A 72,089-nucleotide genomic window follows, 5' to 3' on the forward strand; every position below is an offset into this window, starting at 1 on the left:
CCACTGTGTTTTACATTCAGTCATCATCACACATTTGGTGAGTGATCAACAGTACCTTAAATTTAGTACTAATTTTATATTGTCATTCTTACAAAAACTGTGAACAGAAGGAATGAGAAAATAGATATGTAAATAATAAATAAACTTTAAGTAATGATTAATGCCAAGTATTTAAACTAAATTTCTAATACTTGTTTCAAAAGTTTCCACGGAGTATAAGTGAATCTCCACATGGACACTTCATGTTTCTACAACTCTCAGCAACCTCACAAGGTGTCAATGAGCTACTGATGGAAGGAGCATGTCCCACATCCCATTAATTAATCACAAAGGAGACAAAAGATATAATCATTAATCTATTTCAACTCAATTTACTGTTTATCAAAATGCTACTATTAAAATTACTGTTAATCATTGCTACTCCCAGGTTAGATGAACAAATATCAAAATTTCACATATAATCTTTAAAATACTTATCTTTTACAGAAATTCTTTCATCCCATAAATCATGTCTGCTTACAGTTTACCAAAAGAAGAAAATTATTTTAACAAAAAGGAATAATGTCTAAATTTTACCTTGCCGGGCATATTTCTTCCCATTTAAATCAATAGCAAAATCTTCAGGGTAGAAGTCAATTATACTAGAATCCTGTATCAGGGAGAAAAGCAAAGATTCAAAACAAAAGTCACATATTTCTGTTACAAAGAATTTGATACAACTTTCATTCAAGTTATCAGGCCTGATAAGAAAATGAAGTTTCATTCCTTTTAAAAAATGTTATTAAGATATCAGGTCACTAATCCCGGGCCTAGTAAAAACAAAATTCACAATTTTATTTTAAAAGATGAAAATAAAAAGGCCTTATTATAAAAGAATTTTAGAACTGACGACTGTGGGCCCAAGACAGTGAAGAGTTTATTAACTCTAATAATTCCTACTTCTCAGCTGGGTGTCACTCTTTCTAGCTAGGACACAAAACACACGCAGCGGTGACTGCAGGTAAACCAGCCTTCATGCTCTGGTACCCACCACACATGGCTGGAACCAATAAAAATAAGGACTTACAGGTATGCTGAGAACAAAATGACTGTTATAAGAATTTCTCCCAAACACACATCAATTTTATTTACTGGGTAGGGTACTGATGGCCAAGGAAAGCAGGGAAAAAAAAGTAGCAAAAAATATACAGAAGAATCCAAATACTTTTACTTTGTTTCTGGACTTCACTATTGTAACTATAAGATGCAAAAGCAATTGTGACTAGTGCTAGCAAAATGTACGACAAAAATCCAGTTATCAACACACTCAAAAACTAAGACACTCACAGGATCACGCGTGAGCTTCCGCCACGATGGAGGTAGGAAGTTACCACTTGCAGCTGGAAAAACTCCCATAAGTTGTTCCAGTCGTTTAAACTGCAAGAAAGAAAAAAAGTTTAAGATAAGACACAATTTTTATCTAAGCCAAAATTCTACAAATGTTATGGCTCTAAATACTCAAGCTTACCAGTTTAGTACCCTTCTCAAAATCAGAAGGCATGTCTGCAACACCTTCAAAGTCTGAAGCAAATGGTGCATAATGAAATGGATAATACCACTTCCAGGAAGCACAGCCCTAAAATCAGTAAAAACAAACAGAAAACAACAACAAAAACAAATCTATGTTAATGATGGACACGGTAAAGACAAAAAAAATTAAACTATCAACCTATAATATTCTACTGATAAAACATATGACTTCTGGTACATATTCCATGTATTAATTTTTTTCCATGAGTCCTCAAAGATGTTTGGATTAAATCTAAACTTTTACTGCGTATCAACGGCTCCTTGATTTAAAAAATACTGCAAAGCATCTTTAATAATCAGTACTTAATACCAAACTTTATACTAACAAACACAATTTGGTGAAGATTTTTATCCTTAAAATGTGTTTGGTGACATTTCTTTCCAACTCGAGAGCTGCTATCATCACATAAAATGAAGAACAACTGCAGCTGACACTCACTGAGTGTACAGGTGGGTAAGGGACATCACTAGAAGAGTGACTGAGAGTAACAGAGCCAAAAGTTTCATTTTACAATTCCCTATTATATTTTCATGTGACAACTTTCTCTTTACTTTAAAAATATTTAAGTAAACCAATCAAAAAGAAAAAACAGTAAGTTATACTCAAAGAAAAGAGAAGCCTTCCTGAAATGAGTTTTGACTCTGCGCCTAGTGAATTAAAATCCTGAGGGTCAGAGCCGACTCAGTGGCACAGCAGTCAAGTTCACACGTTCCACTTCAGCGGCCCAGGGTTCGCCGGTTTGAATCCTGGGCTCGGACCTACTCATCGCTCATCAAGCCATGCTGAGGCGGTGTCCCACATACAAGAACCAGAAGGATTTACAACTAGGATATACAACTAGGTACTGGGAGCTTTGGGGAGAAAAATGTTGAGGGTCAGAGTAAAACACGAAATGAGAATATTTTACAATTGATACTTAGTGTATTAAATTACTTTCTACTTTCCAACAAACTTCACCTATTCCCAAGTCACATCAAATCTGCTTCACTCCCCAAGCACGAAACCAGGTATTATCAGTGCTACAATCCCCTATATGTCCGCCTAATCGCTCACCAATCTGACATCTCATTTATCAAAAGCTTTAAGTCAGATACAGATTACTCCAATGAGAATGCACTTCATGTAACATCACTACACTATATGGAGGAAATGGGATCATTCAAATTCCTTTCAAATTCTTACCAGTTATTTTCCAGGCTTTTGTCCTTTGTTCAGTCATTTAGCGACTGTGTATTAGTTACTCTGTTATTTTTTATTCCAACTAAACAAAACAATAAACTTTAATAATTTTAAAGACCAAGTACTCTCAACCACAGTATTTAATGCTGAAATTCTTTAGCATAACAAAAATTAGCTTCGTTTATATATTAACACCTAAGGAGCTTCAAAGGCTTTACAAACAAATCTTATTTAAAGTAATGAATTTCTTTATAGGAAGCTTGAAAATATGAGTCTGGGTTCAATTTCAGAATATAGCTCAACAACACACACTATTATAGAAATAACTATTTTCTTAAAGTGATTAACTAGAGATTTAGAGGAAAATATTCATTTTGTACCTGGTAATAATATCGAAGAACCCAGCAGAGCCCTTCAACGTACGACTGTACAACTTTACGACGGAATTTGTCATCAGCTGCATCAACGTCAAATTTGTTCTTGTAGTACCGCTGCTTCCAACCAGCTTCCCAAAGCCTAAAAATCAGGCAAAGCCAGTTCATGTTGAATTCATACACTTTCAGTAACTAGCTACCAATTTATCATCCAAATCAATTTATACTTAATATCCAGGTAAAATGTAAATGAGTTAAACAGTAATATTAACATAGCTTCATTTAATTATTTCTAAAAAGTCCACTCACAGGATTTATTATCAACTTAAAGATAGTTAAACGTTAAAAACTCAAACACTGATTCTAGAAAGATCATTACAAAACTACAGTAAAAAAAAAAAGAGAATAACCATTTATTAAAGTAGATACACAACACTTGTTTGCTCAGATTTTCATACTGTTTTACATGTTTTTTTGATTGTAGAACAATTCTAAAACTACATTTTAAGATGCAAATACTGAAGATATTTTATATAGTTCAAGTTCCTCAGTTTGTTAAAGTATATCTAAATTACACAAAGAAAGTCAACTAAATTACTTTTTTAAAAAAGAATAATCTAGAAGCCAGGCAGAAATTAAGTATATACCTACTCTCCCTATCCTTGGGCCTTCTCCCTCATTCAGCAAAGCGTTGTTGGCATAAGTGAAGGACACGGACACACACACACACGTTCTGGTAAAACTTAGAAGGAGGTCATCAATTCACTAAATTTTCATTAATCACTGAAAATACAATGTGAAAAACCACATTTTCACTCAAAGTATATTTTTTTATTTTTTTAAGTACTCATTTCTCAATCTCTGAAAGATTTAAAGATGCCAAAGAATACTAAAAAAAAATCAAGAACGATCAAGAACGTCAGGATGATTCTCCATTAAGGGCTCTTTTCTACCATGTGCCAGATCTTACTAATTAATTGCAGTCATGTTTCAGAATACACCATATCAATTTTTTTTATTTACTTTTTTTTTGAGGACGATCAGCCCTGAGATAACATCCAATGCCAATCCTCCCCCTTTTTGCTGTGGAAGATTGGCCCTAGGCTAACATCCATGCCCATCTTCCTTTACTTTACAGGGGATGCCGCCACAGCATGGGTTGACAAGAGGTTGAACCTGCGAACCCCAGGCCGCCGAAGCGGAGTGCGCACACTTAACTGCTGTGCCACCGTGCCGGCCCCTACACCATACCAATTTTAACTTTGCCCCCACGCAAAAGATTTACAGAACATCAATTAGGAGAAATATCTTCTATCCATAATGTTGAATATCACTATTTTACAGAAACTACTAATGAAATAAATGCTAAGAACTCCAAGCATTTCTTGATAGAAGCAATTCTACTTTGATTATCTTCAGCACCAAAATTAAACAATAAAGTACTAAAAAAATCAAGTTAACTATTAAGCTGATATTGATCATGATGGCTACATGGTAAAACAAAAAATATACTCCAAGAGTTGCAGAAGCAGAGGATAAAAACTCAGATCAGGTAAATGCTCAATCACAAGTCACCACAGATCTCTGAATCTGACATCAAAAGATGTTGGGAAAATACAGAACCAGACATCACACTTCTGAAGTTTCTAATCATAAATACAAACACATCATCCACGTCCTATAAAAGAAGCATGAGCTGTGAACCACTACTGTTTAACTTTGAAATAAATCATTTTGCAAAATTCTAAATGAGTTACAATTATTGAGGTTGTTGGCCCTTTGCACTTGAGCCCAGGGTTCAAATCCAGATTTAATCACACAAGAAGCTGTTAATCTTATTATATAATGATCTCAAACTTCTGTATAAATTAAAGAATCCAATATTCCTATTATAAATTTTAAGTATATAGCTAATGGGAAACTTCTCTGTCATGAAATATAGTTGTGCATATGCAAGTTCGTGGTTTTTAAAAATACATTTCTCTCTTAACCGAAAGCTTTTTGCATATTTCATTTTAAAGAAGAAACTTTTCAATTGAGATGATTAAAACAAACTATATCAAGTAACCAAATGTAACTGAACTTTCTGGGTTAAGCAGCTTGAAAATTTAATCTCATAACGGTAACATTCAGATCACATAGAGCTAAACACCTCATGTCTAGCCGATCTAGTGCCTGGTCTCAGAGGGAAAAGGGGCTTGGAGGACAAAAACCAGCATGCATACTAATCTAGATACTTAGGTTTAACAGCTATAGCTTACACATCTCACTGGAATTTACTGACTATCCTAACCCTCCACATTAATTACTGGTGGATAAAAAGATCACAGGCAAGCATCTGAAGGCACTGCTGCTCTAAGCTAAACAGCATTAATTAGACGGCGTCTATTTCAGCAATTTGCTAACAAAGTGCTACCAAAAAATGGCTTCACCTGACGTTATCCTCTGGTTCAGGTTCACTGTCACTGTCTTCTGCTTTTTGCTTAATTCCTCCTATCGGAGTCGGGGAGCCATCAGAAGTGAAACTCGTATTAGGAGATACTGAAGGACTCTGTAGACAATTATGACATTACAGAGGAAGGATTTAATTATTCATTTCACATAAGAAGTTACATCCAACTACTGTTACCACCATGCTTCACAGTAATACATTTTTTTTAAGCTATTAAATAGATATGGTAAATATATTTAGAAAGTATAAAGACTGATCTTGGCCTATTCCACCTCTCCAAAAAAGAATAATATAGTACCAAGCCTCCTACGCTTAAACTCAAAAGAATTTGAACATTAGGGTAAAAACTGCTTCAGAAGAAATAAGAAAAACTTAATTTCATAGATTTTTTTTTTTTAATTATAGGACTTGAACATTTTTTTTCTTTGGTGGTTCCCTCGTGTTATGAATTTGTGATCACGTTCCACCAATTAACTAACAAAGCTGTAAGGGGAAAAATATATATATATGTATATAAATTAATACATAAAATAATGCTGGTGAGAATAAAGTTAGATGTAAGTGGTTCAACCTAGTACAACCATTCTAGAAAGCAACAGTTTAATGAGACTCCGCCAGATAGCTGTTAAACTATTTTATACATGTTGTTTTAAAATTCATTGTACAAATGAAATCTATTAGTCATCTTAGAAAAATGCAGCTTTTATTATTATTTCAAAGACTTGGATACCACTTTAAATTTACCATGATCTTCCCTTTGTACCTAACTCAATGAACATAGTAGCACCCTAAAGTATTTTAATATTTAACTAAAAAATTAGGGGCAGCTTGGTGGCATAGTGGTTAAGTTCACACACTCCGCTTCAGCGGCCCGGGGTTCACAGGTTCAGATCCCGGGCGCACACCTACACATCACTCAGCAAGTCATGCTGTGGTGGCATCCTACATACAAAATAGAGGAGGATGGGCATGGATGTTAGCTTAGGGCCAAACTTCCTCAGCAAAAAGAGCAAGATTGACAACAGACGTTAGCTCAGAGCCAATCTTTCTCACACACACACACAAAAATTAAAATGTTCTGCAACTTTAATGTTAAATGACCAAAAACCTAAGTGGCAGAAAATGTTTTCATGGTAAAGTTTTTCTTCTGTTATTCACAGTATATTAGATATTTCAAGTAAGCTATTTTTAAATCGAGAACTCAGGAGCCTATTTTAATGATACTGTAACTAAAACCTCAGCATGAAGGTAGTTCACACCAAAGGCCAAGAAAAGTTACAACAAAGCAAAACTATATTTAACATAGAGCTCACAACACTTTCCTTTAATAGATGTATAATATCAATTTTATTCATGATACTGTATGGCTAATACTATCAAAAAAAAAAAAAAGAAAAGAAAAAAGAAAACAGGGGCCAGCCCTGTGGCCTAGTGGTTAAGTTTGGGGCCCTCTGCTTCAGCGGCCCGGGTTCAGTTCCCGGGCACAGACCTAAAACACTCGTTGGCAGCCACCTATATACAAAATAGAGGAAGATGGGCACAGATGTTAGCTTAGGGCAAATCTTCCTCAAGCAAAAAGAGGAAGATTGGCAACAGATGATAGCTTAGGGCCAATCTTCCTCACCAAAAAAAACCAAAAAAAAAAAAAAACGCACAAAGAATAAAAATAAATCCAGGAAGGCACTGTTGTACTTGTAAGATGAGATGGGTATTTTCAGTCAGACACATCTGAGTCTGAAATACAAAGTCCAACCTTTAACAGCTGTATGGCCTTGGGCAATTTATTTAACCTCTGTCAGCCTCAACTTCAAGCAGGGATGATACTGTTCTATCTCTTTACAGGTTATAGCAAGGAGTAAATGAAACAATATCTGTAAACCATCAAAGCTGCCTGCCTGGTGCATGGTGGTTAACCATTCAGGAAGTCATCCCTATTAGTTTTTTTTTTTTTTTTTTACATTTTTATTGATATTTTAATGGTTTCTAACATTGTGAGATTTTGGGTTGTACATTTTTGTTTGTCCTTCACCCCATATATGACTCCCTTCACCCCTTGTGCCCACCCCCCACCCCCACTTCCCGGGTAACCACAGTCCAGTTTTCTCTGTCCATGTGTTGGTTTATATTCCACATATGAGTGAGATCATACAGTGTTTGTCTTTCTCTTTCTGGCTTATTTCACTTAACATAATACGCTCCAGGCCCATCCATGTTGTTGCAAATGGGACGATTTTGTCTTTTTTTATGGCTGAGTAGTATTCCATTGTATATATATACCACATTTTCTTAATCCAATCGTCAGTCGAGGGACACTTAGGTTGCTTCCACTTCTTGGCTATGGTGAATAATGCTGCAATGAACATAGGGGTGCATAAGCCTCTTTGGATTGTTGATTTCAGGTGCGTTGGATAGATTCCCAGTAGTGGGATGGCTGGATCATAAGGCATCTCTATTTTTAATTCTTTGAGGAATCTCCATACCGTTTTCCATAGAGGCTGCACCAACTTGCATTCCCACCAGCTGTGTATGAGGGTTCCTGTTTCTCCACATCCTCTCCAACATTTGTTGTTTTTTGTCTTGGTGATTATAGCCATTCTAACGGGTGTGAGGTGGTATCTTAGTGTTGTTTTGATTTGCATTTCCCTGATGATTAGTGATGTTGAGCATCTTTTCATGTGCCTATTGGCCATCTGTATATCTTCCTTGGAGAAGTGTCTGTTCATTTCCTCTGCCCATTTTTTGATCGGGTTGTTTGTTTTTTTGTTGTTCAATTGTGTGAGTTCTTTATATATTATGGAGATCAACCCCTTGTCAGATGTATGTTTTGCAAATATTCTCTCCCAGCTGGTTGGTTGTTTGTTCATCTTGATTCTGATTTCATTAGTCTTATAAAAGCTCTTTAGTCTGATAAAGTCCCACTTGTTTATTTTTTCTTTAGTTTCCCTAGTCTGGGTAGGCATGTCATCCGAAAAGATTCCTTTAAACCCAATGTCAAATAGTGTGTTGCCTATATTTTCTTCTATGAGTTTTATAGTTTCAGGTCTCACCTTCAGGTCTTTGATCCATTTTGAGTTAATTTTTGTGTATGGCGATAGCACATGGTCCACTTTCATTCTTTTGCATGTGGATGTCCAGTTTTCCCAACACCATTTATTGAAGAGACTTTCCTTTCTCCATTGTATGTCCTTAGCACCTTTGTCGAAAATTAGCTGTCCGTATATGTGTGGTTTTATTCCTGGGCTTTCAATTCTGTTCCATTGATCTGTGTGTCTGTTTTTGTACCAGTACCATGCTGTTTTGATTACTATTGCTTTGTAGTATGTTTTGAAGTCAGGAATTGTGATGCCTCCTGCTTTGTTCTTTTTCTTTAGGATTTCTTTAGCTATTCGGGGTCTTTTGTTGCCCCATATAAATTTTAGTATTCTTTTTTCTATTTCTGTGAAGAATGTCATTGGGATTCTGATTGGGATTGCATTGAATCTGTAGATTGCTTTAGGTAATATAGACATTTTAACTATGTTTATTCTTCCAATCCACGTGCATGGGATATCTTTCCATTTCTTTATGTCATCGTAGATTTCCCTCAATAATGTCTTGTAGTTCTCATTGTATAGGTCCTTCACCTCCTTGGTAAGGTTTATTCCTAGGTATTTTATTCTTTTTGGTGCAATTGTAAATGGTATTATCTTTTTGAGCTCTCTTTCTGTTAGTTCATTATTAGCATATAGAAATGCAACTGATTTTTGTAGATTGATTTTGTACCCTGCAACTTTGCTGTAGTTGTTGATTGTTTCTAACAGTTTTCCAACAGATTCTTTAGGGTTTTCTATATATACAATCATGTCATCTGCAAATAGTGAGAGTTTCACTTCTTCGTTACCTATTTGGATTCCTTTTATTCCTTTTTCTTGCCTAATTGCTCTGGCCAAAACCTCCAGTACTATGTTGAACAGGAGTGGTGAGAGTGGGCAGCCCTGCCTCGTTCCTGTTCTCAGAGGAATGGCTTTCAGTCTTTCCCCGTTGAGTATGATGTTAGCTGTGGGTTTGTCATATATGGCCTTTATTATGTTGAGGTACTTTCCTTCTATTCCCAATTTATTGAGAGTTTTTATCATAAATGGATGTTGTATCTTGTCAAATGCCTTCTCTGCGTCTATTGAGATAATCATGTGGTTTTTAAACAACACTAATCCATTTGGATTAAATTAGGAGAGTGATATTCCTGTCAATCATCTAAGTACAGAGAAGGTGTAAACAAAGCAATCTTTCCCAAATTCACAAACAAGATATAAATTATCTTTAGACAACAAAAATAATATACCTTCAAGGGAAAAAAAGAAGAAAAGAAGTTGTTTGCTCTTTAATGCTAAATATCTGCTGCTCTTTTCTGCTCTATCTCTACTAACAAAAGTATTCAGAAATATTCTTTCCTAAACATACCAGAGTCATACCCATTCATTCAAATTTCTTTTTAAAAAGCTGTTTTTGCAATCAAAGTTTATTAAACTGAGAATGGTCGCAAATACAATGAAACTACACTTCAGAATGCAAAATTTAAAAACATATTTATGAGGAAACAGAAGCTATCTAATAAAACATTAACCATGTTGACCATCAGTAGATACCAGTCAAGCACTGGAGCCCAGCACACCCAAACAGCTCAGAAAAAATAACACAGCAAAAATCCATAACTGTAAAGGCTTCCTTTAAATAAACTGGTCATTTGGCTTCATGATTTCCTTAAATTCAACACATTCTAGATGAAAACTCCTCTATGCAAAGATTCCAGTAGAAATAACTGTGTCAAGGAGAATTAAGACAGGATCAAATAAGCAACCTAATCACCAATCTCCCCATTCCTATTCCCATGGCAGACATTATTAATCAATATAGTCTAATCCTGTGGAGCCTGAATATTGGAATCTTTCTCAAAGCAATCATAGCTGGCAAAGTTTAAACCTACCTGCCTCCCTGAGATTAAGAAAAAAGCATTTTATCATCAACGTGGTCTTAGCAATACTAGTCACTCTCAGTTCATTCTGTGAGGACGGTAGTCACTATAATCTTAAATGATGGACGTCAGCTTTTTCCATTCTACACAAGCATCTCATTGCAAAAGCTTTCACTGACTCTCCATATCCCACTCTGTTAATGGTGTGAGGAATAAGACAAGAAAGGAAAAACAGAACCAAAACACAACAGAAACCCCAGCCGCTTCTCTCAGAAGATGCAAATCTGTTTCCAAATTCCAAATCTAAGGTCCTAAAACTTCTAAGTGTGAATTTATGGGAATATAAATTCAACCAGTCTCATGATATGGCAAAAATTTCACATATAGGGTTGCCTTGTGATAAAGGATTTGAGCATCAATAGGATAACCATTAGAATAATGAAATTTAAATATCCCAACTTATGTAATTTCCTTGGATATATCATAGCAAAAGTTTACATAGGATACTGTACCTTATATAATATCTTTCCTCCCTCTACAACACTCTCTCTTTCTCTCGTGCCTACTAGCCTGAAACAAGCAACAGCTTTGATTACCTTTTGTCTGTGTACATTAGTTCACGGTCTGTTCCCTTACCCCTGCTGCTGCCCTGCCGGGTGCTCTGAGCTCATGGTCTGCTGCCATTACAGGAAGCTACTGAACAGAGCATAGCCTTGCTGGCTGAGACGATTTGCTTCTGCAGTCTGGATTACAACGTTCAAATAAGGAGGAATACCATGAGGCAAATCCATTCAGTTCCTGAGTTTATAAATAGGGAGCAACCGAGCCAGCCCTGATGGCCTAGTGGTTAAAGGTCGGCGCGCTCAGGGCTGGCCCCATGGCTTAGCGGTTAAGTGCGTGCGCTCCGCTACTAGCGGCCCGGGTTCGGATCCCAGGCGCGCACTGACGCACTGCTTGTCCGGCCGTGCTGAGGCCGCGTCCCACATACAGCCACTAGAAGGATGTGCAACTATGACATACAACTATCTACTAGGGCTTTGGGGGAAAAAAAGAAGAGGAGGAGGATTGGCAATAGACGTTAGCTCAGAGCCGGTCTTCCTCAGCAAAAAGAGGAGGATTAGCACGGATGTTAGCTCAGGGCTGATCTCCCTCACAAAAAAGTTTGGCGCGCTCTGCTTTGGCAGCCCAGGTTCGGTTCCCGGACGCAGAACCACACCACTTGTCTGACAGTAGCCATGCTGAGGTGGCGGCTCACATAGAACTAGAAGGACTTATAACAAGAATATACAACTAGGTACTAGGGCTTTGAGGAGGGGGAAAAAAAGAGGAAGACTGGCAACAGATGTTAGCTCAGGGCAAATCTTTCCCAGCAACAAAAAAAGAGCTCTAAAAAAAATGTGGATAATGAGAGCTACCTTAAAATATGTATTCAGATATATTCCACGTCTGAGTTGGAGAGTGAGAGTTTAGGCAGTGAGGAGTACCTGTATTTGACAAACTGAGGAATACTATCCTGCAAAATGCCCATAACTGATCCCTGGGAGGAAAGGGGAAATACGGCAGCAAAACCACCCTCTTCTCTTGCTCTAGCTATGAGACATTTGGATGTCCTGTCATGCTTCTGGCACCATCACCACCCAGTACCTTTGGGGAAGCAGGAAGCACTGTGGCCCGACTGCATTAGAGAAACACTGCAGCCACTTAGCTATCCACATTTACATGTACGTTCTTTTCTTTCACATCATTTAGATATTTTCATATTAATAAGGATTTAACAGAGTTAAAGATATCTCAAGGCAAAAGAAATTGAGAAAAACTATAAAACAAAACAACTCCAGGCTAAGTGATAAAATTCACACACAACTGTAAGAGACATCTGAAAGTCACCACTCTTCAATGCTACATAAAAATAAGTTACTTACAGAATTATTCTGCATCCTCATTTCATAGGCTGCTTGTCTCGGATTACTGGCTACTTGAGAACCTGGTGAATTTCTTGAACCCAAGGCATGAGGGGTTAATATTCCACCAGCAGTGAAAGCTGGTTGATCTCTCTAACATAAATGGAAATGAATGTAGAAATTAAAATTAAATCACAACACAGTTAGATGACAGGAAGAAATGAAGGCAATGGAAAAGAGTCCCTGCTGTAAGCTCTTTAAAGACGAAATGGATTTCCGTTAACATTACAGGGTTGTCTACAGTTTGATTTGATGGTAACTTACCCTGTAAACAATAGTCTGTAATATTTAATAATTCTGCTATAAACGTACATATAATACACTTTTCTGATACATAGAAGCTATTCAAATCTCATTAGGTTATTCCCTTATGTTCACTTACAATTTCAAAATGCATTCAAGACACAATTTAGGCAAATAAAGATAACTATTAAGGTAAAAAAATAAGCCAAGAGTTTGATTTATACTTAGGAAATACAACTTCTATTTATCCTTCACCTTGATGGAATTTAACTCTTTGTTTTCAATTAGTTAGAGCTATGATTATAGCTACAGTAGGTGACAGTCATGGCTGACTGATAAAAGATATTTTTTAAACAGACACTGACTGAAAGAAAATAATAATATATGAGGTAGACATCAAACACGCCCTTCCCTATCTGAGTGGTTCTGAACCCACCTGCAACAATCAATAACTCTACTTTTCTCCCTTACAGGTTCCTGAAATTGCTCGATTCTAATAAAATATAATAATAACAGGTAGTCCCCAAACTCCATTTGTTTAAAATCCAGTAAGGAAGACAAGAAAAACAAAAACTTAAGAAGTTAAGTGACTATAAAGTGTTATGCAATTAACTAAGCAAACAAATATCACAAGCGAGAAGCACTCGAGTTAAAAGGAAGGACTGCTCAACCTGGATTACAAGCGGAAGCAATAGGGAGGCCTCGTGGAAAATGTAAGATGGGAGGGAGCCGTGAAGTCAGAAACCCATTGAGAGGGACCAAACAAAGGCAATGCTCTGAGTCAGGAGGGACCTGGGATATTTAGAAGACAACTGGGGAAAGCAGGGTGAGAACTTGACCAGATCATAGTATGCTCTGCACGCCAGACTAAGACAGAACTGGATTCTGCGGGAACTAAGGAGTCACTGGTAATTTCTGAGCAGAGAAACAACAAAGTTTCGAGTGTTGTGTTCTAGGAAGAGTAACCTGACAAGGATATAGACAGAGTGTAGTAACTTTCAAGAAGATGCAAAGAGCTAACTATTTTTATTACAAAAACAATACCCAATTACTGTAAAAAATTCAAATAGCTAAGTGCTACCCGGCCCCTCTGGCCCATCAAGTGTATCCCCTCAGACTCTAGAGCTTAGAAAAGACTTCTTTAAAACTGACACCAGCATTCTTTCTCCAGGTAAGAGGCAGCTGGGTAGACATTACGTCCCTAACAAACTACTGGATAAGGAATAAAAAGCTATCTTCCTCCCAAATTGTAAATGTATGTTATTGCCAATCTGATGAAATTAATTAAAACTCACCTTCATTCTCTTTCTCTTTTCTTTCTGTCGTCTTCTAAAACTGTCCTAAAAGTATAAAATCCACATATTCTGTCAAATAATTACACAAAAACGTAAGAGTTAAACATTACCAGGAATGATTTGGGAGACAAAGTTTTAAAGGAAGACCCCAGAAACGTAACTAATTAAACTAGGCAATGGACTATATGTTCAAAGTGCTGCTTATCAGAAATTTAGATAGACAGAGAGCATTCTAAACTGAGTTTAGATAAAATTTAATTTTTCCTCTTAATTTTTTTCAGATAGTTTTTGATATCATTTCAGGAAACAATGCAAGAGTCATAACAAAGACCCTCTGTTTTACCCTGGAGCAAGTAGCCCACCAATACGGAGAAGATACAAATAAGTAACTCCCCACCTACTTTGGGCCACTCAAAGGCCTCCTTTACCCCAGAAAGCATTCCTCCCACGCCCAAGTTTCTGTGAGCATCAAGGCACTGAGACGACAGCTACGGTGGCCAGGGCTGCTGCTGTGGACTGAAACAGGGGCCAGCAGGTCCTGTACTGACTGTCATTCTACCAGCAGCTGCACTTCCATCACTTCCAAGTCAGTACTGCCACCTGCAATATAACACCCCATTGAGATCTGAAATTTGCGCTTTGTGCCAGGAGAGGGGCTGAATGCTGGACACATGGTGACTGACGACCTTAAAACCTCCTAAGACAGCAACACCACCAACTCCTTTAATCAAGCTTTTGCCCCATCTTTAAACTCATCTAAGTCACCAAGGACCCACAGACTGTGAGATCCATTACTCAGTTTTCAGTCCGTATCTGACCGTGACTCTTCCTTCTTGATCCATGCTCTTCACTTGGCTTCCAGGACACTACACTCACCCGGTTCTCCTCTTTCACTCTTGCTGAATGCCTTCATTCCTCAACTTCCCAACACCTTAATACTGGCGTTCCTCTTCACCCAGTACTTGGACCTCTCACTCTCATGGGAGTGATCATCCAGTCTCACGGCTTTAAACACCATCTACATGCTGATGACTCCACAGTCAGGACCTCTCCCCACTCAACATCTCCACTTGGGTGTACAAACTTCACATGCCCCAAATGGCATCCCCCCCCTAGCTTTGTACCTCCTAGTCTTCTTTATCACAGTAGCTCAGACCATTTTTCAATTGCTCAGACAAAATGCTTTGGAGTCATTCTTAATAGCTTTCCTTCTCTCACCCCTAGCATTTAATTCACCAGCCAAATCCACTAGTTTTACCTTCAAAACATGTTCAGAATCCAATTACCTCTTATCAATCTCCACTGCCACCATGTTGGCTCCCTTGGATTATCGCAAAAGAGTCTAATTGGGCTCACTGTTTCTATCTTTGCCTCCACACAGTTAGTCTCAACAGGGCAGCTAGAGTGATCCTTTTATAATATGTGTCAGATCTTGTCACTTTTATACTCAAAACCCTCCACTGATGCAGAGTGAAAGCTAAAGTTCTTATAACGACCTATAGGGTCCTACCAGATCTGGCCCTCCACCATCTTTCTGACCTCCTCTCCTACTCCTACTACTTTCCCTTTGCTTCCTCTGTGCCTGCCACACTGGCTCCTTGCTGTTCCCTGAACATCCTGGGTAAGCTCCTGCCCTAGAGCCTTTGCACTGGCTATTCCTTCTGTCTGAAATGCTCTTCCTGCAAACACCTGAATGATTACTCCCTTATATCCTTCAAAGTCATCTGTCAGTGAGGCCTTCTCTAGTCATCTTTTCTAGAAGTGCAATGTCCTCACGTCCACCTTCCCAGATATTTCCTCATCTGCTTTTTTCTTCACAGCACTTATCACTCTCTAACACATTACACACTTTACTTAGTTTTTGTGTTTAGTGTCCGTCTCCCGCGGAAGAATATCAGCTCCATGAGGTCAGGAATTTTTGTCTGCTTTTTTCTTTTGTTTTTTGTTCTATCAGTAACACAGAATACTATTTGGCACACGGTAAACACTTAATAAATATATGCTGAATAAATGAAGAAGATTTGCAAGACAAAAGGCAAACATCAAAGCTCATAACATAAAAAGCATCATATTTCTGACCTAACTGCTCAATTTTAATAATAAATATTGATATATTCCTCTTTTACCATGTATTCTGCTGGTCAGTTAAATACCTATTTCTAAGGGTGGTAGTTACACATAAGCAAAATAGGTACACCTGGTTGGACTTTACTGATCTTTAATTTTTGTGTGCTATGAACTCCTTTGGAAGTCTGTCAAAAGCCGGAGACACACTTCCTGGGAAAATACACACACCTAGATACTATTATATTGAATTTCTGAGGGTTCATAAATTTCCCCGATGTCCAACCATGCTGACAAACATCATATCATGTCAGGGATACCAAAAATGATCCAAAGCTTTAAAATGCCTTCTCTGCCAGGCCAGCTGGAAACTTTATTACTCAAATCTGAAGCACTCTGGTATCTATCAAATCCCATACATCCCACTCTAATGGCAAATATCACCAATACTTAATAGTACAGAGCAACCTAAAACCACATAAAAGGACTGTTCTAACGTGAGGCTTTTACACCAAGTACTACACCGTATGTGTAGTTTTTTCTTAAGCATAAATGGCAGCAGGTCAGGTGGAGCCACCATAATTGTTGAAGGCTTAGTTAAAAATGGCTGTCCTGATAGACATTTGATATCCTAGACAAAGTCAGTTATGCTATTTAAATTTTACATGTGAAAAATTCTTGCCGTCACAGAACATTGCCAAGTACCAAAGGCTTTAAAAAGAACACTTACAGTCTACTCACACTGTTATATAAAATGGTACCCAAGCTTCTAAAAAAGAGATCACTAGCTATAGCATACAAAGCTGAAGAAAATATAAAATCTTGTCAGATGCAATGACATGTTTTAATCTGTTAGGAGATAATGAAGCAATGTAGCAATATTATTATGTTGCTATTTGCTCAAAATAGCCATATGACTTTTTATAAAATCAGTTTCTAAAAGGATTTCCTTCACTCTCTTTCTAAAAAGCTACTATCTGCTCATTTTACCCACTGCTTGCCTCCCTTGCCACTCTTTCACAACCACCCTGCAACCTACTCTGCCTCCAGGCTACTGCCCCTCCACCCCACTAACTCTTTAGGACCTCTGAGCCCCTGGCCATGGACTAGGGGCCTATCTCACTCTGACGCCTCTGGCAGCACCAGTGGCTTCTCATCTCTTCAGGGATTTCCTCCCACCTCTCTAGAACTGACTCCCCTTTCTCCTTAACATCCATGCTTCTTAAGGTTTCTGTTGGAGGCACTTGAACTCCATACAGTGCTCCAGGGATTTCAACTTCACACTCATGACGTGAAGTATTCTGCTAATGTTCTCAAATCTCCTTCCAAAAGACTTCTACCCTGAGCTTTACACACATCCATCTAACTGCTTCACGGACTTTTCTCCTCTCAGGTGTCCTTTGACCCCTCAAACTCAGTATCTCCAAAATGAAACTCAATTTCTACCTTGTCCTCACCCCAACCTGCTCTACCCCTACTGCTTGCTGTCTCATGAACGGCCCAACCACACTCCCAACTGCCCAAGCCAGACTGGAGTTCTCACCTAAGCACTCACTCTAGCATATATCATCAATTTCCAAGTGCTTTATTATTTTATTTCGTTCTTTTATGTTTAATTGCTTACTCAGAGCTGCAACCCTCTGCCCAGACTGATGCTATCTAACCCAGAGGCCCCTACACTCCACTACCAGAGTACAGAGTTCCTAGGTCTTCACCTGACTTCCACAGCATAAACATTTCCTATAAAACATGGCATCCACTAGTTCATTCCCAGCATTCTTCCAGTCTTGGAACTCTCATTTCACATCCCGTTGATCAGACACGTGTGTGGATTTTTATCTTAATCAGGATTATGAAGAGAGAAAAAAATTACAGTGCAATTCACACAGTGTGCAATACACAGTTCCACACAGCAAGCATCACAGCCTTTATAAAATAATCAAAGCACTGGCCACTCATGATTACATTGGCGTTTGACACACTATAATAATATAACAATGCACTCAAAGAGGTTAAAAGTACAATCACAGGATCATCATAGCCTATTAGAGACAGGAGCAATTTAGCTACTGCAATAGAAACACTTTACCTCATCATCCTTTCTCTTTTTAAAAATGCTATCCTCAACTTCACCAACTGCTAACATGATCATCTGTACTCTTTGCAGACTGACATAACCACTTTCTGTAAGGTATCCCTGTAAGTGATAAAATACATGTAAAATAATCTTCTTATAAAAGCAAATACTTCTGTTTTGAAATTATTCAAGAATGAACTCACCCCAGTTTTGTGAACCACATTTTTGTATATGTTAACCAAACGGTCAATTGCACCTTCCCTGCCACCAGGAAACAAACATTATGTATTAGGACCAGTACGCACTGTAAGCAAGAAGGCTACAACAGTAGTTTAAAAACCCACACAAAAACACATACCAAATCTCTAACGACAGCAGGTGAGGAAGGAAGTCATTTCCCACAAAGAAGCACATGAAGACCCAGTCATCAGTGCTCCTCTCGACATCAAATGTGAACGGTAGGCTGGCCATGGTGAGCTCTCTTTCCAAATACTACAACCAAAAAGGAATGCTGCCATTAAAGCTATGAAACGGCACTCTGCTTTAGAGGGCTGATTTCAGTGATTATTGCTACATACCTCAGGAAGAACATCAAGACGAAGGAAGATAAACTCCCCTTCTGCACAAGGAAGACTATCTGCAAGTTCATCGTGCTGCAACAAAAGGAGTAAAGATTAAACAAGTCTACTCTAGACCCTGTAATTTTTTTCCAGCCCAACGAACATTATAGCTTTTTTTAAAGCAAGATCCATTTTAATATTACAAGTACTAAATAAAAAAAGAACTCACCAAACCATTTTAAAAATAAAAATTACCCATAATCCCAATCATACCTAGACCAGGGATCAGCAAATGTTTTTTGCAAAGGGCCAGATAGTAAATATATATATTTTAGCCTGTGCGGGACACACAGGGTCTCAGTTGCATATTCTTTCATGTTTTATTTCATTTTACAACCTTTTAAAAATATAAAAACCAGGGCCGGCCCCCTGCATAGTGCTTAAGTTTGGCATGCTCTGCTTTAGTGGCCAGGGTTCGCAGGTTCGGATCCTAGGTGTAGACCTACACCACTAGTCAGCCGTGCTGTGGCGGCAACCCACATACAACAGAGGAAGACTGGCACAGATGTTAGCTCACGGCTAATCTTCCTTTAAAAATAAAAAATAAAGTAAAAACCATTCTTAGCTCATAGGCCAAATCTAGAGGGCTGGAGTTTGCCAATCTCTGATGGATAGCCAACCAGTATTTTGATGTGTATGCCTCTAGACCCTTCTCTGTGAGCATACAGTATATTTCTTACCTGCTTTTTTCACTCACTATGTCTTTTAAAGAGGTACCATATTCTTAAAACAGATAGAAACCTCTTTAGAGACTGGATATAATCAAGTGAACCCAAAATATGCAGAAACTAGGAGTAACTTAAAAGTATCAACAAGTTTAAAGTATCAACAAGTTTAATATATTTGATTTGTAGTTCCTTTTAAGAATAACCATTTGAAACATTACTTGTACAAACAAATCATGTGCCATGGACATTATTACCTATGAGACTTAAGCCTCGTATACTTACAAGCTATGTTAGAAAAAGTGGAGAGTAGAAAGAATGAGCACATGCATGCTTTTGAATGTGTCTTTAAAGAGTTTTCAAAGACACATTTCTATGAGAGGGAACAGAGTAAATAGGTAAAAAATCTAACCAAAAATAGTCTTCTCTTTATTTTAAAAATGAAGCAACCTGAATATATTTAATGCTGTTCAATTATACACTTAAAAATAGTTAAAATGGTATATTTTGTATTATATATATTTTATCACAAAAAAAATAAAATAAAATTTTTAAAAATGAGGCAACTACCATCTCAAATTTCTTACCTTTCCCTTCTTTTCTCTTGGCAAACCTTCACAGTCCTTAACTTCATGTCCAAACTGATTACAAAGAGCACATGGCTTGGGTTTGTTTGGTTTGAATTCTTCTCTAATAATGGTAAAGTTGGGTTCATATGTAGCAAGGCCGAGCATAATGAGATCAGCTATCAATCAACAATGACAAAACACTGAACAGTGAGCACTTTCAGAAGATCCTTACCATAACCAAAGACATAAGACATTACCATAACACAAGACACCAACACAAAGAAAAGCCCAAAGGAGCACACAAACAGAGGCAGCAAAGTCAAAATGCCTAAAACTTCCTAGTAGTTCTCAGTCAACAAGATGTCCCCCAGATACATGGGCCTAGAGTGTAGACTACCACTCAGGAGTCAACACTCGTCCATTTTAAAGGTATGTGCAGCCATATTAAAAGGTAGAAAAATGTAAGAAAAAAATTAAAGATAGGTAAACATTAATCACAGATTAAATAACTCAGTACTAATTTCCTCTCAAACATAAAATCAGCAAGGCACTTTAGAATTTCCAGGCAATCATGAATAATTCATTACTATACACCAACTCATCAACTTGCTATGGTTTAATCCAAGAGACTCAAATTCCAAAGAAGAAACTTACCATCTGCTCCACATAAGCAATGATGAGTGTTTGGGTCATGGTTAGGCTGAGCTAAAGGAGGAGAAAACATATATTTATTATATTTATACCAGAGGAATATCACATTTTACCATTTTCTATATAATGGCTTGTCAATCAGATATTCATAAGTGATTTTTTCCTCTTTGTCTTCTAATGTAATCTATAATTTTATGTTCTCCTTCACCAGGAGCACTAGCATCAGATAAAATAACCTATAAAAGACAGTTTTTAACACTTTCAGCTCATCTCCAATTTTCTAGGACAAAAATCAACAGAACTGAGTATCTTAAAATAAACTGGGATAATTCTATTAAGATGTTATTAATTGGAAATTTTTCTTAATAAGGTGTGTGTGTATTAAACACCAAAACTATTTACTTACCGCATGGAATAGAAAATCAAATGTCTGGGTTAAACTTAGCCATTAGCAAAACCGACCAGTCACAAGTCTCCACCATTCTCACTGCCACCTAAGGACACAGCACTGAAGCACACAAACCCTGGGAGCAATCAATAAAAGACACCCAGTAAACACAATTTCCCACACCTAATAACAGGGAAATAGGCTTATGACCCTAAAATCACACAACAGTTTGTTTAAATTTTACGTAAATACTTAGGAGAACACAGTGATTCTTTCAAGGCAGACCCACGACTTTAATTTTGCTATATTTTGATTTCAAATAGAAATTTTCATTTAAAAATTACTTTCATACATAAATAGATATTTTTTAAACCATGAGTACCATTTTATGGCTTCATAGTGACGGTACGAGGACAAAAAATTGGCATTGAGAGAAAATTCGACTGTCTAAAACTGGATCATGCAAGACATCCCATTTCTAATAACCCTGGCAGCCTCTCCTTTCCTCTGACAGTCAACTAGGATTTCACAGGGGGGAAAAAAGAAAAAAATACTATCAGTCATATCAAAGTATAGACTCAAATATCACCTTCATCTTTTTGAAGTACCAAAATGTGAAACTTACTGTCAAAATTTTCCACCCAGGATCATTATTTAAACGATCAGCTATGTAATAGCGAAGGCATTTAGCAAGATTGTCCATGAACTCGGTTCCCTAAAATGATAGAAGGAAATAAATTAAGCTATCATTTAAGAGTTAGCAATAGCCAGCAAAGTCTGAGACTACTTACTGGTGTAACACAGTTGCTGTCAAATCTTTCTTTTATTTCTTCTGGAGGAAGAAAGCCACCTAGAGAAAAAGGCAATGTTTTGTTATCGCCATAAAAAGTGAGGTAAACTACACAATATTAAGCCCAAACAACAAAAACAGTAAGTTCAAATACAAAAAAATGAGAAGTATTGTCACTTGAGGAACAATGTTCCCCTTTCTGGGAAGAAAATAAGATTCCTCTCCTCAAATTTAAATAAAGCTTTAACAGAAGTGTCAAACAATATATAGTACACAAAAGATACTATATTGTTATATAAAAATATAAAAATTATGATGTTCTTCCTAAGGCCCTCTGCAGCAGAATACACACACGGGTTAGGGGTTCTAATTTGATACCAGTTCTTAAAATAAAGGTGCCTTAGAAAAACAAAATTAGGGCCAGCCTCGTGGCTTAGCCGTTAAGTGCGCGCGCTCCGCTACTGGCGGCCTGGGTTCGGATCCCGGGCGCGCACCGAGGCACCGCTTCTCCGGCCATGCTGAGGCTGCGTCCCATGTACAGCAACTAGAAGGATGTGCATCTATGACGTACAACTATACACTGGGGCTTTGGGGGGAAAAATAAATAAATAAAAATTATAAAAAAAAAAGAAAAACAAATTAAAATGCTGAATTTATCACAGCTTATGATAAGAAATAAATGATAAGAAATAAAAATATCAGCTAGAGGGATACAAAAATCCTATTTTTCCCTCTGTATCACTGATTAGCTTTTTCTCAAGACACAAACATATTTCATAACATGTTCAAGAAAGAAGACATCTTTAAAATCAAAGACAATCTGTTATAGATACAAACAGGTTTTAGAGTATTAGTATAAGCTACAGCTAAAAGTAACTATATACTCGCATACTTCTAGCAAATTAAAATAACATAGAATGTATCATAATTGCAGGCTTGACCTGACTACACCATGGTATCCTTTTTCAACTTCCAAGTGTAATATCCTGAGCCAATAAACTGTGGCTTTCCTGGTCTATCATATTGCCCTATGTAACAAAGCACCAAACAAACCACTCTGCTACAACCACACCCCATCTCACACACAGGTGTCTTGGGAAAGAACCAGTCAGAGTGGGCATGAAGACCTCTTGACCTTTCTCCTCTCTGAGCTTTAGCCAACTCCTACCTATGTACCCATCAGGAATTTCAAGGCTTTGAAGAATTGCAAAAATGGCCACATCCCACCCCTCCCCTCCTCAAAACTGAGAGAACCCTGGGTACCTCACTGCCTCGGTTCCTGCTACATCAATCTAGACTGACAATGTGTGTGACTTGGTGAAAGCCTGGACTATGGGTCACATCATCCCAGGCCTCCTCATGTAGACCTCTGAGTTCTAAGAGGAAGCAATAGGCAAGCTACCAAGACTGATTTGAGGAAAATCTTTACAGAATGGTAGCTTTCTAATAGCCCCCATTAGAAAAAAAGAAGTAAGAAGCACTTAAAATATTTCTATTTTACAGATATAGAAAAGTTAGCAGAAGAGCTGCACTTGTCCTGAGAGGGACTGACAATCTGCTCTCCCTACCAGAATTCCCTCCTTGTATTCCCAAGTTTCTCTTTTACTACAGAGTTTGGAAACAAATAGTGAAGAATTCCATTAACAACTTTTCCTCAACAGTGACCATAAATTTTCCTTGCATATTCTGGGATCCTAAGTAAATTAAAACCTTATCTATTTGTAAGAAAAAGTTGCCGCCCCTCCCCCTTCTGCATACACCTTATAAAAAGTCCACGTTCAAGATTCATTTTCTTTACCTTTTGCCAGTATTTCTTCCCTGACTCGCTGCTTCTCTACTGCTGCTTCCATTCCTTCCTTTGATGCTCTGAACCTCCTCGAACGCTGCTGGCTCATTTTAGCACGTGGTGCCTGAAAAACATGTATTTCATATTCACATAATATTATTCAAAATATGTGCAACTAAATCTGCACATTATTTTGAATCAGTTGTTTTTATAAAAATAGTACACTAAAATGGAAAAGGTAAGTAATATGTCTAGTAATCCTTTCACGACAGACAGGAGATCCTGAGGACTTAAATTTGGACCAAGAACCTAAAAGCTGAGCTCAGTGAGTGACATATCAAATGGACAAACATCCTATGAAGCCACAGCACTTAACAGTGCAGGCCCCACGACCTAATGCCAATTCCGCTGGGTTATGGTGCTTCAAAGCACCCAAGAAGAAAGCTCACTTGACTCAAAGACTCAGCCAGCAGACAATGACTACAGAACCAGGATCAGGAAGAGCTTCCTTCTGTCCTTGCCTAAAAGGAAGGACGGTCTCCAAATGAGATCCACAATGCCCTATAAAAGCAAAAGAAAACTACTTGATCTGTAGCACCCCAAGGCAATTCCATTTTGTACTTCCCACAATAAGCTTCATAATTACCACTCTGTCTCTACAAGCACAGCAAGAGACAGGGAACAAGGTTTTTACCAAAAGTACTTTTAAATCACTCTAACCAAGTGAAATTTAAATCACTGGATAAACCTGAATGAAGTGAACTGGGCTGTAAGGTTCTGAAGTTACTGAACTGAGTTTTGGGGTTGGAAGGGACTCTAAAGTATCCTGTCTACAAAAAATAAGTTCTTTTATATTCTCTTTTAAACAGTTCCCTTTTCTGTAAAATGAGACCACCTAATCTAATTCTTTCAAGCACCAAGTTCTACGATCTACATTTATATTTTAACAAAAAAACATGTTACAGACATGAGCACGTACACAACGCACACAAATATGTACATATTTTATACTTGATCTAGCAGTAAGGGCATACCGCAGTAAAGTTAAAAATTTTCTTTGTTTTGTTGATGTGATGCATCACGTTGATTGATCTGCGGATGTTGAACCATCCCTGCGTTCCTGGTATAAATCCCACTTGATCATGGTGTATGATCTTCTTAATGTATTGTTGTATTTGGTTTGCCAATATTTTGTTGAGGATTTTTGCATCAATGTTCATCAGCGATATTGGCCTGTAATTTTCTTTCTTTGTATTGTCTTTGTCTGGTTTTGGTATCAGGGTGATGTTGGCCTTGTAGAATGATTTAGGAAGTGTTCCATCTTCCTCTATTTTTTGGAATAGTTTGAGAAGGATGGGTATTAAATCTTCTTTGAATGTTTGGTAAAATTCACTGGAGAAGCCATCTGGTCCTGGACTTTTATTTTTGGGGAGGTTTTTGATTACTATTTCAATCTCTTTAATTGTTATTGGTCTATTATGTATGATCTCACTCATATGTGGAATATAAACCAACACATGGACAGAGAAAACTGAACTGTGGTTACCAGGGGCAGTGGGGGTGGGGGGTGGGCACAAGGGGTGAAGGGAGTCATATATATGGTGATGGACAAACAAAAATGTACAACCCAAAATTTCACAATGTTAGAAACCATTAAAACATCAATAAAAAAAAAAAACCCCAAAAAAACCAAAAGTTTCTTCAAGAAACTTAGCTAATGTGAATTGGAATATGCTCCAAATAAGACATATTCCTGTTCCCTTTATTCTTTACTCCACTTTAACTACAACTTAACAAGTTATCAGGTAGCTAAGATTTTTCTTTGAGTAAAGAGAACCTCACAGAAAAGTTAATCTTCTTGGACCCAAAGTTTTCTGGATTTTCAAAATCATTCCATTAGCTACTACAATTGCTAAATCTAAAAGAAAAAGAGAATCTATTTGCATATGGCTAAATAAATTTAGGCTTATGATTTACCTTAATTTTCCTTGAACCCTGGTATATAGTTTGCTAATCAATTATAACCTAAGCTACTTGATATTATTATCATAGGTCAGTAAGTTATTCCCCTCTTAAGGTCCTGTGATGACTAATTACCGCCTATAGGATAAAATCCAAACTCCTGAGTGTGGCAGGTAAGGCCTTCTTCAAGTCATCACTCTACTTCCCTTTCCAATCTAAAACTCCTACAGTTGCCCAAATATGTCAGTGTGATCATAGGCATGGAGAGTGTGTTTACCTGCCACATTTGAGAAGTCCATGAGGTCCTCCCTCCCCATATCTGTCCCATCCATCCCCTTCCACTGCCCGCCAATCTCCAATTATTCTTTATCCTTCAAGAAATGGGACAAAAGTCACCTCCTCTCTATCTTCCAACTGTCTTAGTAGCACTGACACCTTCTTCCCTCAACATGCTGCATGTGTTATCTAGTTCCTATAAAGTCCTAAATAACTAACCTCACTCATTTATCTAAGTCTCTGTCCCTTTACTGGTAAGCCCTTCAAAAGCAAGGGCAGTCACCAACATCCCCAGCATTTCACAGTACTTGGTACAAAACAGGCATAAAAAGTGTTTGAATGCATGACTGAAGGATGAGGCTTGCTTTCTCAAATTTACCACACTCAATATTTTTCTTTATTTAGCTGACTTTCATTCTAGACACTGGGAACACAGCAAAAACAAAAACGGAGGACTCTAAGTTAATTATTTTAGCACTTACCACTCCATCTATTGCCATGCAGAGAAGTCGTCTTGGTCTTACTATATTGAAAAGTCTGTCAACGTATTCAAAAATTGCAACCATCATTTCATCTTCGTTTTTTGGTGCTGGTCTATAATGATAAGCAAACAATGTAATATAATATAGTACTCCTCTGTAACTGGTGATGTCAGTGACAAAAACAGGTTACGTACTTGTCTTCAGGATGAGTACAGGGATGGATGATTCCATTCATATCCAAATACAGATTACCAAACTCCACGTCATTTGGATTAGGTTTACTGGCATCAACAGGAATCTTTACACCATTGCATTCTTTTGGCTATGAGGAAATGAGAATTAATAGCAGTTTGATTGTTCAAGTCTGAAAGTGATATAACGTAGGCTCAGTAAGTACCTGTGTTTCATTTCTGAATTGGAAATAAAACACTTTAAGCAATCTTTAAATTATAAGTTATCTTATTCCTTAAAGCAAACTGAAGTAGATATTTCATTTGTAGAAAGTAGACAGTTTCCAACACAAGTTAATCTTCTCTATGTGAGGGATAGTTATCAAATTTCCAAATCATTCAGTTGTCCAAGCGAGAGACCAGGGGAGTCACCTTAGAATTCTTTTCCCTTACCACCCATTCCAATAAGTCCTGTCAATTTAACATGAAAAACGCTAACAACATCAGGGCATCATCTCTCACCTACAAGACTGGAACGGTCTTCGTATGGACTGCCCACCTCTAGACTCTCCTGTCTCCAGCCTACCCTCTATGCTGCCAGAGTTTTTTTTTCTAAAATACAAATGTGGCTGCATCTTAATCTTGCCTGATTCTCCCAGTGATTCCCATAGCGGGTGTAAACCAATGAGCCTGGACCCACCCTAGTCTCCTGTCCCACCACGATATTGTTCAGGTCCACCCCATCTCGTCTAAGTTCCTGGAAAACGCTCTCATCTCTCAATGTCTTTGCACACTGCTTCCTCTCTCTCAACACCCACTTCCTGAAATCTTAGTAATTTTCCAGGGTCAGACTCAGATCAAATGTTGTTCATTTTATAACACTTTGTTACACATCTCCTAAGAAATTAACTGCCCTTCCTTCTGCATTTCCACACAGTTTTGCTTATTCACTTGTAGCACTTCCATGGTTTTATAATTAATTTGTCATTCTAACCCAGCTACACTATGCATTCTTCAAAAGGTAAGGACTGTGCCTTACTCACTCCTGGAGGCACTCAATTATACTTTTGTGATAAACATTACCTTTGTCTTTTTCTCCCAGAGCTTCAGCAGATGATAAGAATATGAGATAGGTTTTTACTGTTACTAATAGTAAAAGTCACTTAAAAAATAATAGTTCCCCAACACATGCAAAGCATCATTTGTAACAGCAAAAAACTGTGAACAATTTAAAAGCCCACTATGTACATGCTACATCATGGATGAACCTCAAAAACATTCTAAGTGAAAGCCAGTCATGAAAGACCACAAAAGATTCCATTTATATGATCCAGAATAGACAAACCTATAGAGACAGAAATAGATTAGCTTTAATCTGAGGGTAGAGGAAGCAGAAGGGAGATAGGAAGTAACCACAAGTGAGTACAACATTTCTTTTGGGCGTGATGTAAATGTCCTAAAATTAGATAATAGTGATTGTTGTACAACTCTGTATATATACTAAAAACCACTGAATTGTACGCTTTAAATGGGTGAACTTTACGGTATATAAATTATATCTCAATAAAGCTATTAAAAATAGATAAATAAACGGTCAACTTAATTAGGAAAAAAAAGAGCCCAAAGAATGGATTAATAAACTGTGATATGTCCATATAGTAGAATATCAAATAGAAGTGAGATTCAAAGAACTAGAGCTGGATGGTCACAAATATATTGCTAAGACAAAAAAGCAAGCTGCAGAAGAATACATACAGTATACCACTTATCCAAAGTCATCACACAGACAAAACAACAGTAGGTATTGTTCAGGGATGAATACATATGCAATGAAAGCAAAATTAGAAAAGCAAAGGAATGATAAACACCAATTTCAGGACAGTGGTTATCTTTGAGAGAGAGGGAAAGCAATGAGATTGAGCTTCAGTTTGGATTTATAATTGGGAGAAAAGGATATCAAAAGAGATTTAAGGGCAGAATAGGGAAGAAGCTATCAGACAGTGTTCCATACCTCCGTGCTATGAATCAGGAAAGAGGGGTTCAATCAGAAGCAGTGAATGGGATAACTGGTAAGGAAAGCAGGAGGTCAATTTTTAGGGGGTCTATTGAAAAAGATAACCTGATGACCCCCAAACATAACAAAACAAATTCTATGAAGGCAGGAGGCTCTCTGCCTATCCAACTAACCTCTACACTCCAAAGTCCACATTTTCCTCTCTCCTGCACCAAATAGACACCACACTCAGGAGAATCCAGACCCACTTTCTTTATGCTCCCCAGGAAGCCAGATAGTTAGTATTTTAGACTTGTTGGCCATATGATCTTAGTTGCAACAACTCATATCTGCCTTTGTAGAGTGAAAGCAACCATAAAGATACAGACATGAATGGGTATGGCTGTGTTTCAGTAAAACTTTATTTACAAAAACTGTACACTGGCTTGCTAACCTCGGCCTTAGTGCCTAGCACATCACTAGGCATATTGCAGCTCTTCAACGGATGTTGCGTATAGCTACATGAGAATTTCTACTTCCACTACCTAGAAAGTATAGCACGGGGAAGGGTGCATGGGGAGGTCCTAACTTTGAGAAAAGAGCTCCAGGCATTCCCAATAAGAAAACTGAACATACTTTCCTCTCAGGAGTTACTGTAGATATAGTCAACACATTAATTACGTAAACTTAGAGTTTCTTTCTTCAAGAGAAGATTTTGATGCTCACCAAAGGAACTCACTCCTCAAGAGCCTTGCCAAACACAAGCCAACGTGTCTCCTGCTGCATTAAAGAGATCCTCAGTCAAAGGGCAGCTAAAAGGAGAGCGACTCTGAACCCTAAAAACAATTCATTTCAAAGAACTTTTCAATATCTCTTGGATTTACCAGATGATAAACTGAGCACACACTGCAGCCTTCCCTTTTTACTCCAAGACCACATGAAAGACTAAAAACAAACAAATAATCACAACTGCATAACCGTACTGGAATACCAGAAGAACCCTCTGCGGCTGAGAAACCATGAGGGATGCCTGAAATGTGGAAAACTAGATCTGACAAGATGGAGCACACAGCCTAAAACAGGCAGAGAGGAGTTCGGCAGCCGAGAAGTGGGAGAACACAAGAAGGCTCCAGGCCCAGAGAGGGGGCTCAAGGGATAGTCTCTGGATGATCCGTCACCACCAGCAGCAGGAAGAGAAAGGTGGGTCAACCCCTGCACTCTCCTCTCACCCCCTCAGGTCCCACGTGCAGCAGGCAACTGGAGACAGGATTCCCAGAAAACCCGGGCGCTTGAGTAGGAAAAGCAGTGCAGTACTCTGGCTCTCTAGCGGTTCCCCAGAGGAACAGGGAGCACATCTGCCCAGAGGGCTGGCCGTCCAGCAGTTCCGCCAAGCAGGAATCCCACTTCTCCTCCACTTCACGGAAAAAGAAAGGGATCTATTTATCCCTAATAGGCAGTTGGGAAATTATCCTATTTGTACACAAAGATGCCGAGGAATCAAGATAAAGAAGATATTTAAGGGCCGGCCCCATGGCTCAGTGGTTAAGTGCGCGCGCTCCACTACCGGCGGCCCGGGTTCGGATCCCGGGCGAGCACCGACGCACCGCTTCTCCGGCCATGCTGAGGCCACGTCCCACATACAGCAACTAGAAGGATGTGCAGCTATGACATACAACTATCTACTGGGGCTTTGGGGGGGAAAAAAAAGGAGGATTGGCAATAGATGTTAGCTCAGAGCCGGTCTTCCTCAGCAAAAAGAGGAGGATTAGCACGGATGTTAGCTCAGCGCTGATCTTCCTCACAAAAAAATAAGTAAATAAAACTGTTTAAAAACAAAAAAGAAGATATTTAAAGAATTAAAGATGGTACAAACATGCAAATAGTGAGTCTGTATAAAAATACACTCCACAGGTTTTGAAATAAACCCCCAAAATGAGTTTCCCACCACCTTCCTCTTCCAATCTTATAATAAGGCTTCCGGCTCCTCAAACGTAAAGCTGAAGCCACTCCTGTCAGTGACAGCTAAGCGTATGCATTTTTGTGTGAGCCTGCACAGTATTTAACAGCAGCATTAGAAAATCCTGAATCACGCCTGAGGTTCCACTGTAACACTGAGTTCTCACTACTGGAAGTCAGATGCCAAACTACAGCATTGGGTTTTAGATTTCCCTTAAAGCAGCTTGGAACTCAAGAACTGCAAAACATGGGTGATATTTTGGGGAGAAATGGTCAAAAGGCTAAGGAAAATTTCAAATTGCAGCATTTTGGTTAAAAATTCAGGCCATAAATACCGATACAGTTGCCAAATAGAAAATTTTAACATCTTTAGTGATTAGTATTTTTTCAAGTAGTATGTATCTTAGGTCCTCATTTTTATACCGTGTTAGTCAACAAAGACTATTAATTATCACTAACATTTACAAAGCACTTAAAATGTGATAGGCACTGTTCTAAGGGATTCTACTCATGGATTATTCCCCTCTCGCCTCACAAGAACCCTGTGAGGTACAGAGTAGCCCACTTATAAATGAGAACACAAATGCTGAGAGGGATTAAGTGGCTTCTCCAAAGTCACACTACTGCCAAGAGACCCAGCAGTTTGAATCAGAGCTGGGATCTTAACCAGTATGTTAGACTGACTGATTATAATTTCACTAGATTCAACATGAATTTATTGAACATTTATAATGTGCATCAAAGACTACAGCCAGTGCTACAGAGGACACAAAACATGTAAAACGTGTGAAATTGATCCTCGCTCTCTAAGACACAAGATAACACTGGAGAGATCGACTTCCAGCATGACAGCGTGAGTAGCTCTGCTCACCTGCTTCTCGGGGAAACTAGTGAATTTTTTTTTAAAATAACACCATTTACAGCCCTTGGAAACGGTCCTAGGGCAAGACAGCAATCTAGTCACAAAAACCTAAGAAAATTCAGCATTGACAATACAACAGAGCATGGAAAAGTTTCAACCTAAAGACACTCTCAAGAACAGTGCAAGTTGTGGTGAAAAGCAAGTGGGAAGAGAATCCTGGATCTAATGAAGATACAGCCCAGACTATAGGCCAGCTAGTTTGTAGGAGAGAACCAGGGAATGAGACAGCTGGGAAGAGCCCTCTTGGGGTTCGTACAAGTACCAAACATTAACCTCAGAAACTAATCCCCGGCAGGAGCCACAATTTGACTGGATTAGTCTGTAGAGGAATTTATGCCCCAGGGCACTGCTGAAAACAACACAGCAATGGGCCACAATTGTGGAGGTTAACTGCTGGGTGTAATGAGGGCAAGAGTGGGAGAGAGTCCTACCTGTACCTGTCATCCTAGGGTGGCTCTGGGCATGCCCCAAACTGCACCACCCAGAGAGCAATATCAGAGGTCTAACACAGTGAGGAAGAAATACATCTCACTAAAATAATCCAGCTGGTATATAAACAAATAACAGTACCAAGCCCTGAAAGAGTCTGGGGGTGGGGGGCCAATACCCAGAGTTGCTACAATATGTTATCTAAAACGTCCTATTTATAGCAAAAAACTACCAGGCATGTAGAAAAACAGAAAAGTATGACCTATACACTGGGTAAAAGGCAGGCAACAGAAACTGCCTGTGAGAGCATCCAGATGTTAGATTTAACAGAACAGAGTTTAAAGTAGCTATTATAAGTATGTTCATAGAACTAAAGAGGTGTACATAAAAGAAGTTATGATGACAATTTATATCAAATAGAGAATATCAACAAAGATAAAAATTACAAAAAAGAAACAAGTGGAAATTCTGGAGTTGAAAACTACAGTAACTGAAATAAAAAATTCAACTAGAGGGGCTTGACAGTACATTTGAATTGGCGAAAGAATTAGCAAACTTAGATACATTAATAGAATTTATGCAAGCTGAAGAGCAGAGAGAAATAAGAATGAAGAAAAATAAACAGAGCCTGATAGAAATACGGGACCAATTAAATGCACGAACATACACAGAACTGGAGTACTGAAAAGAGAGGAGAGAAAGGAGCAGAAAAAATATTCAAGGAAATAATAACCCCAAACTTCCCAAATTTATTAAAAAACAATAACTTATACATGCAGGAAGCTCTAAGAACTCCAAGTAAGATAAACACAAAGAGACCCACAAACAGACACATCAGAGTAAAAAATGCTGGAGGTAAAAGACAAGGAGAAAAATGTTTAAAAGAATCAAGAGGAAAAATGATGAGTCACTTACAAGGAAACCCAATAAGACTGACAGCTGGCTTCCAGCAGAAACAGGGGAGGCCAGAAGGCAGTGGGATAGCACATAGAAAGTGCTGAAGGAAAAAACGTTAACTAAGAATTCTATATTCAGGAAAGGTACTGTTCAAAAATGAAGAAAAAATAAAGCCTTTGCTAGATAAAAATTGAGAGAATTCATTGCTAGTAGACCTGATTTACAAGAAATACTAAAGAAAGTTCTTCAGGCTGAAAACAAGTGACCCCAGGAAAGGTAATTATACATATTGTTTATCCTTTCTATTCTTAACTGATTTAAAAACCAATTGTATAAAATAATATCACACAATGTATCATGGCTTAAAATGCACAATTTAATGTAAGTGTAATGTATTTCCTATAACAGCCCAAAAGGAGGTGGATGGAAGCAAAGTTGCAATGAGCTAAGGAAATGACTGCAGATGGTAAAATGATAATTATAACAATGCAATGTTGAGTTTGTAACATTAACAGATATAATACATATAACAACAATACCAAAAAAAAAGGGAAAATGGGAATCAAGCTGCATAGCAGTAAAGGTTCTGCATATTACCCAAATTCAGCTAGTACAAATCTAAAGCTGATGAGACGTGTATAGTAAACCCCAGAGCAATGACTTAAAAAAATTCAAAAAAAAAAAACTAAAAAAAAGATCACTAATGAAATTAAAATGCTACATTAGAAAATACATATAGAAAACAAAAACTAAAATGGCAGATGTAAATCCAACTCTATCAGTAACATTAAACGTGAATAGATTGAACAATCAAAAGGGAAAGATTGTTAGATGGGATTTAAAAAAACACGATCCAACTATATGTTGTCTACAGGAGACACACGAGAGTCACAGAGACAAAAACACTGAAAGTAAATGGATGGGGAAGAATATCATGCAAACAGCAACCACAAGAAATCTGGAGTGGCTGCACTAACATCAGACAACACAGACTTTAAAACAAGAATACTAGAGACAGTGACATTTTATAATGATGAAATAGTCAACATTTCAAGACAACAATTAAAAACATACATGCATCTATTAATGGAGCATTGAAATACATGAAACTTTTAACAGAAATGAAAACAGACAATTCAACAATAGTTGGAGACTTCAATACCCTCATACACAGCTGGTGGGAATGCAAACTGGTGCAGCCTCTATGGAAAACGGTATGGAGATTCCTCAAAGAATTAAAAATAGAGATGCCCTATGATCCAGCTATCCCACTACTGGGAATCTATCCAACGAACCTGAACTCAACAATCCCAAGGGCCTTATGCACCCCTATGTTCATTGCAGCATTATTCACCATAGCCAAGCAGTGGAAGCAACCTAAGTGTCCCTCGACTGATGACTGGATCAAGAAAATGTGGTATATATATACAATGGAATACTACTCAGCCATAAAAAAAGACAAAATCGTCCCATTTGCAACAACATGGATGGGCCTGGAGGGTATTATGTTAAATGAAGGAAGCCAGAAAGAGAAAGACAAACACTGTATGATCTCACTCATATGTGGAATATAAACCAACACATGGACAGAGAAAACTGTATGTGGTTACCAGGGGCAATGGGGGTGGGGGGTGGGGGGTGGGCACAAGGGGTGAAGGGAGACATATATATGGTGATGGACAAACAAACATGTACAACCCAAAATTTCACAATGTTAAAAACTATTAAAACATCAATAAAAAAAAAAGACAAAACTGAAGGGAAAAAAAAAAAAGACAGGACAAGATTACCAACCTTACAGAATCAAAAAGGATTATAAACAAATACTATGAATAATAGTACACAAATTAGATAACTTAGAGGAAATACACAAATTACTAGAAAAACACAAACTACAAAAATGACTCAAGATAATCTGAATAAACCTATAATAAGTGAAGAGATTGAATCAGTAATCCACAAACTATGCACAAAGAAAAGCCCAGGCCTAAATGGTTTCACCGCTGAAATCTACCAAACACTCAAGGAAGAATTAACAGCAATTCTTACAAAAAAAAAAAAAAAAAAAAAGAAGAGGAAGAAACACTTTCCACCACATTTTATGGGGGTAATATTACCCCTATACCAAAATCAGACAAAGATGTCACAAGAAAGCAAAACTACAGGGGCCAGCCTGGTGGCGTAGAGATTAAGTTTGCACGCTCCACTGTGGCGGCCCAGGGTTCACAGGTTTGGATCCCGGGTATGGACTGATGGACCGCTTGTCAAGCCATGCTATGGCGGTGTCCCATATAAAAAAAATAAATAGAGGAAGACGGGCACGGATGTTACCCCAGGGCCAATCTTCCTCCGCAAGAAGAGGAAGATTGGCAACGGATGTTAGCTCAGGGCTAATCTTCCTCACCAAAAAAAAAAAAAAAAAGAAAACAAAACTACAGACTAATATCTCTTACGAACATGGATGTAAAAGTCCTCAACAAAATACTAGCTAACTGAATCTAGCAATATATAAAAAGAATTATACACCATGACCAAGTGGGATTTATCCTAGGGATGCAAAGTTGGTTTAACATCCAAAAATAATTAATGTAATACATCATACAAATAGAATGAAAAACAAAAAATCACAAGACCATCTCAGCAGATGTAGGAAAAAGCATTTGACAAAATTCAACACGCTTTCACGATTTAAAAAAAAACTCAAACTAGGAACAGAAGGGAAGTTCCTCAATATAAAGGGCATCTACAAAAAATCTCCAGTTAACATCATACTTAATGGTGACATACTGGATGGTTTCCCTTTAAGATTAGGAACAAGACAATGATTTCCACTCTTGCCATTTCTATTCTAAATTGTAGTGGAGGTTCTAACCAGGGCAATTAGGCAAGAAAAAGAAATAAAAGGCATCTATATCGGAAAGGAGGAGGTAAAACTATCTCTATTCGCATGAAGTGATCCTGTATATAGAAAACCCTAAGGAGTCTACCAAAAAACTATTAGAAGTAATAAATGAGTTCAGCAAGGTTGCAGGATACAAGATCAATATACAAAACCCAATTGAATTTCTATACATTTGCATTGAAAAGCCCAAAAGTAAAATTAAGAAAACAATTCCATTCACAATAGTATCCAAAACCAGGAATAAATTAACCAAAGAAATGCAAAACTCATACTCTGAAGTTGATTCTAAATTCATACGGAATTCTAAGGCAACAAGCTACAGCTAACAAAACAATTCTGAAAAAGAAGAATAAATAGTGTAAGACGCATACTTCCCAATTGCAAAAGTTACTACAAAGCAACAGTTGTCAAGACAGTGTGGTACTGGTACAAGGACAAACATACAGATCAATGGAACAGAACTGAAAGACCAGAAATAAACCTATACACCTGTGGTCAACTGATTTTTCACAAGGGTGCCAATGGTGCTGTGACAATTGAATAGCTATATGCAAAAGAATGAAGTTAGACCCTAACCTTATCCCATAAGCAAAAGTTTACTCAAAATGGATCATACACTTCAATTGAAGAGCTAAAACTATAAAACACTTAGAAGAACACACAGGCATCAATCTTCATGACCTTGTATTTGGCAATGGACTCTTAGATCTGACACCAAAAGCAGAAACAACTAAATAAATGAATAAATAAGTTAAACGTCATCATCAAAATTAAGAACTTTTATGCTTCAAAAGACACTATCAAGAAAGTGGAAAGACAATCTAGAATGGGAAAAAATATCTGCAAATCATATATGTAATGAGGAACTTGTATTCGGAACATATATTAAAAAGCTCTTGGGGCCAGCCCGGTGGTGTAGCAGTTAAGTTCGCGCGCTCCACTTTGGCGGCCCAGGGTTCATGGGTTCTGATCCCAGGCACAGACCAACGTACTGCCTATCAAGTCATGCTGTGGCTGCGTCCATATAAAGTAGAGGAAGACGGGCACGGATGTGAGCCCAGGTCCAATCTTCCTCAGCAAGAAGAGAAGGATTGGCAACAGAAGTTAGCTCAGGGCTGATCTTCCCCACCTCCTCCCCCCAAAAAACTTCTTACAATTCAGTAATAAAAAGACAACCCAATATAAAATAGGCAAAGAATCTGAACAGATATTTCTCCAAAGAAGATATACAAATGGCCAATAAGCACATGAAAAGATGCTCAGTATCATTAGTCATAAGGGAAACGCAAATCAAAACCACAATAAGATACCACTTCATACCCACTAGAATGGCTAAAATTAAAAAAGTTAGATAACAAGTGTTAGTGAGAATGTGGAGAAACTGGAACCCTCAAACACTGCCACAGGAATGTAAAATGTTGCAGCCACTTTGGAAAATAGTCTGGCAGTTTCTCAAATAATTAAACATAGAGCTACCATGTAACCCAGCAATTCTACTCCTAGGTATATATCCAACAAATGGAAACATGTCCACACAGAAACTTGTACATGAATGTAACAGCATCACTCATAATAGTCAAAAGGTGGAAACAACCCAAATGTCCAAAGACACACAAACAGATAAACAAAATGTGGTATATCCACACAATGAAACATTATTTGGTCATAAAAAAGAATGAGATACTGACATATGCTACAACATAAATGTACCTTGAAAATATAATGCTAAGTGAAAGAAGCCAGCCAAAAAAAAACCCATATACTATATGATTCTATTCCTAGGAAAGTCAGAATAGGGAAATCTATAGAGACAAAAAAGTAGCTTAGTGGTTGCTTAGGGATGGGGTAAACAGGGTCAGGGGATAAAGGGATGGTAGCTGAAGGGTTCAGGCTTCTTTTTGAGGTGATGAAAATATTCTAAAATTTACTGTGGTGATGGTTACACACATCTGTGAATATATTTTAAAAAACCACTGAATTATAAACTTTAAATGGGTGAATTGTATGGTATGTGAATCATATCTCAATAAAGCTGCCTAAAAAATGTAGTAGCCAGCTCCAAAAAAAAACATCATAGTGAAGAAAGCAGAATGTAGGGTCAGAGAGCAACATCGCTTTTGTTCATCATTAATCCTTCCTGCCCTTAAAGCCATGCCTGCATGTTTGCAAAAAAAAAAAAAAAAAAAAAAAAAAGGACTAAATGAAGTAGACGAGTGACAGGAAAAAAGCAGGGTAGGAAACCTGGATTTCACCACATGAAAAGAGCACAATTCTACACTATGCAATGTCACCAAAAATTAGACATAAAAATATCCTCACTTATACCTGGACATACAAACTACTAAAAACTCACTTACCAAATAAATTTCTGAAACATCAAATGAGTCTGTGTAAGGCTTTGTTTGAAGAACTTAACTTGTATTAATTGATTTAATCCACACAACCACCCTATGTGGTACATATATAGCTGATCTTCATTATTTACAAGTTCCATATTTGTGAATTCACCTACTCACTAAAAGTTTTTTGGAATCCCAAATCAGTATTTGCAGCATTCTCATGGTCATTCGCAAACATGAGCAGAGCAGTGAAAAATTTCAGTCTATCAACACACACGTTCCAGTTGAGGTCAAACAAGGTGACACTCTGCCTTACTTCAGCTCTCATACAGAAATGACCAGAGGATAGAGATGGTAGGGAGCAGTGTGGTGTAATGCAAGAAGCTCCAGTTCTTTCGAGTTTAGGAGAGTTTAAGTCATTTTCCCAAGATCAGAAAGCTAACGAATGGAGGACTGTATGAGCCAAGGACACAAAGTGAAGAAATTGATGGTTGAATGAATTAATAGTTAAAAGGCTAAAAAAAGAGATAAAACGAGATCATAAAAAATACTTACACCAAAAGAAGAAAAAATGGAGAAGGGAAACAAAAAACAGATGAGACAGAAAACAAACAGTAAGATGATAGATTTAAATCTAACCATATCAATAATCACATTCAACGTAAATGTTCTAAATGCCCCAATTACAAGGCAGAGATTGTGAAAACAGTGTGGCAGTTCCTCAAAAAGATAAACACGGAATTACCATATGATGTTGCAATTCCACTCATAGGTATATACCCAAAGAAATGAAAGCAGGAATCACTCACAGGTATACACCCAAAGCACTGATGTGGCATACAGATACTTGTCCACCAATGATCATAGCAGCATTATTCACAACAGTCAAAAGGTAAAAATAACCCAAGTGTCCAAACAAAATGTGATAAACACATACAATGGGATATTATTCAACCTTAAAGAGGAATGAAACTCTGATATATGCTAAACATGGATGAAACTAGAAAACATGCTAAGTGAAATAAGCCAGACACAAAATGCCAAATACTATATGACTCCACTCATCTTAGGTACCTAGAATAGGCAAATTCATAAGACAGAAGGTAGGGGAGAAGGGAGAACGGGGAATTATTGTGTAATGGGTATAGAGTTTCTGTTTAGGATGATGAAAAAGTTACAGAAATGAAGAGTCACAATGGTTTCACAATATTGTAAATGTACTTAATGTCACTGAATTCTAAACCTTATAATGGTTAAAATGGCAATTTTTATGTTACATATATTTTGCCACAATAAAAAAAAAAAGGGCAGAGATCATCAAACTATAAAAAAGCAAGACCCAAGTGTATGTTGCCTACAAAAACAAACACTTTAAATATAAAGACACAAACAGGCTAAAAGTAAAAGGATGGAAATAGACCATGCTAGCACTAGTCAAAAGATCTGGCTACATTAATATTGAACAAAGTAGACTTCAGAGCAAAGAATATTACCAGGGATAAAGAGGGCCACTTTATAACGATAAAGGAGTACATTCATCAAGAAGACATAACAATCCTAAGCATTTATGTACCTAATAAAAGAGCTTCAAAATGCAAGGAGCAAAAAACAATGGAACTAAAAGAAGAAACAAACAAATCCAAAAAATTATAATAGGAGATTTCCACACCCCTACCAATAATTGACAGAACAAGGAGACAGAAAATCAGTAAATGTTGTTCAAGTCTTTCATATCCTATCAACAAACGTGATAACATTTATAGAACACTCCACCCAATAACAGCAGCACATATATCTTTTTAAAGTCAAAATGAAACATTTACCAAGACCATATCCTGGGACATACAACAAATCAGATAAGCTTTTAAAAGATTCAAATTATGCAAAGCATGTTCTCTGACAGGGGAACTAAATTAGAAATCAATAACAGAAAAAAAGTCTGGAAAATCCCCCAAATATTTGAAAATTAAATAATACTCTTCTAAATAAGCAATGGGCCAAAGAAGAAGTCAAAGAGGATATCAGGAAATATTTGTTACTGAATGAAAATGAAAACACAACATGTCATTATTTGTGGCATAGAGTTGAAACAGTATCTAGAAGGCTGTTTATGGCACTCAACACCTTTATTAGAGAAAATGCAATGTACCAAAGCAATGACCTAAGTTCCCACCTTAAGAAATAAGGACAAGAAACACAAGCTAAACACAAAGTGAGCATAAGAAACAAATAAGAGCAGAAGTTGATGAAAAAGAAAACAGAGAAACAACAGAGAAAAATCAATGAAACCAAAAGCTAGTTCTCTGAGATCAGTCTAACCAGACTATTAATGGAACAAAAGAGAAAAGACAAAATTAGTATCAGAAATAAGAGAGGTGACATCACCACATTTTCTATCAATAGTAAAAGGATAATAAGGAATACTATGAACAACTTTTGTCAACACATTTGACTACTCAGATGAAATGGACAAAACCTGTGAAAGTTAAAAATTACAACAGCTCATTCAAAAAGAAATAGATAATCTGAATAGCTCTATATCTACTAAAGAAATTGAATTTGTAGACAAAAACCTTCCCCCAAAACTTCAGGCCCAGAAAGCTTCACTGGTGAATTCTACCAAATATTTAAGCAAGAAATAACACCAATTCTAGACACACCCTTCCAGAAAACTGGGGAGGGTATATACCGCGCAGCTCAATCTGAGGCCAAGGTTACTCAAAAACTAAAACTAGACAAAGACATTTCAAGAACACTACAGACAAATATCCTTTTTGAACATAAATGTAAAAATGTAAATGAAGAAATCTTTAGCAAATTGAATCCAACAGTATATAAAAATAATATACCATGACCAAGTGGGATTTACCCAAGGAATGCAAGGCGAGTTTAACATTTCAAAATCAATGTAATTCATCATATTAAAAAACTTAAAACAGAAACCATGGGATGAATTAAAACTATAAAACATCTCTAAGAAAACACAAGAGAGAATCGTAGTGACCTTGGCTTTGGCAAAGATCGTTAAATACAATACAAAGAGCGGAAATATAAAAAAATATATATAAAACAGACTTCATTAAAATTAAAAACTTCTGTTCTGTGCACTGGTAAGAAGTAAAAAGGTAAGCCAGAGTAGGAGAAAATACCTGCAAAAGATATATCAACACGTAAGAAACTCTACAATTCAATAAGACAAACTACCCAACTTAAAAATGAGCAAAAGATCTGAATAGACACCTTGCTCGAGAAGATATACAGCACGCAAATGAGCACCTGAAAAGATGGTCAACATCATCTGTCATCAGGCAAATGAAAATTAAAACGACAACGAGATAACACTAGACTAGAACGGCTAAAACTCAAAAAGACTAACCAGACTAAGTGCTGGAGAGGGAGTGGAGCAACTACAGCCTGCACACATGCTGGCGGCAATGTAAAATCGTACAACCACTTTGGAAAACAGCTTGGCAAGTTTTTAACTAATCACACACCTACCACACAATTCAACCATTTCACTCCTGAGTATTTTCTCTAAAGAAATGAAAGCACATGTCCACACAAAGACTTGTACACCAATGTTCACAGAAGTGTTTTGTTTAATAGCCCAAAACTGGAAACAATCCAAATGTTCCTCAATCAGGTGAAGGAACAAACAAAATGTGATACATGCACAACACAGACTACTACTCAAAAATAACAAGAAATGAACTATTGATATATGTAAGAACATGGGCGAATTTCAAAATAATTATTCTGAATGAAAGTAACTGAGCCAGGTAAAACAAAGAGTACATATTATATAATTTCATGTATATAAAATTGTAGAAAATGAAAACTTATCTACAGAGTCAGAAATCAGTGGTTGACTAACGACAGGCAGGCAGCACACAGTTGTAGGGAGGAATAACAAAGGGCCAGAAGGAATGTTTTAGAGGTGACGCTCATTATCTTGATTATGGTGACGGTTTCATGGATGTACACATATCTCAAAATGTATTAAACTGTACACTTTAAATATGTGCAGTTTGTTGTAGGTCAATAATACCTCAATAAAGCTGCGAGAGGAGGGGGAGAACAGAGAGACGAAAGAAAAATAAATCAGCCTAGGAGGACCAGGATCCAGAGTTCAGAGAGGGCAGTGAAAAAGGAGGTCAAGAAACAATCAAGGAGCATTCCCTAGAACTGAATAACACAAGTCCTCAGCCTCAGAGTCAGCCAAGCACCGATCAAAATAAACTGAAATTTTAAAAGAATCTATACCTAAGTACACAATCATGAACACTTACACTACCGAGGATAAAGATCTTGAAAACATTCAGAAAGAAAAATAGATCAACTACAAAAGAACGAAAGCAGAACATAGAAATTAAGCGCATGGCCTTCCTGATTTTGACAATGGCTCTGCCATGTATTAGCCAAGTGACCCTGAGTACGTTACTTAACCCCTCTGTGCTTCAGTTTTCTCATCTGTAATAGTAATAATAGTAAGGAGTAGTAGTCATGTGGTTGTTATGACAATTTAATAAATTAATCTATAAAGTGCCTAGAACAGTGCCTGGTATGTGTTAAATACTACATAAGTATCAGTTAAATAAATAAATCACATTAACATTCAACTTCTCATCACAGGGCCGGCCCGGTGGTGCAACCAGTTAAGTGCTAGCACTCCGCTGCGGCGGCCCGGGGTTCGCCGGTTTGGACCCCGGGCGGGCACCGACGCACCGCTTGGCAAGCCATGCTGTGGCAGTGTCCCATATAAAGTGGAGGAAGATGGGCAACGATGTTAGCCCAAGGCCAGTCTTCCTTAGCAAAAAGGGGAGGATTGGCAGATGTTAGCTCAGGGCCGGTCTTCCTCACCAAAAAAAAAAAAAACTCATCAAAAATACTGGATGACATAAGTCAAAAGAACAGCACTTTCAAAGATTTGAGGGAAACTAACTTGCAAACTCGAACTTGATGCCTAGCTAATGACCACTCATGTGTACAAGGGTAGAACAGATTCAGAAAACTCACACCCTGCACGGCATTTCTTAAGAATTCAATTGAGAATAAAAACCAAGGAAGGATTTAGGCCAAGAAAGATGATCAGAAAATAGTACCCTCAACTGAAGAAAGGAATTTTTAAAAATCTCAGGAAGCAGCTTTCCAACAAGCCTAAAGAACCAGGTGTGACAGCAACAGAAATAAAGACCTCAAGAAGGAGTCTCCAAGAAGAAAGAGGACTTGATAGAATACCTAATAAAACAGCGAGTTTGGATGTGGAACCGTATAAAGAGGAAAACAGAAAGAGAACACCAAGAAAAAGACAAAAGTAGCACAAGAAAAGAAACAGTATCACAGCATAACTTGAATCTGGAAAGTGACAAGAATTTACAATACTATTTGATTTTTCAGCTTTTAAAACAATCCCATATATAGCCAAAGCCCTGACAATTTAATTTGGGATGCCAACAAGGCAAAAGGACAGCTGGCAAGCTTGGGGTGAAGAGTAAGAGCAGCAGAGGTAGAAAAGCTAATACCTAACCTTAGAAAGTGAGAAGTCAAGGGATACTTTAAATAGAAGACGTAATAAAAAAGACACATTACTCAAAGTTATAAAGCTTACCAAGAGAAGAAATAAAGACAGTGATTTACTATTAGGAATGGGGCAGGGGATGCCGCATAAGTGACGCAATCCTCTTCTATCATAGCTAGAATTCAATAGATAGATCCAAAACCAATAAATCAGGCATAATCATGATATCTAGAGACAGAACCAAAACAGTTAAAAATGGTTATCTCTACAGAGTAGAAATGGGATGAGATGCAAGTCAAGTTTGATGGAAGTTTTAAAAACAAAGGAAACCAGCATTCAGTTTAACACTTTCTCTTTGGGAAAAACACAAGGAATACTGAAACTGCCGTCAAAACCAGGCTTTCGGTTCCTCCTGGATAGGAGCTAAGTAAAAATCAAGATCTCACCAACCTCAGCAAAAGAATGCAGTTCACTGTGACTGATGGGCACTTCCTTCAAAAACGAAGGGGCGAGGGGCATGAAGCGCCGCTGAACCTTCCCAATCCAGAAATTCCAAGCACAAAATCGAACTCGGACGGGATCACGGAACGATAAAGAGAAAACTCAATAATGGCCAGAAGTCGACACATACATTAACAAACAACCAACCAAGTATTTAAGTGCATCCAGGAATTCTGAAAATTTCAACAAGCCTTCTGTCCAGCAGTCGGGGCACCTAGAGAAGGGGGCACTTATGAGACTTCTGTCTCGTCCTAGACGTTTCTAAGATGCTGCTTTCACCGTAGGATCTAAAACAGCAACAACAGTCCTTTCACACCAGGAGAAAACCTTTCGAGCACGGGCAGTAAACAACAGAAAGCTCGCCGCGGGGGGGTTACTTTACAAGGTTGTGAGAGGCTGGGATCAACACGTGCGCCTCGCTCCCCAGCTAACTCAGCGGGCCAGGCGTGTGCAGCCCAACACCTTCCAGCCTGTTCTGAAACCCGAAACGCGCTGCGCCGAGAGGAAACAAAGCCGTGGGCGGGGCCTTCCGGGCCAGAAAAAGCGGGCAGGGAGGAGCAGCCCTCCAGCGAGCACAGACCCCGCTCGGCCCTCGCCCCGCCGAGGCCGCTCTCCCAGGGCCCCGACAACGAGTGTCGGCGACCAACCGCGTGTCGGGCCGCGGCCGCCCGCGGGGCCCACAGAGCAGCGCGGGCCCCGGCGCGGCACCCCGGGGACAGGCGGCGGGTCCCGAGGGCCGCGGCCCAGACGCGCTGGGGCTCCGAGCTTGCCGCCACGCACCTCCTCACCTTCTCTTCCACGCAGTCAACAATGATGGACGGGGACTTGCGGCTGAGCCAGCGAGAGAAAGCCGGGCCTCCCATAGCAGCGGCGCGGCCCTCGACGAACGTAACCAGACAGACAGGCGGGAGCGGCAGCCGGGGCACCGGGACTTCCTCCCACGTGCGCGCCGTCGACGGGAAGTGATGTCACGGCGCCGCCGCCGCAGGGGAAGCCGAGAAGGAGGCTCGCGGCCGGGCTGGTTGTCGGATTCGGGGTTCTACGGCTGACCGGGTGGTGGGGGCTGCGGCTGGCCTCGCTTGCGGCGTTAGCTTTCAGTGGTGCCAGCCCTGAAGCCCGAGGTCGACCTCATGTGAGTCGCGGGGAATCCCGGGCTGCGCCGGCGTCTTGCTTCCCCAGCCCTCGGCTTCCACTGGGGCGGGATCCCCGTGCTCCGCAGGCGCCCGGGGAGGTAGGTCTTCCTTGCCGGTTTGATCACCTCCTTTTTCTCACCCATCTCAATTCAGAGTAGAATCAAAGCATCTAAACACACTCATTATTTCTATGTCCTGGTTTCTCCCGGTTTTGTGCCACAGTACATACTTGGACTATGAAAAGGAATATTTTTAGGTATTTTACACGAATGATGGCTGGTTTGCGTAACTCCCTTTAGTTATAAAATGGGATCTAGCCGGCATTTAGCATCTAATTGAACCTTCCAGCTACATTTATGAGTATAAAATAATTGCTGATATCACTCTCCAGCATTTATTTGAGCGCTTACCACATACTAAAGCTTTGGCTAAGTGATTATCTCATTTAATTGTCACGTGAACCTTCTGAGAGTGTTACATATTATCATCTTCATGGAACAGATGAGAAAGCCAAGCTGTAAAGGGGTTAAGTTACTTGCTTATTCATACTGCTGTGTTTCAGTCCAAGTAAAGATCATTTAATGCTCTGTCCTTACACTAACAGGATGCTTTTATCCTTTATTTTCTGATGGCTTCAAATCCTTTTTTTAAGCATATACAAAGAGATCTGGAAGAAGAGAGATTTATGTCCATTTGTTCAAGCCTGGAAGTGTTTCTCCATGGAATCCCCTCTTGGCTTGACAAATCACGCTCAGTCCTAAAGGCTCACCTCAAGAGGCCTTTATGAAAGTATTTCTCCTTGCTACCTGGTGTGCAAATATTTACTGCTCCTTCCTCTGTGGTCTGATGCCACTTTAAACTTCTTTAAACTGTTTAAACTGCTGGTGTGGAAATTAAGAGAAATGGTTAGCCCATGTTTCACTTAAGGACAGCCAGAACTATTCCGGAGTATTATGTCTATTGTGAAGTCCCTCATTTCTTCTGGAAACAGGCCCTCCTCGTCAAGTATTTGGTTCCCCTAGGAGGTGCTGTGTTCTTGTAAGACCACACACAAGGTAGGTGATTGAACAGCTGGGCAAATTGGGCCATTGAGAGTCCCTGCCCAGCATTTTTGAACTGAGAACCACAGGAAGGTGGTAAGGCAGTCCCTCCCAGATAGCTGAAAGCTGAAAGAGAATGGGACTTGCTGCCAGTCCGCAATGAGAGAAGCAGATTTAAGTCCCTGGTTCCAGTGGTTTTTGAGTACAGCTAAATCCCTCTTCCTGCAGTTTGGTTGGTAAACCTATTCTTTAATTCTATGAGCCAGTAAATTCTCCTTTTGTCCCACGCTAGTTTGGGACAAAACAATGGAGGCCAGAAGGCAGTGGGATAGCACATATAAAGTGCTGAAGGAAAAAACTGTTAACTAAGAATTCTATATTCAGGAAAGGTACTGTTCAAAAATGAAGAAAAAATAAAGACTTTGCCAGATAAACAAAAATTGAGAGAATTCATTGCTAGTAGACCTGATTTACAAGAAATACTAAAGAAAGTTCTTCAGGCTGAAAACAAGTGACCCCAGTAAAGGTAATTATACATATTTTTTATCCTTTCTATTCTTAACTGATTTAAAAACCAATTGTATAAAATAATATCACACAACGTATCATGGCTTAAAACGCACAATTTAATATAAGTGTAATATATTTCCTAGTAACAGCCCAAAAGGAGGTGGATGGAAGCAAAGTTGCAATGAGCTAAGGAAATGACTGCAGATGGTAAAATGATAATTATAACAATGCAATGTTGAGTTTGTAACATTAACAGATATAATACATATAACAACAATACCAAAAAAAAAAGGGAAAATGGGAATCAAGCTGCATAGCAGTAAAGGTTCTACATATTACCCAAATTCAGCTAGTACAAATCTAAAGCTGATGAGACGTGTATAGTAAACCCTAGAGCAATTACGTAAAAAAATTCCAAAAAAAAACTAAAAAAAAGATCACTAATGAAATTAAAATGCTACATTAGAAAATACATATAGAAAACAAAAACTAAAATGGCCGATGTAAATCCAACTATATCAGTAACATTAAATGTGAATAGATTGAACAATCAAAAGGGAAAGATTGTTAGATTGGATTTAAAAAAAACATGATCCAACTATATGTTGTCTACAGGAGACACACGAGAGTCACAGAGACAAAAACACTGAAAGTAAATAGATGGGGACAAATATCATGCAAACAGCAACCACAAGAAAGCTGGATTGGCTGGACTAACATCAGACAAAATAGACTTTAAAACAAGAATACTAGAGACAGTGACATTTTATAATGATGAAATGGTCAATAGTTCAAGACATAACAATTAAAAACATATATGCATCTATTAATGGAGCATTGAAATACATGAAACTTTTAATAGAAATGAAAACAGACAATTCAACAATAGTTGGAGACTTCAATACCCCACTTTCAATAATGTATAGAACAATTAGACAGAAGATCAACAAGGAAATAGACGACTTGAACAACACTACAAACCAACCAGATCTAACAGACTTCTACAGAGCACTCCATCCAACAACAGAATATACATTCTCAAGTACATAGGGAACATTCTCCAGAACAGATCAAATGTTGGGCTATAGAACAAACCCCAATAAATTTAAAAGCAGAAAAATAATACAAAGTATGTTCTCCAACCATAATAAAATAAAATTAGAAATCAATAGTAGGAATAAATCTGGCAAATTCATAAATATGTGGGAATTAAACAACACATTCATGAATAACCAATGAGTCGAAGAAGAAATCTAAAGGGAAATCAGAAAACGCTGGTTCTTGGAAGAGATCAACACAATTGACAAACCTCTGTCCAGTCTGACCAAGAAAAAGAGAGAAGATTCAAATTACTTGAATCAAAAACAAAAGAGAGAAAACAACACTAAGATATCACCTCACGCCCGTTAGAATGGCTATAATCACCAAGCCAAGAAACAACAAACACTGGAGAGGATGTGGAGAAACAGGAACCCTCGTACACAGCTGGTGGGAATGCAAACTGGTGCAGCCTCTATGGAGAACGGTATGGAGATTCCTCAAAGAATTAAAAATAGAGATGTCCTATGATCCAGCTATCCCACTACTGGGAATCTATCCAACGAATCTGAAATCAAAAATCCCAAGGGCCTTATGCACCCCTATGTTCATTGCAGCATTATTCACCATAGCAAGAAGTGGAAGCAACCTAAGTGTCCCTCGACTGATGACTGGATCAAGAAAATGTGGTATATATATACAATGGAATACTACTCAGCCATAAAAAAAGACAAAATCGTCCCATTTGCAACAACATGGATGGGCCTGGAGGGTATTATGTTAAATGAAGGAAGCCAGAAAGAGAAAGACAAACACTGTATGATCTCATTCATATGTGGAATATAAACCAACACATGGACAGAGAAAACTGTATTGTGGTTACCAGGGGCAATGGGGGTGGGGGGTGGGCACAAGGGTTGAAGGGAGACATATATATGGTGATGGACAAACAAACATGTACAACCCAAAATTTCACAATGTTAAAAACTATTAAAACATCAATTAAAAAAAAGACAAAACTGAAGGAAAAAAAAAAAAAGACAGGACAAGATTACCAACCTTACAGAAACAAAAAGGATTATAAACAAATACTATGAATAATAGTACACAAATTAGATAACTTAGATGAAATACACAAATTACTAGAAAAACACAAACTACAAAAATGACTCAAGATAATCTGAATAAACCTATAATAAGTGAAGAGATTGAATCAGTAATCCACAAACTATGCACAAAGAAAAGCCCAGGCATAAATGGTTTCACCGCTGAAATCTACCAAACACTCAAGGAAGAATTAACACTAATTCTTACAAAAAAAAAAAAAAAGAAGAGGAAGAAACACTTTCCACTACATTTTATGGGGCTAATATTACCCCGATACCAAAGTCAGACAAAGATGTCACAAGAAAGCAAAACTACAGGGGCCAGCCTGGTGGCGTAGAGATTAAGTTTGCACGCTCCACTGTGGCGGCCCAGGGTTCACAGGTTTGGATCCCGGGTATGGACTGATGGACCGCTTGTCAAGCCATGCTATGGCGGTGTCCCATATTAAAAAAAAATAAATAGAGGAAGATGGGCACGGATGTTACCCCAGGGCCAATCGTCCTCTGCAAGAAGAGGAAGATTGGCAACGGATGTTAGCTCAGGGCTAATCTTCCTCACCAAAAAAAAAAAGAAAACAAAACTACAGACTAATATCTCTTACCAACATGGATGTAAAAGTCCTCAACAAAATACTAGCTAACTGAATCTAGCAATATATAAAGAGAATTATACACCATGACCAAGTGGGATTTATCCTAGGGATGCAAAGTTGGTTTAACGTCCAAAAACAATTAATGTAATACATCATACAAATAGAATGAAAAACAAAAAATCACAAGACCAACTCAGCAGATGTAGGAAAAAGCATTTGACAAAATCCAACACGCTTTCATGATTTAAAAAAAACTCAATAAACTAGGAACAGAAGGGAAGTTCCTCAATATAAAGGGCATCTACAAAAAATCTCCAGTTAACATCATACTTAATGGTGACATACTGGATGGTTTCCCTTTAAGATTAGGAACAAGACAAAGATTTCCACTCTTGCCATTTCTATTCTAAATTGTAGCCGAGGTTCTAACCAGGGCATTTAGGCAAGAAAAAGAAATAAAAGGCATCTATATCGGAAAGGAGGAGGTAAAACTATCTCTATTCGCATGAAGTGATCCTGTATATAGAAAATCCTAAGGAGTCTACCAAAAAACTATTAGAAGTAATAAATGAGTTCAGCAAGGTTGCAGGATACAAGATCAATATACAAAACCCAATTGAATTTCTATACATTTGCATTGAAAAACCCAAAAGTAAAATTAAGAAAACAATTCCATTCACAATAGTATCCAAAACCAGGAATAAATTAACCAAAGAAATGCAAAACTTATACTCTGAAGTTGATTCTAAATTCATACGGAATTCTAAGGCAACAAGCTACAGCTAACAAAACAATTCTGAAAAAGAAGAATAAATAGTGTAAGACTCATACTTCCCAATTGCAAAAGTTACTACAAAGCAACAGTTGTCAAGACAGTGTGGTACTGGTACAAGGACAAACATACAGATCAATGGAACAGAACTGAAAGACCAGAAATAAACCTATACACCTATGGTCAACTGATTTTTCACAAGAGTGCCCATGGTGCTGTGACAATTGAATAGCTATATGCAAAAGAATGAAGTTAGACCCTAACCTTATCCCATAAGCAAAAGTTTACTCAAAATGGATCATACACTTAAATTGAAGAGCTAAAACTATAAAACACTTAGAAGAACACACAGGCATAAATCTTCATGACCTTGTATTTGGCAATGGACTCTTAGATCTGACACCAAAAGCAGAAGCACCTAAATAAATGAATAAATAAGTTAAACTTCATCATCAAAATTAAGGAACATGAGAAATGTAAAGTTCCTGCTTTAAAATTTCATCAGGGGCAAGCAACTAATTCAAATGGAATGCAGTCATCTAAAGGACATCTTTTTAATGAGAAATGCTATTACTAAAGGAGACTTGGGCTGTTTTAAATGATATTTAGCCCAAAGCAACAAGGGAGGTATTTCAGCAGGTGACTGCTTCCATTCCCATCTATAAATTCTTCCCCAGTGACTCAGTGCCCTTGCCTGATCAGTATTTTATGTTGATGACAAATCTCGCACACAACTCACTTATCATTGCTTGAAAAACTTACAAGAAGTGCTACTGTTTAACAAAACTGAAAAAATATATTTTGTCCTTTATGGAAAATAAGGAAGAAAGTATCAGGAAAGGAAAGAATAATTTAGCTCAAGTACTTGGTAAGAAATAGGAATACAAAAACAAATAACCAGAAATTGCTAGTATATGTATCAGCCATCTCAGAAAGAAGAAACAGGCCACTTTATTTCCTTTAAGGCCTGACATTTTTCTCTCTGCCCTTTTCCGACACCCTCCATTGTGTGGTCTCTAAGCAGCCCTACTGTGAGCAGCTGTAGACGCTAATTCGTGGTTCACTGAGGTGTCAATTGAGTCTTAAACCAAGGAAACAACAGCTGCAAAACAATACTTGACTCTGGTGCAAATATTTTCAAAGGTAGACTAAAGTTTCAACTGTTATTTTAGATAAACAAAACCCCAAACCATAACCTTCCATCAAGTCACAAAACAAAAGAACACGCGGCCGGAGTTTAATTCATTGCGTAGCGACATTTCTCATCGTGTTGCCGCTATTTAGACAGGCTTTCACGACTTTACCTTGACAAACGACTTCCTTCACTAGATGAAAAACTAGCTTCCGAAGCGATTTTGTTAGTTGTCTTTGTCCTGAATGTACCGCTGCCAATATTCAAACCTGTGAGAAGCACAAACATGGAGAGGGAGTGTCAGCCACCACGCAGCAACGAGTGAAGAAGAGGGCTCACAATAACTTTGGTGAAACAAATGTCAACAGGAGAAGATGCTGCTCAAGCCACAGAAGGCAGGGAGCTTCTGAGGCAAGGAACATGTTGATAGAACTCTGAAAGGAAGTGGAGCGTTTTCCGGTGATACTTAGAAGCCACAAAAAATAAAAAATAAAATCATTCGAAGAGCTCTATTCCAAATGACCACGATGCACATGTGAGCACATGGGTCTCTACTACAGCACCATGCACTGGATAATTCACCTTGTTATAACACATGGGCAGCAAGGGATCATCAAAATAATGGGTGCTGGGAACCAGGTCTCAGAAATAACTGACACCGCTGGATGACAGTTACCCACCCCACCCACCCTTAAGCCCTCTGCCAAATCCTCTGTTTTTCCATCTCCCAGGAGAGACTGAATCTCCATTGAAAACCATCAAGGCCACTCTTTAACCAGCCTGAAAAAGTTGATGGGGAAGATGCACAATCCACCTCTTTCCTGGAGCCAGGGGAACCAGACTGTTCCCATGATGCTATCAGCGTGCAGGGCAATCCTTGACCTCTGCCCCCTGGGTGACTTCAGCCTTGGATGTTTCTGCTTCAAGTCTGATTCTTAACTGGCAGTCACCTGAGATCACGGATAGAGAGTGCATGGGTGTCTCTGCAAAAGGCATTTGCTGAGTTTCTATCCTGTAACCTGCTTGCCTGCATGTAACCTCTGCAGCCAAGCCATTCTCTTAACAATGTGTCCGTGCTCAGCCTGAAGAGGGTTTCCATGTGCTTACCAGCATAAGGCCTTTTCAGACATGGAAAGGAAGGCGCAAGGTGGCAGTGGCTTTCCTTAGTGACAGGTCCAGAGGCAGAGACCTAACACATCTGATGCAGAAAGTAACTGAAACATGCACTGCTTCTTCAATAGTCAGATTTGGGGTGGCTCCTGAGTTCAGGGTGCCCATCCTCACCACTACCTGTAACAGCAGTAGCGGGGTACGCTAACCACGGGGTACATGGCTTCCGTTTCCCTCCACCCTGCCAGCCTGCCTCCTGCTTCTCTTTGGAGCTCAGAGAAGTCCCCAGGATCAGAGTGAGAGCGAGAGAGTGAGAGTGAGAGTGAAAAGTATTGTGTGACCACACGTAAACTAAACGCCAGAGGCCGTATCTGACCTCAGAGATGGCTGACACCACCAGAAGGACTTCTATGATCCCAACGCAGGAAAATGTGGAATCTTGCAAAGCACATAGTGTAAATTTGAGTGTGGAGTGAGGGAACTGAATCTAGGGGTGCTTGATTATACAACCTATAAAGTATCACTTATGAATAAATTAATAAACAAATACATTAATCATTAGTATATTAATAGTACCAACATTTTTTTGTGTGTGTGAGGAAGATGAGCCCTGAGCTAACATCCATGCTAATCCTCCTCTTTTTGCTGAGGAAAACCGGCTCTGAGCTAACATCTATTGCCAATCCTCCTTCTTTTTTTCCCCCAAAGCCCCAGTAGATAGTTGTATGTCATAGTTGCGCATCCTTCTAGTTACTGTATGTGGGATGCGGCCTCAGCATGGCTGCAGAAGCGGTGCGTCGGTGTGTGCCCGGGATGCGAACCGGGCCGCCAGTAGCGGAGCACACGCACTTAACCACTAAGCCATGAGGCCGGCCCCCAACATTTTTGATATACATCCAAGGGACTACAACTTATGTCAAATTTACTCATCCTTTGAACTTGTCCAATTAACTATCCATATAAAATAAACTTACCAAACATAGATGTGTGGAGTCACCTTCCAACCACGTGTGTCTGCTAACTGGCTGTAAGGCTCTGAGGGAGGTGCTACTCTCTTGTCGCCTCCTTTTGTGAAATGAGGGGGTTGGATAAATACTTTCTAAATCTCTCTGGATTCTAATTCTGTGACTCAAATGTGAAGAAAGTGGTGAAAAGCAAACGGTTAAGGGCTCACGAGTGCTACATCTTTCCAAAGTGATGAAGCCCTCCATCGGGGCAGAGGCCCTGCTTCATACCTCAGCCAACTACAATGTCTCACATTCGCGGAGTTCACATAACACCCAGCACCACCGCGGCCAGCAGTCGCTGAGGGCTGCTCTCTAACAGGCCCTGTGCTGGGCATTTCGCCTGCAGTGGCTCACTGAATCCTCAAAACAACCAAAATAACAGAATTTTGCAGCAACCAATTCTAACACTAATATTATCTAGGAAATAGCTCTCTGAAGACAGACAGCTAAGTCTAATGCACCATATGTCCCTCGAAAAAATGCCTGTCTGATATAGACATCTTTGAGACAATTGGGAAATCTGGATATGGCCTGGGAATTATGTGATGTTAAGAGATCACTGTTCATTCTGATGGGTGAAATTATGGAATGGTGGTTTATGTAAGGATAAGGAAGTGACTAAGGTGTACTTCCTTCTGTATGAATCCATTTATTTTCACAAAGGGAGCTGAAGTGACATACTAAAAAAAGGTGTAATAAAATAAAAACCAATGAAAATAATAAAAATGCAATAAAGTATAGGAAAACAAAGAAAATTACAATTAAAACAAAAATCCTAGATTGAAGGAACTACACTTAAGCTTAAAATTTAGCTTTACTGGGATTTACAGTCTTTTCATTTAAAAAGCCCAAAGTTTTCCAACATTCTGGTGAGGGAAAATAGCCCAGGATGATGTTCCCCATTGATGATTAAGAAACTGGAAGATGTGGGAAAAGAAAGAATTTGGGGTGTCTCCTGTGGTACTTAGTGACAAGTTACTATCATGACATGCCAGGTATAATCCAAGGGCCTGTAAGGACCATCGCCATGCCAGGGCTGGCACATATCCAGGAGAGAAGACTCTTCCAAATTCTTGTTTGTTAAGGACTGAAAAAGTACTGGCTGATTCTGATCCAGTGATAGCTTATTACAAAGCAAACTCCAGAAACTTTCAAAGAATGACCACCCTTCCCTGAGCACAGCACTAGCTGCTGCCTTGGGTCACCTAGACACTGGCTGTGAGTGCTGAATCTGCTCACTTACCTGACAGTTGTGATGCAGAAGCATCTGCCTTTTGGAACCTGTCTTCAGTTTGATTTGTATTATCCTGAAGGGTAGACCACTTCAGCAACTGGTAGGCTTTTGTTTCTACAGATTTAAAAAAAGGCACAGATAACTGGATATCCACATGCAAAAGAATGAAGTTGGACCCTTACCTTATACCATACACAAAATCAACTCAAAAAGGGTTAAAGACTTAAACATAAGACTGAAAACTATTAAATTCCCAGAAGAAAACATAGGAGAAAAGCTTCAGGACATTGGTTTTGGCAACGATTTCTTGGATATGACACCAAAAGCACAGTCAACAAAATTAAAAATAGACACACAGGACTATCTCAAACTTAACTTTTGCATGTCAAAGGAAACAATCAACAGAGTGAAAAGGCAACCTACACAATGGGAGAAAATAACTGAAATCATATATTTGAAAACGGGTTAATATCCAGAATATATAAGGAACTTCTACCACTCGACAACAATAACAAAAATCAAATAACCCGATTAAAAATGGGCAAAGTGCTTGAATAGACATTTCTCCATATACAAATGGTCAATAAGCACATGAAAAGATGCTCAAAATCACTAATCACCAGGGAAACGTAAATCAAAACCACAATGAGATATCACCTCACACCCATCAGGATGGCCACTATCAAAAGAACAGAAAATCAGCGTTGTGGAGGATGTGGACAAATCGGAACTCTTGTGCACTGCTGGTGGGTGTAGCTATTAGGGAAAACAGTATGGAGCTTCCTCAACAAATTAAAAATAGAATTACTATATGATCCAGCAATCCACTCTGGGTATATATCCAAAAGAACTAAAAACAGGATCTCAAAGAGTTATTGGCACACCCTTGTTCATCACAGCATTTTCCACAATGGCCAAGAGGTGGAAGCAACCCAAATGTCCATCAGTAGTTGAATGGATAAAGAAAATGTGGCATGTACATACAATGGAATATTATGCAGCCTTTAAAAAGAAGGAAATCCTGTCACATACTACAGTGTAGATGAACCCTGAGGACCTTATACTAAGCGAAATAAGCCAGTCACAAGAGGCCAAGTACTGTATGATTCCACTCATATGAAGTAACAAAAGTGGTCAAAATCATAGAAACAGAAAGTGGAAAGGTGGTTATTAAGGGCTGGGAAGAAGGGGGAGGGAGTATTAGTGTTTAGTGGGTATAGTGTTTCAGTATTGCAAGATGAAAAAGTTCTAGAGATCTGTTGCACAACAATGTGAATATACTTAACACTACTGAGCTGCACACTTAAGAACAGTTAAGATGGTAAATTTAAAGTTATGTATTTTTTACCACAATTAAAATAAAAAGTAGAATTTGTCCATGACAATTCAGGTTTCTGCCTGTTGTCCCAGCATAATAATTAATAGAGTTGTCTTTTGTTAATCAAAAGTTTCCTAATTTAGACAATAAATTATATGGTGACGCTACTTAAGAGACATATGAGCCAAATGCAGTGCAATGGCACAGTTTGGCTACTCATCAAAAAACATCAACTGAAAAGATATCTGCTTGGCTCCTGACTGAACACTGATTGGATATATGATATTGCTAAATTGTTATTAACTGCTTTAGGTGTGAAAAAAATACACAGAAATACTGAATTTTCTACTACCTAGAAACAAGTTTCTTGAATTCCTCCTACGATGTTAACACTTTTCAAATGCATGCAAATTAGTTTTTTGAACTGTCCCTTTTTAGAAACTCTGAAAACAAACAAACGAAAAACAATTTAGTTGAACCCAGGTTTCAAGACTCGAAGTCAAGTTGTATGAATGTATTTGAGGTGGCCAAATTCTAGTCATTATTTTGAGTGGGTCTGTGGATAGGTTCAACTCACAGTAAAATGGTTTCTCTCCAGTCCAGGCCTTGCAGAAGCGGCTACAGGAATGAATCAGAAGACACATAACTGACTGCCTTGGTTGGGCAGCTGGTCCTCTGCAGCACGCGCTGCCCTGGCCCTCAGGCTTGCACATTCGAGTGTGGGGTCTCTGGGCTGAGTGAGGGGCGGGAAGGTCAGGAAGGGGAGGCGGCAGCAGGATGAGCTGGGGGACCCACCGCTGAGAAAATCTAACCAGGCTCATCGTAGGGACAGAGAAGAGCATCTGCAGGGAGCAAAGCCAGGTGCCCCAGAGGGGTCAGCAGCAGCCTGGGCACCCACAGGACACCCTTACCCTGCAGGACTGTTAACAGTGTCTGCTGTAAGTTAAAGTGGGGAAGACTGTTGGGAAAAACAATAAATAATGATCACGTAAAGAACCTGAGAGACACAACTTTCCCATTACCTCAAGGCTCAAGGATGCCTGGATGAAAGAGAGGCTGGAGAAATAGAGTTTTAGCACAGACATAACAAAACAGCATCCACGTCCACATCTCCAACATGGCCACAAACAAAAGGACTCCTGCTGTCAGCACCGGAGGCTGGCAATCACTGCTTTCCTGCTTTTGCTGGTTCAATTTAAGAACTTAACCATGAGCCCCTTATTACTGGATTAAAACTACCGTCACACTGACGAATACAAATGTAACTTATCTTGCCCTACTGAGAATCAATCAAGATAAAAATAAGTACTTAAAATGAGCATCATATTTTGAAATATTAAATGCTATATAGTTAAAATATGTACAGATCAGGGACTCAACTCTGAAAATAATAAATCCTAAGGCAACACTTTTTAACATTGCTGGATTGTGATATTAGTTGGGCAAACCTGAACTAGTATTTTGACAAATTTAATAAAGAAAACACCAGATGTCATGCATGCAGAAGGGGAAAGTACTGTTTTGCATAACTTGTGTATATGTGTTGGGTACTGGCCTAGGACAGAAAGTGTTTCTTGCTGTAGATTAGTCCCACTGTCCTAGGACAGCATCATAACACTCTCCTGTCAGTCCTACTACCTATATTACTTCAGATTTGTGGTAAGGTACTTTTGGGAGAGGAGAAGTATCAATAAAATCAAAGAATTCTAAAAAGGTAAGGAATCACTGTAAAAGAGGTAAAAATGTTCTGTTTTGTTTTTATTCTATAAAGATCAACCAAAAAGTTTTTCAGCTTTTAGGATACAAGTCCAGATCATAATGACCATATGCTATTTCTGCACTCAATTATACTGACTTGGTCAAGGAAAAGAGAGCAAAGATAAAAGTTAAAAAAAAAAAAGAATAGGAAAAGAAAAAAAGAGTAGCTTCTTGGTAAACAAAGGCTCCTGGCAGCTGGAAGCTGGAGTTAGGCTTTCCTCTCATCTATTGTTGTGAGGTAAATCATCTGACTCCAGTGAGCTGGCTCTCCTGCTCCTCAGAAAACACGTGCCTTTTATTTTTAGGAGAAGATTTTCGTGAAAAATATAAAGCTAGTAGTTGTGAGTTAATTTCACATTTGGGAGGATTAAGTATTCTGTCCAAATATAGGACAGTACGGATATTATCACTGGTCTGAGTCTAGCAAAGGAGGAATGTGAAGTGAATTCACATTAGCAGCAAGGGACCATTTTATTTTACCACTCTGGAAAAGAAAGGCCATTTCCATGTTCCACACACTTTCCATTCTGGTTTCCTTCTCTTCCTTCCTCTTATTCTTTTTTTTTAATTGAAGTATAATCAACATACAGCATTATATTAGTTTCAGGTATGCAACATAATGATCCAATATTTGTACATATTGTGAAATGATCACCACAGTTAGTTAACATCAGTCACCATACATAGTTACAAAGTTTCTTTTCTTGTGGGTGAGGAATTGTAGGATCTACCCTTCCCTTGCTTCTTGAAGGACTTGGACTCTGTAACTGGCCTTTCCCTTCAAGGCTGCCCTGAGTCTGCTTTCAACCGTACACAGTTTTGGAGGGATGTAGCTTGTCTCTCCAGTCTCGTTCTCCCAGAGCCCACCCCGCTTCCCAGCCATAGCTCCTTACTGGTATTTGATCTTTAAACCTTCTGTAGCCCTTCTCTAAGCGGAAAGTCAGTGAAGCTCACCCGGACAATTTTTATCTGGGACATAGCCGCCCTGACCTAAGTAATAGAGGGTTGGCAAAATCAAGCTGAGGACTGCTGGGCACATGGCCTGCTCCCATCCCCGATGCATGCTTCCTCGTGTGGTTTAAGGGCAAAGTGAAGTTTAAAAGGTGAAAGGATTAAGTGTATTCACTTGGAGGAAGAAACACTAACTGAGGCAGGACCAAGACACCAAACCAGCCAGAGGGGTTGGAGCAGGCGGCAGGTGCTGCTGTCTAACAGGAGGTCTGTGTCGGGCAGCAGATGCTCAGAGCTGTGGTCATTCTCCCATGGCATGTATCACACCCTCAGTCACCCCTGTTTTAGTCAGAAGAGCTGCACAAAACATTTGAAGGACTGGGAAACAACCCAAAAAGGAAAAACAAAATTAAGGTTTGGTTAAAAAATAACAATGAGAGGATAAAGGCTACATAGCCTGCGTAGAAACAAGGGAAGAGGGTTTAAGAACAGAAATTGCATAGATTGGACAGGGCAGGATTATAAATGCAGATGCTCTGGGGCCAAGCAGGTAGCACAGAGAAGTGAGTCTGGCCAGCTGGAGAGCACATGCCTGGCCAGGGGGGACAGCTGTTCTCCGGCTACAGCCAACTGCTGCCAGGTGGGAAAGTGGGCCTAGTCTTGCCAGACTCCTGCCTTTCTTAAAAAAAAAAAATGCAACACTGCACAGGCCAAACAGAACACATTGGAAACCTCGAAACTAGATGGTGGTGAGCAATTTTTTCTGTGTTCCCTAAAAGTGGCACAAGAACACTCGGAGAAAAACTTCAGCCAAGGGATATAAGCTAGATGTTAGCAAAAGCTTCCGTAGTTGACAGAGCTGAGAGACCCGGGAACACACTATCAAGGCAGGCTGCAAGAGCTGTGTGGAGATTTTTAAGTAGCTGCTTGTATCAAATAGACCAGGCTTCAGACTCTTTGGAGGCAAGAGTCTACGTCTTGCTAGGGGCACTCGAACAATTCAGACCTCCTCCTGGAAAAGCCTAGAGGTCTTGGCCAGGACGCCAACTTCATAAGTCAAGTAGGCAAAGCTACGGGCATGAAGTTTCTGGTAACTCAGGCCCAGGCTCTCCTAGAAGGAAGAAGGATAGTGAAGAATCAAGCAGTTCAAAGCTGCACTGTATTGCCCTGCAGATTTATAGTTACGAAATGAATGAACGAACAAAAGAGCAAAAGTAACAAGTCTAGAGTTCAAATCAGCCTGCTATAGACAAGTGGGGGCTGAGTTCCTCCAGTTCCAAGGAGAAAAGACTTGAGTCTTCTCAACTGCAAGTAAACCCTAAGTCTGCAAATTCGAGGACTAGGTAGCCCCTTAAGGCTTTACTTTCCAGCCTGTGACTGAGAACTCCAGAGAAACGTTTCCGCTCATTAGTCATGTCAAACTCTCAGAAAATTATTGAGAAGTGCGTATAATTAGATAAAACAAATATTTCTAAAGAATACAATTATTGTCAATTAGAATGTTCTGGTACACACAGAAACAAATATATCTGCATGCTCAAGCTTTCAGTTCTGGATCTCTCAGTCAAGCATCTATTATACACTCAAATCTGTGTCAAGATTTAATTTAAAAAGTAGAAAATATTGCAATTTAAAACATAAAATAAAGGAGTCCGGGGGTTAAAATCCATCCTTGGCTATTAATTCCAGACTGATGACACAAAGAGATAAATATGTTTTTCCCTACTTTGTTACATAAGCCAGCCAAACCCAATCATCTATCTTCCTACAAAGTGGTGAAGAATCACTGAGATTGTTTTTTTTTTTTTTTTGGATATGCATTTCGTGTCTAGAAAATGGAAACAGCCAGAGAAGGAAAGCGAAAACATGCTGAATAAAGGGAGATAGGAGAGAGATGATGTTGAGGAGGGAAGAAAGAAAAAGCCTCAACTTCTTATCTTTTATTCTCTTTTATATGCAAATGTACACCTGCTAAAATATTTCTAAATCTAGAAAGAAAAAGAAAAAGAAAATATTTGATGAAAAAGTGCTTTTAACAACTCATTACAAGAACCAGAGAGAGGCAGGGTTCACCAGCCTCTAGGGGTGTCTCCAGGCAGAGAATCTGCCTCTGGCTTGCGCAGAAATCCCTAATGAAAGAAAGAAAAGTTGGGCCCGGAAAAGGAGTAACAAAGGGAGATGCAAACAATACCATCACTACAAATAGAAAAACAACCTTGAACCAACAAAGAACTGGGCATCTTTGAGTAAGGAAGGGGAATTACTATTCCTATAGGAAGTATGTAGAAATTTAAAAATTAAATTTGAAAAGTATTTTCTGTCCACTGAGTTTCCCAGTGCTGTTACTTTTCACATATTTCTACACCCATGCAAATTTTTTTCCACACTGTTACTAGATGTGTTGCTGATGCAGCAAACAGTCATTTTTGTAAAATAAAATAAAAATTGTGACATATATTTCTAAAATTAATTCTAAAGATAAATATTATCACTGAAAATCCAGAAGTCATTTGTCTAGTAATCTGCTCAAATGAAAACAAGAAAATATTAGGATATGGGTGCCTTCACAATTCTGAAAATACAGAAAACTCATCTATATTTAGGATTTTTTTCAAAGGCCATAAGTCAATGTGAACCTGAAATACATAGGTTGGATCCATGACGAGAATCACTTTTCATGTCCAGACTTTCTGCAATAAACTCCACTCCCCCAGTGTTGTGGGCCTGTAAATCTATTGCCAAGGTTTCTCTGTGCTCTCAGAGACTGCTGATGTACAGAGAAGAGAAACTCCTACTTCACATGAGTTGCCTGAAGCTGCTTCAGAAAATAAATATTTAGGGGCCAGCCCTATGGCATAGTGGTTAAGTTCGGCATGCTCCGCTTCGGCAGCCTGGGTTCGCAGGCTCGGATCCTGGGTACCAACCTATACAACTTGTCAGCCATGCTGTGGCGGCGACCCACATACAAAATAGAGGAAGACTGGCACAGATGTTAGCCTAGGGCTAGCCTTCCTCAAGCAAAAACAAGAGGAAGATTGGCAACAGATGTTAGCTCAGGGTGAATCTTCCTCAGTTAAAAAAAAAAATTTACATCACATTCTTAATTTCTACGGAGTAATTCAACAATTACACTTGAAAATAAATGTCAGGCTTGTAACTGAACTTTAACGAATGTTCCAAAACTGAACTGAACAGTTCCGCTGGTATTACTTCATATGTAAATTTATAACCATAGTGCCTGCCACTTAACATTGTTCAGCCATGGGAGGGGAATTTTTAACTCTCCAAGTCATGCAATCTTGAACTTTTCAAAGATTGAGTAATCTTGATCAGGAAGCTATATTTTATTGGCATAATTAAATATTTTTAAAAACAATATTTTTAGCAATTTGCATTCAATGATTTATATAATGAGAAGAATCAGAAATAAAGACAATAATATTATCATTAGCATTATAGTAGGGTCAGGAATAATCAATGTATAAGATGAACTAGATGTTAGAAATGTAAAATATGAAGAAATCTCTCTTCACCCCCTACAGTGGGTTGAATGATGTCTCCCCTAAAATTCATGTCCACCCAGAACCTCAGAATGTGACCTTATTTGGAAATAGGTTCTTTGCAGATGTAATTAGTTAAGGATCTCAAGATGAAATCATCCTAGATTTGTGGTGGGCCCTAAATCCAATGACAGGCATCCTGACAGGAAGAGTGGACACAGAGACAGAAAAGAAGGTGATGTGCTGATGGAGGCAGAGACTGAAGTCAAGCTGTCACAAACTGAGAGCCACCAGAAGCTGCAACAGGCAAGGAAGCCTTCTCCCCTAGAGCCTTCAGGAGCACGGCACTGCTGGCCTTTGGTTTAGACTTCTGGCATCCAGAACTGGGAGAGAATACATTTCTGTTGTTTTAAGTTTGTGGTACTTTGTTACAATAGCCCTAGGAAAATAATACACTTCGTGATCCTCGATTTTATTAAAGTATCTGAAGCCCAACCTCTTCTCTCCCCACTTGAGTCTCTTGCATAAAATGAAGGTGTTTCACAACATGACCTACAAAGGCTCTTTCAGCTTTGAGACCCCCTGCTCCATGGTTCTCAAACCTGGGGAGTCACCTGGGGGTGTTATAAAAGACTGATGCCTGAGCCCCACCCCTAGAGGTTCTGATGTAACTGGTCAAGGGTGTGGCTGGGGCATAGGTATCCACCCAGGATTCTACTGTCAACGACCAAGGAGAATTTCTCTAGGCATTTATGAATTAATTTCCTTGAATGCAGGAGCAACCAATCGAAAACACTCTTCAGAAAGGTGCCTTTCATTCTTTACTGACCATGTTAAACAAACACCACCGCCCTGTAATGTCATGAGTGAAGACGCTTTGCTGTAGCAGCAAAGGGGAAGCCCCAGCAGCCTGACATCTACCACAGAGACAGGGCCACAGGGACTGCAATGGACAATCCAGCAGCATGAGATGGTTCCCCTGGTTTTGCACGAGTTGGGGCTCCCAGGCTTGGCAGGTAACACGTCCTTCCTGATCCTCGTGCATTTCTGGGACAGGACAGGTGAGACACATTCTTAGTAAAGTCTCCTTAGTGGAGTGTTACGCCACTGTACTCTGGCGTCCAACGTTGTCACCACAGTCTTCTCTCCCAGGGTAAATCCAGTCACCAATGACAACCTGGCTATTGTATGTTCCCAGCCTTTTCCAATTTGATGTAAAACTCAAGCAATAACGTTTTGAGAAGCACTGCCCAGAACCCCAAGTGGCTGACCTCCCTCACAGCTTCTAAATGGACATACCTTAGTATGACATTGAATATTTCAGCTTGCCAAAGAATATCAGTGAGAAACGGCACTGTCAGGCAACCACTTTCAACACAGCTTGACCGAGAGAATAGGAGTCAAAAGAATGAGAGGCTGAATGGACATTCTTAGAGGCTTAATCCTCTTCAGATAAAAGCTGAGAGCCCTTTTCACACGGAGCTTAAGGAGATGAGTTTTGCCAGGATGGGCACGTGGGGTGGGGAAAGTATTGGTAGAGTGACTGAGTGAAAGAGACAGCGTTCTGGCCTGAATCAACAAGCATTTAAGGAAACTCCTTAATCTTTGGATTCCAACTCGTTTTTATTCATTCGTTTGACAAACTGAGTGCCCACTGTGTTGTGTGCCAGATACCGTGTCAGGTGACGGGTTTCTATGACATTTAGCATAACCTGTGTCACTTGCTAAAACTAAAACTCACTTCACTCTCAGAGGTAAATTCAGTATGAATACAAATAAAATTGCCAACGTGGGAAATTTCACTTGGGGGTATAAGTAGTTCAGATGAGATTTTCCCTCATAATCTAGATAAGCATGGCTTTAATCCTGGTCTAAGTGTTCCAGGGAAGCACTGACCTGAGTATTCTAGTCCTGCACGTGTACTCAGGCTCGCCCCGCTGTATAAAGGGCACACACACCTCCTGGCAAAATCCATACTCGGAAATCCTTGCAAGTGCCCACCTCTCTAGGCCTAACACGAGAGAAAGGAAAGGTATAGCTTCGCTCATCATCACTCGCAAAGCATCCTTGTGGAGCTCATCTTTTGTGATGATATACACTGATGTTTAATTAATCCAGACACCTTGATGCAGTCGCCTCTCTTGTAAAACGAAAGCAGCAGGCTGGTGGAACAGAAGGAGTTCAGGGATTAAATCTTGAAGTTTGAGTTCGATTCAAGATCCAACACACTAGCTATATGGCCTTGAGCAGGACTCAACCTTCCTAAGTTTCTGTTGGACTGACTGTAGAATGGGTCCCTAATGTTTACCCCACAGGACTGTTGTGAGGATCAGAGATGATGAAGACTTAGGAGGGGCAAGGACCCAGTCTTATTCCCAGGACTTAGCCAAAGTAAAGGTGTAATATACATGCAAATGATATACTATCTATTATAGGGAGAAAACCACACATTCATAGATATCAAAATTATTCTTTGATTTCTACCTTAATTCTTCACTGTGAACAACCAGACTAATGAAAGGGGTAGATTGTGTTAACAACAACAGATCATACAGGCTGTGGGAATATTTATTCTGGTTGTGTGTGTGGGTCTGTGTACGGGAGGGTTTCTATGTAAATCTTAGCACAGATTGCAGGAGCTCAACTTATGAAACCAACACTCTGCAAATGATTAACAAAGCAGATGCCTTCAGAGTGACAGCAAACTCTTTAAGGATGAGCCCCTCTGCCAAGGAGACCTATGTTTGGAAGTGATAAGCAAATAAGAAAGGGAAATAAAGAAATGAGAATATTGGCACATTTGACTTCTTTCATATGGAATGAGAATCACAGTCTCTTAGCATTAGAAGGAACGTCAGTTCCAGAAACAAGAATTCCTTCCACAGTGTCCCTCTAGAGAGTAGGTTCCTGCCATGGTTCAAGCACCCAGCACAGAATCTTATACCTGGAAGACACTCAGCTTGGTTTTGCCTCAAAGAAGAGCTAGAAAGTTCTTCCATTACTGAGCTGTGAATTCCTTCCCTGCACCACTCACACACAGAGCCCCCTGAGAGACTCTAAAATTACGCTTGATCAACGTTCTGTCTTGTACGTGGAGGCCTCGCAAATATTTAAAGATAGCTTTTGTACCCTTCTCAGGTTAAACTTCCCCAGGGCCCTCATCATTCAGAGCTTCCCCTCCATTCTGCCCAAACTCCTGGTGCCTGCCTGGGTTCACTTCGGTGTCTTTCTCTACTACATCTCCTCTGAGACGGCTGTAAAGCAAATAGTCACGCAGAAGGACCCACACTAAAGAAGAGCACTTCTGGACTGTCCAAACTCACTACTGGAACATGCTGGTCGTCAATTCGTCAATTCAGGAAGCAGCTTTAACAAGTAACTTTCAATCATAACATCAACTGGGTTTAGTTACACTAAAGTAGCCAAAGCTTCATTATAAAGCAATCTCATCCACAAGGGAGATTCCCACAAAAAGGACTCATGGGAAAACGGTGACGATAATTTTAGGGTATTAAGAATACTGGTGCCCTCATTAGACTCAAGGTTTTAAAAAACATTCTGTGTATATCTGTGTATATTTCCCAAAACATGTTCCACAGAATATTAATTCTGTTGGCTGTTCATAGGAAGGATTCCATTTTCAAATAGAAGATAATTATTTGAAACTTTAAGTTCACACCTTTAAATGGGTCATTTACTGAAAGTCTAAAAGTTTTCAACGTGCTCCCTGCACTGTGCATGTTGCAGAGGGAGAGCGCGATTATGCGGGATTTGGTCAGAGAATGTGTATTCCCTGAAGCATTTTCGGGGTGGAGCCTGCACAGAACACGCTTGGGGAAATGCTGCATCCGCCCATCCACACGGTGAGGCGGCACAGCAGGGGAGGACTGTCGCCTGGGAACCGTGTGCCCTGCAACGCCCTCACCTGTGAGCCTGTAAGAGTTATGGCACACAGGCACTCACAGGCAGAGATGCTGGGCCTTGACCAGTGAGAGCCCCAGGAGCCACTGCACCACGTTGTTGTGATTCTTCTCTAAGGGTTTCTCCACGGGACTAATTAGAAGTTCCAAAAATATCATGCAACTCTCCTCAAGATTCCTTTTTGATGGGGTAAATATCCTTCTGGATTCAAATCATCAATTGAGTTCTTAAGTGGAAATTTCTTGCAGAAACTAATTTAGCGGTACCACTGGGAAGCACTGTCTAGGAGGAATTATGGCAGCACAGGGCTTGGGCGAGTCTTGGTCCCAAGTGGCTACCGCAATTCAGGAGATGGTGTTCAGATGCCTTTCCAAGACTCGTCTCAGGATTATGCTTTCTGTGGCACTGTACCCCCAGCCCCCTGCTTCTTTTCCTCTTTGAGTTTGCTTTGTGAGATTCCTTTTAACTAGATGGCATTGGTTGAAAAACTGGGGACTGTGGGGCCAGTGCAGAAGATCAATACTACTACTAACATTCACATGAATATTATTATATAAATCGCAGCTTACATGTATTGAGTGTGTAGTACACGCCTGGCACTTGCACACACACGATCTCATGTAAACTTTAAGACCATCTTGCCAGGTGGTATGTCTGCTTTCCAGTACAGAGGCTCAGGGAGGTGGAGAAATAGAGCAGGGAGTAAAATGCTGACACTGACGGCTGATGCCAAAGCCCAGGCTCAATTGCAACATCCCCTCAACCCTGAGAACAGCCTCTGGAATATTCCTTTTCTTTGGAATATTCTAGAAGGAATGCAGCCCATAAAACAGGAAAGTCTCAATAAAACTATTATAAAGGGGAGGCAGAGTCTATCTTTTTTTTTTTTTCTTTGTGAGGAAGCTCAGCCCTGAGCTAACATCCCATGCCAATCCTCCTCTTTTTTTTGCTGAGGAAGATTGGCCCTGAGCTAACATCCATGCCCATCTTCCTCTACTTTATATGGGATGCTGCACAGCATGGCTTGACAAGCAGTGCGTCGGTACACTCCCGGTATCTGAGCCTGAGAACCCTGGGCTGCCACAGTGGAGCGCGCGTACTTAACCACTTGCGCCACTGGGCTGGCCCCAGACTCTATCTTAAATCAAACTATATACCTGCTTTACTCTACCAAGGCCAAATCTCCAATAATTATGCCAAAGACACAAAGATTTAATAAAGAGATAATGGTCAAGAACTTAGAGATTAAACTATTACAATGTTATATGTCAATTATATCTCAATTTAAAAAACTGGGGAAAAAAGAACTTAGAGAGCAAAGTAGTTTCAATCACAGACATGACAACAGCATTAAAGAGTCAAGGCACATGAGGCCCTCAAACATTAATTTCATGGGAAGTCCAGCGGGTGGGGAGCAAAGAAGAAAGAGAGTATGGTGGCGAGGACAGAATGGAAATGCTCAAAGTAAATGGCTTTGAAAGTTTATTTTTATATCTCCCAAGTTATTTTATATGTCTAAAACTTTGGCATGCAACAGGCACAAAGGATTTTTTTCTTTATTTCTTTTTTTTTTTTTTTTTTGGTGAGGAAGATTGGCCCTGAGCTAACATCTGTTGCCAATCTTCCTCTTTTGTTTGAGGAAGATTGTCTCTGAGCTAACATCTTTCTCAATCTTCCTCTATTTTGTATGTAGGATGCCTCCATAGCATGGCTTGATGAGCAGGGTGTAGGTCCGCGCCCAGGATCTGAACCCATGAACCCCGGGCCGCCAAAGCAGAGCGTGCAAACTTAACCACTACGCCACCGGGCTGGCCCCACAAAGCATTTTTTTAAAACTGCCAACTATTAATTGACTGATGGTAGGTTGTTGGAATTAAAATTTCTTTAAAAATCTTAATGGTAAATAGCCCTTATTATTTCTAGGCACATCACACCTCTTTCTACAAGAAAAAAAGAAAGATTTGAAACTCCAGTACTTAACTATCTCTTCTCTTACAAAGAAAGTCTATGAGAAAATAACGTTTGCACTAATTTTGAGGACAGTCATCTGCTCACAGCAGGGAATGACTGGAAAGAATACTGAAAAGAGAAGCAAGAATGGGCAACGAGATCACTTCCTGGTTTCTCTCCAATAAGTCTTTATAATTTTAACTGAAATAAATTCAGAGGTCATTAGATACTTCTGCATTCAAAGATAAATGCAAGAGAAAAGTCTCCAAATGACTTCTTGATTATCTGCAATTTGGGATCATCTACACTTCTACTAACAAAAAAATAAAGAGGGAACGCTACCAGAGTTTTCTCAAATGAAGAATAAAAATGCAATAAACATATCACTGGGAAAATGTTTAAAAGAAAAGAAAACCTCTGTATTTCGGAATGAAATATTATCTGATGCAGAATATATACAATAATTGCTCTATTATAAACTCTTTTTTCAAAACCAGAGTTCATCACAGAAACATGAGTTTAAAAAATTAATCATCAGGCTATGAATTGTATTGTCATAAAAGAAAGCTATTCTTTTCCGCTTATAAACAACAAAACGACCACATATGCAGATGCATGCCTCAGTACCGCAGTGCAGTGGTGTGGTTACTTGTATAAATATTTAAAGTCAGACCTTTGAATTTATAATGAAGTAGTGTACCACTTTACAAAATAAGATCCTAGTAAATTTAGACGTATGACAAATAGAACTCTGTTCAGAATACTCATTGCTGCTGTTGATATTCTAAAACTAAAAATGTAATGATATTCAGATTCCAGCTAAACAAGCGTAATACATGTGCAGAAATCTTAATAGGTCTTGATGAAACGTTACTGCTAAAATTTTTAAATTATCACATGGGCTTTGTAACTGAGGCACAAGCAAGCTTCTTGTCTGGCATTTTTTTTTTTTCCTGCTCTTATTTTAATGAGACACATTCAATTATCACAGGAAAGAAAAGAGTAAAATCAGAAACAGCTGTAGTTGGCCACACACTGACTGGTGTTCCCACGGAGACTGACGTTGTCACACAGACGCAGGTGCTGAAAGGCTATGTGATGGGGTGCTCACACGTGTAACTGTGTAACATGATCATGAAGAATTCAATAGGCATGCTTATTTTCCACCTCAGTTTCTGCTAATGTAAGCGCACACATCATGCTCTTACAATTAATCGTCCCCTCCAGCACGTAGTAGTTGAATATACTTGCTCTTAGCAGAGTCCACACACCACTAACCTAGAATGTTCTGATTATAAAACAAGGTTGAATCCTGTGTTTGAAACTCTTAGGCAACCATAACTTTACCTGTGATTGGAATCTTTGCTGCCATGCTCTCTTCCTTGCTCTCGTCTCCGCAGCCACTTGAAACGTCTAAAAATCAAACACAAGATAATAAAAGTGTATTTCAAGGTTATATTTACGGAATAGGCCTTTGCTTTTTTTTTTTTCTTAACTGCCATTCCTTTTATTTTCACTGCTTCCCCACCTCCTTTCTTTGCTTAGTTTATTTCTTGTCTGAAATAGTACTGTTCCTAAAAAGAAACCTATTCTAAAACTAAGGTATCTCTATGTTGCTTTCATGCAAAATGATTTAGCCTGACATCTATCAAATTTGACTGGGGCTTAAAACAAGCGAGCCTCAAATCCTGTGCATGTGTATCAGCTTCTGAATATATCCTGAGCAACTCATAGCTCTCTTGGGAATACATTATAGCGGTTTATTGGCATGTCTTAACAATAACGTTAAAATAATCACAATTTTCGGGCCGGCCCCGTGGCTTAGCGGTTAAGTGCGCGCGCTCCGCTGCTGGCGGCCCGGGTTCGGATTCTGGGCGCGCACCGACGTACCGCTTCTCCGGCCATGCTGAGGCCGCGTCCCACATACAGCAACTAGAAGGATGTGCAGCTATGACAGACAACTATCTACTGGGGCTTTGGGGGGAAAAATAAATAAATAAAATCTTTAAAAAAAAATAATAATCACAATTTCTGGATACTAAAAATTGGTTATTAAGTTTTGGGGGGCATAAACTCTGATTCTTAATCATCTGTTTAAACTTATAAAAGGTTCTATTATAATTAAAAAGAATGTTTACCAATTATGAGTAAATTCTATTAAGTGATATCAAAAACTTCACAGTACTCTATGTGAAGTACTTGATGGACTCATTTTCATAGAATCATCTTCATCTTTGTGGGATGATAATAATTATCTACTGCCAAGTGCTTAGTCCTGTTAAGATTTCAATTTATAAAAACTTATTTTATTGGAAATTCAGCAGGACAGCAGATCTACAATTAGGTTTCCTATTCCTGTTAGACTGAATGAAAACATATATTTATTGGAAGGTGGTATAAAACAAATAACATATTATACATATTAAAATTAGAAGTGTTCTTGAGTCTGCTTTTTTATAGGTACACCTTGAGAAAGGGTGTTTGCGTTGACTCTGAATGCGTTTTTGCTGTGGACAGACCCTTTAACAACAGTTACCTTGTTCCCTTGTAAGAACACTGTTGAGCCATAGAGTGGGTTTCGCTTCCTTTATTCCACTACTGTCATTCAGAATAGATGGCAAGCTGCAAGATGATTCATTACTGTGAACGGCCCGAACTATCGTCACACTCTTCTGTAGGGGCTTTTTTCAATAACGCTGCTGCCTACAGTGTTTAAAAGAAATAAAAATAAACTCTAGCCACATTCCCGTTGGTCTCAAAGACCCAGCCTTCAGACATAATTTTAGGTTAAGCTTTACTTTGGATTTAATTTGCTTCCTGACATTTAATTGAAATTAAAATGTCTTCAAGATAAAATAACATCTGATTATTTTGCAGCATAATTTAATTCTTTACAACAACTTACACTTGTAATAATACATTTTTTTGTGGCCTGAATCTTATGTCATGCTGAAGTGTTCTGCTTGTGAAGTACGTATGTGAAATGTGACCACTCTTGTGAACCTGGGCTGGTTTATCCAAGATCGACTCTCTCATTGCATGAATGCTGTTGGTTTGGATTGAGAAAGAGATGTGGAAAAATGTGACCTTGCAGTATCCCCATCCTTCCAGAAATGACCCCTGAACTTCCCTCAAATGAGAAGACTGTAGAAAAACTTGGTGGCTGAGAAGGAGACACTAAGCAAAAAGAGAATTGCCCTTATTTTAAAGCATAATTGTCAATCAAGGATAAACACACTCTGCACTTTGCTGCTAAGTCTGCTGGGGAGCTCAGGAAACTTACTAGCCACACTGCCTATCTGTTTTCAAAGGGCACCAAATTGTCTTACCCATATCGCCTCATGTGTCCTGGGCAGGGAGGTGGGCACAGATTTTATCACAGCCAACTTGAGAGGCAGAGAAAAAGTAAAAATTAACAGGACAGGTAAATACCCATGTCTCTTAATTTCTAGGTCAACACTCTTCCCCCAAGAAATAAAACTATACTGGTAACAAGAGTTAAACAACCAATGATGACATTGTCCCGCTGCCAGAGTGTGTTTCTCTCTCATTTCCTACTTGGAAGTGGTGATTTGCCCAGGCTGCTGGGAGAGGAAATCTCGGTGGTGGTGCTGACCTTTCCCTGGTCTCTGGCAACAGTAGTAAATACAAGGAAATGTCCAACTCAACCTGTAGAATGGACACGAGACTCTACAAGTTAATATGAAGAGCAAAACTGGACAAAGCCTCATAGGTCATCTTTAGTTTGAGAGCGAAGGGGTAACAACAGAATTCTCTAGTGAACAAGGGGGAAGATAATCATCTCTTCTCATGAAGATGCCCTGACAGGAAGAATCACAGAGGCAGAATATGGAAGATCTTGCCTTGTAAGTTTGGCTTTGAACATACAAGGCCACTGCCATCGGCCTTGATATCCCTGCAAGGCTCCTGCCCTCTGCCCTCCCCTGGACCAGCTGGCCACCTGGATCCACGGCCTATCCTAGGGGCCGCAGCAGCTGATTTTAGGGGATTTAAGGAATTCTAGTCTCCTCGGC

The 72,089-nt window shown here is 39.1% G+C and overlaps 1 protein-coding gene across 1 annotated transcript; it reads right to left on the reverse strand.

The window, feature by feature from the left end:
* Positions 1 to 1,411: 1,411 nt before the first annotated feature.
* LOC131402479 (5'-3' exoribonuclease 2-like) lies at positions 1,412 to 44,872 on the reverse strand. Its single transcript, XM_058537211.1, has 19 exons — positions 44,771 to 44,872; positions 26,550 to 26,677; positions 26,356 to 26,467; positions 23,648 to 23,759; positions 21,851 to 21,909; positions 21,685 to 21,774; positions 20,837 to 20,907; positions 20,675 to 20,727; positions 20,039 to 20,196; positions 18,745 to 18,819; positions 18,525 to 18,658; positions 18,370 to 18,427; positions 18,179 to 18,286; positions 14,026 to 14,070; positions 12,449 to 12,580; positions 5,556 to 5,674; positions 3,130 to 3,265; positions 1,519 to 1,615; positions 1,412 to 1,416 (listed from the first exon to the last, which is right to left on the reverse strand). The coding sequence occupies exons 1-19, from the start codon at positions 44,843 to 44,845 to the stop codon at positions 1,412 to 1,414; spliced, it is 1,767 nt and encodes a 588-aa protein (XP_058393194.1). The 5' UTR covers positions 44,846 to 44,872.
* Between the last annotated feature and the right edge of the window lie 27,217 nt (positions 44,873 to 72,089).

Source organism: Diceros bicornis, unplaced genomic scaffold (genome assembly GCF_020826845.1).
Source record: "Diceros bicornis minor isolate mBicDic1 unplaced genomic scaffold, mDicBic1.mat.cur scaffold_111_ctg1, whole genome shotgun sequence".
Lineage (NCBI taxonomy): Eukaryota > Metazoa > Chordata > Mammalia > Perissodactyla > Rhinocerotidae > Diceros > Diceros bicornis.

Excerpts from the sequence above, each read along its gene's own strand:
- LOC131402479 (XM_058537211.1), bottom strand. The coding sequence starts at position 44,845 with ATGGGAGGCCCGGCTTTCTCTCGCTGGCTCAGCCGCAAGTCCCCGTCC. Across the intron at positions 21,775-21,850 it reads ACAGCAACTGTGTTACACCA|GGAACCGAGTTCATGGACAA; the intron begins GTAAGTAGTCTC and ends CTATCATTTTAG. Across the intron at positions 18,287-18,369 it reads ATGTGGTTCACAAAACTGGG|GGATACCTTACAGAAAGTGG; the intron begins GTGAGTTCATTC and ends TATCACTTACAG.